This window comes from Lycium barbarum, chromosome 4, assembly GCF_019175385.1.
Source record: "Lycium barbarum isolate Lr01 chromosome 4, ASM1917538v2, whole genome shotgun sequence".
Taxonomy (NCBI): Eukaryota; Viridiplantae; Streptophyta; class Magnoliopsida; order Solanales; family Solanaceae; genus Lycium; species Lycium barbarum.
Genome location: NC_083340.1, coordinates 91,294,737 through 91,366,825, shown reverse-complemented (window position 1 = coordinate 91,366,825; position 72,089 = coordinate 91,294,737).

The following is a 72,089-nucleotide window of genomic DNA, read 5'->3' as shown; positions in this document are numbered from 1 at the left end:
AGAAATTTTTTTTGGAGCCAATCCTTGATTAAAAAAAAATCCATTTCTTGTGAAATAATTACCAAGTGCAAGGCCCTCTACAAGTTGATATAATTATTGTGGCAAGAAAGCAACTTTAACCCCAAGTGAAGAAAAGGTAAGAACCAATCCAATTTCTTATGTTATGAAGCTTGAATTGTGTTGTGGAATGTAGAACAAAAGTAGAAATCATGAAAACATGGAAGTTGCATGATGCTTATGTAAAGTAGTATGTAGCCGTGCATGAGCATGTGTTGTGTAAGCAAAGATGAGTTGATTTCATGTTGTATTCTAGTTATGGTTGTGTGAAATCTATATTGGAAACGAAAGTTGAATGAATTGAGTTGAATTGAATACTCTGAGCCGAAAGTTGAATGTTGTTGGTGGGTTGTTGTTGAATACTCTGAGCCGAGTTAAATTCTCGGGGTGTCAAAGTTATAGGGGAAGTGCTGCCGAAATTTCGGTAGCCAAGCTTAACCCAATTATTAAAATGTTAACTTTCATGAATAGTAACTGGTAAAAGTGACCATTTGCAGATTTCGGACGAAACGGGACTTGATTTTTGGGAGAGCATAAGATGTCTGTAAGGTATGTAAAGCTTCCAACTTGTTCGTTTGGCATGTCTTAGTGTGCTAGGTGAATATTGGAACCTCCGGAGCATTTCTGCTCCTCGAAACCCGATCCACAGAAAAGTTACTATTTATTCAATTCAATTGAAGCCTAAGGGCTCTATTTTGGTTAGAATGCAACGAAATGACCGAAACCTATCGAAATGTGGTCGGGTAACTTGGAAATGATTATGTATGACCTTTTGGCCCCTAAACGTCCGTAAATTATGTTCGCCACCTCAATTTGACTCGAGGTGGGCCCGCTAACCCCGAGACGCCCTATTTGTCCTAGCGGGCTCTCCTTTTGAATAAAGTTTGATATGATACTTTCGGTTTTGGAACTTCCTCCTACGAGATATGTTTTGAATATTATGATATGCTAAGTTACGTTTTGAGCCATACGTAATATTTTGGAAACGTTTTGTGAAATGAAACTTTGTATCGACTAAGTATTCGATTATTTTGTACTATGAAATGACTTGTGAGAGTACTAAGTTTTGAAAGGCTATTTTGAAATATGAACTGCATTTGTTTGCTCACGACTCCGCTCGTGCCTCGTTATGACTTCGTTCACCGGTTCCCGGGCCGGTTATGATTCGTGCGCCTTATGATAATTCGGCCGTATGCTGTGTTGCGGTTCCCGAGGCTTCGCCATAGGGCCGGGTCCCGTTTGGAGTTATGCTGTGATATGGCTCGTGATGCGATACGCTCACCTATGTTTGTGTTTGTGATCGGGGATGTACGGAGATTTGAAACTTTCTGGTGTTATGCTGTGTGTGGCGCCAGCGTCGGAGTGGCGACCACGTTCTTAAGCGTTTGCATGATTTCGTTTGCATTATGTATACGTATATGACTTTGATACGGATTTTGACATACTGATTTGTACTCCACTTTGTCATCTGATTTGCTTTCGGTTTTGGCCCATATTTCTGTACTCCGTGCTTTACATACTCAGTACACATGCCCGCAGGTGCAGATATTAGTGATCCTCCACTGTAGGCTTCACGCTTTGCTACTTCGGAGTACTCCTTCTTGACTCGGAGTCCCCTTTTGGTACAGACTCCCTTTTGCTATGTATATTCAGTACATTTGACTATTTGGGTACGGCGGGGCCCTGTCTCGCCATATGTCTTTGTTTTGTGTTCGTAGAGGCCTGCAGTCATATATGTGGAGCGAGGGTCCTATATATGTTTGTTTGATTTTGTTTTCTGGTCTTAAAGCAGTCCGTTTGTTATGATGGCCCTAAATGGCCCTTATGCTTATATTTGCACTTCTGACCGGCGATGTCTATTCCGCCGCTCCGTTTGAATTTGATGTGACATTTTGATTTGTGCGACCGCTTAAGACGTATTTTGATATAAACTATGTTGATATGACCTGTATGAAATTCTGAAATAAGTTTGGATTTGGCAATGAATATGCAATTTGGTCTGGGTACCCAAGTAGGGTACCAGTCGCGGCCCACGGTGCTGGGTCGTGACAAAAGTGGTATCAGAGCGGTTTGTCCTCGGAATGTCTACAGGCCGTGTCTAGTAGAGTCTTGTTTATCGATGTGTTGTGCACCACATCTATAAACAGGAAGCTATAGGGCATTTAGGATGTTACTTTCTTTGGAATCTTAGATCGTGCGATAGAGCTGTGCTATTAGGGTCATTCTGATCTGACCCGTTATTGTGTTTGGAGTGATGCCTCCGAAGAAGGCAACGGCGGCCCAGAAGGGCAAAGCGAGGATGGGAGAGACTAGTCAGGCACAACGCGCCACCCGGGCTCGTGTCTATGATTTGCCCGAGGTTGTGCCTCATTCTGAGGGGTCTGCTACACCCCCATTAGTACATCCTGGAGCAAGACCTTCAGCAGCTCCAGAGGTCCGTGTACCCGCTCCTGAGACTCCAGCTCCTCAGCCAGGGGCGGAGGATAGGACCCTGAGGGAGGCTGTACAGTTGCTGACTACACTAGTAGCAGGTCAGGCTCGCAGGCGCGGGCGGAGGGACGATGATGATGATGACAGGCGGGACAGCCTGAGAGTTCGGGAGTTTCTATTATGTGGCCCTCTAGAGTTTTTCGGGTCTAAGCCCGACGAGGACCCCCATGACTTTATTCGGGGGATGCGGCGCTCACTGGACTTGGTCAGGGCTTCAGAGACCGAGTCGGTCGAGCTGGCTTCGCACAGACTTCGAGATGTTGCTACCCACTGGTACGAGACTTGGGAGTTGTCTAGGGGAGAGGGTGCCCCTCCAGCCACTTGGGATCAGTTTGTGACAACATTCACCCGCCACTTTCTGCCCCCAGAGTTTCAACGGGAGCGACCTGATCGGTTTTTACATTTGCAGCAGAGGGGTCGAAGCGTTCGTGAATATAATTTGGAGTTTGATTCCCTGGCCCGGTATGCACCTGCCGTGGTAGCTGATATGTCTGATCGGATGCATAGATATGTTATGGGGTTGGATCGTTACCTGATTGACGGCTGTATGGCGGTGTCATTGCAGACAGATATGGACATTGCCCGTCTACAGGCCTACGCCCAGGGGATGGAGAACCGGCACCGAGCATATTGGCCCAGCAAAGAGTATGATGGGAGACGGCCCAAGAGGGCCAGATCGGCAGGGTATTCTGGAGATTCTCGGGGCGGGCAGCCTCAGTATCAGTCCAGTGGATACTTCCCTCCGTTAGGCCGGGACACACAGTCTGCTAATAAAAGATTGGATAGTGCGGGACCTTCTGGGGCCGGTCAGAGCCCCAGAGTGGCAGGTTCACAGGTATCCAGGGGTCCCAGCCAGGCCAGACCACCCAGGCCCCGTTGGTCTCATTGCGGGAAGTCTCATCCTGGGGAGTGCTATCGAGCGATTGGAGCTTGTTTTTCTTGTGGTGGTTAGGGCCACTTTATGAGAGACTGTCCGCTGGCTAGCGGTTCTGGTAGTGTGGCTCAGCCGACAGGGTCAGCCGCCGGTTCATCATCTGCTCCATCTGTTGCACGCCCTGGAGGGCGAGGTATGCCAGCACCGGCAGGACGCGGTCGAGGCCGCGGTGGCGGTTCAGATTCTAGCGGTCCCGCGAACAGCATATACGCTTTGACTGGTCGGCGTGACCCAGAGGCATCACCAGACGCAGACCCAGGTATATTACTAACCCCTTTTCTGAATGAATATGTGCAATGATAGGTCTGTATTCTAGTATTTTATGCGATGTTCCCTGTCTGCGTGTCAGTAAAAGTAGGATAAGAATCCGAATCAATGAAAATATTCGAGGCAGCTATCTATGCATGTGGGGGGCGAATATAGGGAGTTTGGCAGGCTAAAACGAGAAACCACATAGCCAGGAGAGCAAACGACCTATTTGAGTCGGAGTGGGACCCGCTACGAAAAATTCCCGAAAAATTTGCTAAAACCCCCAATTGGCCCTAAAATTACGTGACAAAGGTCGTGCGGGGCAATCGACGAAATTATATCAGCCCTAACGCGTCAAAATGCATGAAAGTTCCGGGGTTAAGCGTGCTCAAGCCAGAGCAATTCTGGGATGGGTGACCCCTTGGGAAGTAATGTAAAGTTTTTCATAAGTGAGAGTGCGATAAATATAAATGGAAATTTGGGGTAACCAAAAGGTAAATAGAATCTGTGTGGAGTAATTAGTGCCCTTTCGGGAGTCGCGCAGAACGAGGCGGACTAAATGGGCAAAAAGAAAAGGGTACAACACCGCTTGGGAAATTGAGCGAGTTTGAATAACAGTCAGAGACGTTCGCCAGTAAGGTATTAGTAAATGTGTGTGTGTGTGTGTGTGTGTGTATGATTTTCGTTTGGTGCCCATATGGGTTAAGAGCCGAGACTCGGCAACTAATGTTGTGATAGACGAAAGGTTTTACTAAACCGAATACATGAAGCGAAGCGGGGGGCGACGATCCGAAAGTTGTCAAGGGATAGAAAATCCCTAAGTACATTATAACTCAGTTTAGAATGACGATGTCTGGAAGCAAAAATGAGTATGAAGGGTAGGAAAGATGAAAGATAAGCAGTGTGAACAAGTGGAATCTTTGAAAGAGTCGATACGCGAGACACAAGACAATTTGTGTGACAACTTGGCGAATAAGTTTACCAATAACGGGGAAATTCTCATGAATTATTGGAGCCTTAATAGGAGCGATTTGGTTCTAATTCGACATTCTATCTGTTGTGCTTCTGCACTCCTGATTCCGATAAGGCTCTGTCTAGTACGCCTCTGTATTTCTGAGCTCGATTATGTTCCCGTCTGATGAATCTTTGTGCGTCTGATTCTGGATACGTTTCTGTCTGGCACACCTCTGTATGTCTGACTTTGGATATAAATCCGTCTGATATGCTTCTGTGCGTTTGATTTTGATCACGCGTATGTTCGATACATTTCGGTCTGTCTGATCACGACTCTGTATGATACAATTCTGTACATTTGATTCTGATTTCGAATCTGTCCGATATGATCTTGTACGTCTGACTCCGATTATGAATCTGTCTGGTATATCTTCGTGTGTTTGATTCTGATTACGAATCCGTCTGATACGCCTTTGTACGTTTGACTCCGATCTCAGATTTGTCTGATATACTTCCGTACCTCTGATTTTGACTATGAATCCGTCCGCCATGCTTATACGCGTCCGGTCCTAGTTCTGAATCTATTTGGCATGAAGTGTCTTGTATGAAGTGAAGTGGGATTGCGACAATGTGGTAAGAAACTCATAAGTGTAACAAGAAATGATATTGATTATGATGTCTGAAAAAGCATCCGTCTGTTACGAGAATATAGCTTATGGTTCGATGATTACGTGAGATATGAGAAGATAAATTACGAAGGCATTTGGATCAGTGGCGTGAAGAATTACCCCATCATGTGGGTGAAGAAGCCATGTCGGAAAGTCCACGAAAGGCAACCATAAAGAGAACCCTCCCAAAATGGTATGACGCCCCATGAGGTCGATTTAACATTCGAGGACGAATGTTTTAAAGGGGGGGAGGATGTTACATCTGACATTTTAGCTTATTCGAAAGATTCGAAATAATTTGACTTGCAATGAATAAGGCCACAATTGGACCTTGCTTGGTAGGAATGTGTAAGCTATGAATACAATGGTGTGGAATTTCGAAAGGTGGCCAAGGGCAAAATTGGAATTTTGGAAACTTGCCCCATGAATTACAATATGTAACCAACAATTTTGGGCTAAAAAATAATAAGTAAATGAGGCTCAATTTGGGAAGGCCCAACCGGCCACCACCTAGGCCCAAGTCCATGGAATTAATTTCCATGTGACAATATATATATCTATGTTTATCCAAAGAAGGTTCAAGAAAGAACACAAAGCAAGAACAAAGAAAAAAAAAGGAGAGAGAGGGTTCGGGTGAAGGAGGAAAAAAAGAAAGGAAAGAAAGAAATTTTTTTTGGAGCCAATCCTTGATTAAAAAAAAATCCATTTCTTGTGAAATAATTACCAAGTGCAAGGCCCTCTACAAGTTGATATAATTATTGTGGCAAGAAAGCAACTTTAACCCCAAGTGAAGAAAAGGTAAGAACCAATCCAATTTCTTATGTTATGAAGCTTGAATTGTGTTGTGGAATGTAGAAAATGAGTAGAAATCATGAAAACATGGAAATTGCATGATGCTTATGTAAAGTAGTATGTAGCCGTGCATGAGCATGTGTTGTGTAAGCAAAGATGAGTTGATTTCATGTTGTATTCTAGTTATGGTTGTGTGAAATCTATATTGGAAACGAAAGTTGAATGAATTGAGTTGAATTGAAAAAAATATGGATGTTGGCCGTGGCTATGGAAGGATTTGATATGGTGATGAATTGTTTTGTTTGATATGTAAGTTGTATGGTTATGATCTTTATAATTTAAATGACGGAAAAATGATGTAAGTTTGCATTGATTTGGAAGTGTTGGAGGAATTATGGCATTATATTGGAAAGTAGACTAATAGTGTTATATTATGTTTTATTGTGATTGTTGATGTTGTTGATGTTGTTGGTGGGTTGTTGTTGAATACTCTGAGCCGAGTTAAATTCTCGGGGTGTCAAAGTTATAGGGGAAGTGCTGCCGAAATTTCGGTAGCCAAGCTTAACCCAAATATTAAAATGTTAACTTTCATGAATAGTAACTGGTAAAAGTGACCATTTGCAGATTTCAGACGAAATGAGACTTGATTTTTGGGAGAGCATAAGACGTCTGTAAGGTATGTAAAGCTTCCCACTTCTTCGTTTGGCATGTCTTAGTGTGCTAGGTGAATATTGGAACCTCCGGAGCATTTCTGCTCCTCGAAACCCGATCCACAGAAAAGTTACTATTCATTCAATTCAATTGAAGCCTAAGGGCTCTATTTTGGTTAGAATGCAACCAAATGACCGAAACCTATCGAAATGTGGTCGGGTAACTTGGAAATGATTATGTATGACCTTTTGGCCCCTAAACGTCCGTAAATTATGTTCGCCACCTCAATTTGACTCGAGGTGGGCCCGCTAACCCCGAGATGCCCTATTTGTCCTTGCGGGCTCTCCTTTTGAATAAAGTTTGATATGATACTTTCGGTTTTAGAACTTCCTCCTACGAGATATGTTTTGAATATTATGATATGCTAAGTTACGTTTTGAGCCATACGTAATATTTTGGAAACGTTTTGTGAAATGAAACTTTGTATCGACTAAGTATTCGATTATTTTGTACTATGAAATGACTTGTGAGAGTACTAAGTTTTGAAAGGCTATTTTGAAATATGAACTGCATTTGTTTGCTCACGACTCCGCTCGTGCCTCGTTATGACTTCGTTCACCGGTTCCCGGGCCGGTTATGATTCGTGCGCCTTATGATAATTCGGCCGTATGCTGTGTTGCGGTTCCCGAGGCTTCGCCATAGGGCCGGGTCCCGTTTGGAGTTATGCTGTGATATGGCTCGTGATGCGATACACTCACCTATGTTTGTGTTTGTGATCGGGGATGTACGCAGATTTGAAACTTTCTGGTGTTATGCTGTGTGTGGCGCCAGCGTCGGAGTGGCGACCACGTTCTTAAGCGTTTGCATGATTTCGTTTGCATTATGTATACGTATATGACTTTGATACGAATTTTGACATACTGATTTGTACTCCACTTTGTCATCTGATTTGCTTTCGGTTTTGGCCCATATTTCTGTACTCCGTGCTTTACATACTCAGTACATATTTCGTACTGACCCCCTTTCTTCGGGGGCTGCGTTTCATGCCCGCAGGTGCAGATATTGGTGATCCTCCACTGTAGGCTTCACTCTTTGCTACTTCGGAGTACTCCTTCTTGACTCGGAGTCCCCTTTTGGTACAGACTCCCTTTTGCTATGTATATTTGGTACATTTGACTATTTGGGTACGGCGGGGCCTTGTCTCGCCATATGTCTTTGTTTTGAGTTCGTAGAGGCATGTAGTCATATATGTGGGGCGAGGGTCCTATATATGTTTGTTTGATTTTGTTTTCTGGTCTTAAAGCGGTCCGTTTGTTATGATGGCCCTAAATGGCCCTTATGCTTATATTTGCACTTCTGACCGGCGATGTCTATTCCGCCGCTCCGTTTGAATTTGATGTGACATTTTGATTTGTGCGACCGCTTAAGACGTATTTTGATATAAACTATGTTGATATGACCTGTATGAAATTCTGAAATAAGTTTGGATTTGGCAATGAATATGCAATTTGGTCTGGGTACCCAAGTAGGGTGCCAGTCGCGGCCCACGGGGCTGGATCGCGACAAGTTCAGAATCAGTTCAACATTCGAGGATGAATTTTCTAAAAGGGGGAAGGATGTTATACCTCGTATATTTATACGTCAAATTATTCACGAGCAAGTCGACTCAAGTTAAAGGCGTAGTCATTTTCGGACACGAGATAGAAACAGTAAATTTCAATTTTAAGTTAGACCATAAATTGTTTGTAAATTGTATTTAATGTAAAAATATTATTATTGGAGATTAGGGATTAATTAATTATGAGTAAATTATTAAGTGGGGATTAATGATTAATTAAGCTAATTAAACCACTAAGTGGGCCCCATGACACATGGCGGAATTTGATTGGCTTGGATAAAAGTGGACACGTGTCATAAAGAGGGACACGTGTCAACACAAGGGGCAAAGTATATATGTATAGATGATGACTAAGAATTAGTCACCTAAGTCATTCATTTTCTCAACCAAATTAAACTATAGAGAGGGGGAGTAATTATGCTAGAGAGAGGAGGGAAAGGCTCGGCCATGGAAGCTTGTGGCTGAGCTCACGGCCGGCCATGGTAGCAGCCCCTAAACAACTCACAGCCAGCTTCCTCCCTACACCATTAACTTGTTGATTTTCAAATTCAATTGGAGGAAGAAAGGAGAGAGGAAGCTCACGGCCATGGTGAATAATAAGAGCTTGATTTCTAAGGTAAGATTAAATTCTCCCTAACATGTTTTATAAGTGATTTGGTCTTCATATGAATTGGCGGATGCGAAATTAATTGCAAGAATTGAGTATGTTAATGTTGGATCTTGGTTGAGCCGTGTATGGACTGTTTTAAGCTAGCAAGAATGGGTTAATTTTAATTGGTATTTTTGTTGTTGTTGTCATGGATTATGTGAAGGAATTATGATAATCAATGTTTTAATTGTTATATGGAATGGTCGAGTTAAAGGACTAGAAGTGTGGTTTATATTCTTGTGTTATTTGTGAACCTACTGTTATTCTTGTTGAATTGAAAGAATTGAAGATATGATTATGCCCGTATGTTGTTGTTGGTATTTCTGTGTCAACAGGAGGGCAATTGGAAATTCGGAGTAGGCAAATACATAGGGGAAGTGCTGCCCGATTTTCGTTAAGTCTTTAGATAATAGAAAACCCTAAAGCGAGGATATGTGAACTAAAGGATAAGTTCAATAAGGAATGGGCTATAGATTTGTGAACTAGAAAATATATTTACTAACGATAACGTTACTTTTATATAAATAGGCTAAAAGAGCGACGAGGCGAAAAGGATTCACGAATAGTCGCTGTCAGATATGTAAAGTTATCCCTTTCTTTCTTTTGGCATGTCCTAGACGTAAGTGATGAATGAAATGAGCTTTAGGGTAATTCCATTCATAAGTTTCGAATATGGTTCATAATTCTTATTCACTTCTTGATGTTAGAGCTTTTAATGTAGTTGAGCTACTGCCCTCGAGCTTTCGATATGTTGGATAGTATAATCGTATGTGTAAGTTTCTATTCCTAAAGGCTCTAAAATGACTAATGTCCTTAACTTTCATAAGTTGTCTCGTATTGATTTGATACCTGTCTATGATCCCTGAGACTTTATTTGATATAGTTCATAATGATATTCAAAGAGCACTGAATATGACTATCATCCTGAACTCGAGCGTTGATTAGTCTACTTATCTATTGAATCTCAAAAGATGATTTATATGCATATGGTTACTCACTACTCTGCTCGTGCATACTGTTGTTACATTTTTCACTGAGTCCCGGGTCGGGTATGTCATCGTGCACAGTGTCACTGCATTATTCACCGAGTCCCTTACTAAAGGGCCGGGTACAGTATATGATGATATGATTATGACACCGAGTCCCATGATGGGCCGGGTACGGCATACGTGTACACGACTTTATCCACCGAGTCGCTTACTAGAGGTCCGGGTACGGTATATGTATATGATGATATGATGGCATATGATGACTTTATTCACCGAGTCCCTCACTAGAGGGCCGGGTACGGTATACATATGTATATGATGATATGATTAGGGCACCGAGTCCCATAATGGGCCGGGTACGGTATATGATAATGATATGTATGATTTTGTTTCGTAAGGCATAGGTACAGTGATCTATTTCAGTTATGATCCTTTTTACTGTATTTCATGCTTTATATACTCAGTACATATTCCGTACTGACCCCCCCTTTCTTCGGGGGGCTGCGTTTCATGCCCGCAGGTACAGATAGTCGGTTTGGTGACTCTACAGAATAGGACTTCTATTCAGCTGTCTTGGAGAGCTCCGTTGTTCCGGAGTTTAGACCTTTTGTACAGATCTTATGATATATATGTATGTTTATCCAGGGGTACGATGGGGCCCTGTCCCATCATATGCTACTGTTGTTACTCTTAGAGGTCTGTAGACATGTGTGTGGGTTATATGTATATATGTTGTCCAGCTGTGTTAGTAAGACTTATGTTTTGGGACGTTCCCACTCATAGTGGCAGCCTCGTCGGCTTGCGTATATATATATATATATATGTTTTAGGATGTTGTGTGTAGTGGTAGCCTTGCCGGCTTGCGTATATATATAGTTGGGACGTTCCCACATGCTATGACAGCCTTGTCGGCTTATATACTGTGTTATCTGTTGATAGTTGTCACTCCCCAGGAGACAGGTTGCTTGATATATATATATATATTTGTGCGACAGTTCTGAGACTATGTGTTGATCCTATGGGTTCCATAGTATGGTTGGTTGTGGATCGATCATATAGCTAACAGGGGTGTATACGTGTGTCCTGCTCGGGCACTAGTCATGACCTACGGGGTTGGGTCGTGACATGTCATCTCCCTCATAGCCTCCGTCACCCTCATAGTCATACCCTCTATTGCTAGAGGCATAACCTTCAAAATCACCTCCACAAGACTCGGAAGCTATGGATGACATCCTTATCTCTCCTTCTCCTTATGTCTCCTCTCTGTGTACCTAAAAAATGAGCAAACAAGATTAGTAGCAAAAGCTCTTAACGTCACTCGTATTTGCACTCAAACTTACCTCTCAACCTAAGCTACTTCCAAGGTTGGTCAAGAACCCTTTTAATACAATTCAATTCACAACATTGCTAACCTTTTTGGAGGAATAGATTCTTGTTAATCGAAAGACAGATGAATCGATAAAGCAAAAGGACTTGAGCCAAGAAAATTCAACGAGGTTAAAATAAGAAAAGCTTGAAAAGAATTGGCACGAAAGAAATTCAGACTCAAGAACTAATCAACAACTAAGTAAGGTCAATTATCAGTGTTAATTAGCTTGGAAGATCAAAGAAAGGATGAACACTTACCTAGCAAAACCTAGAAGACAAAATGTCGTGAAACCGAATTGGAACATGAACTTGCAATGCAATTTCGGGTAAATGCAAGTACATCTAGGAGTTGGGGCTTTGTATATGGGTTATAAATAGGTTGTAATATCACTCTGAAAATGTCCGTTGAGGGCCCACAAGTGGAAGCATAAAACGTGTTTGTGGAGTACGTTTTATGCTTTGGATATACGTCCCGTACTTTGGATGTACGTCCAAGGCTTTGGAATGTACGTCCCGTACTTTAAAGTACGGGCTACACTTTATCACGTACGTTCAGCGAATTTTTCAGCAACTTACTGGAATTATCGGCAATGTATGCCCTCCAAAGGACGCCCAATACTTTGAAGTACTCCAGTACTTTGTGGACGTACTTTGCTTCAGTGATTTTGTCTTTCACGAATTTTCCTCAAATTTTGGGCCAAATTTCATGGATCTGATGACGTTTTGGGCCCCACACAACCTAGGACTTACCCCTTTTGGTCCAACAAACAACTTTTCTCCTTGATTTGGAATTTTTTTTGCATTAAACCTTCCTTTTGACTCTTCTTCTCAAGATGAAGATATGAATGTCTTCAAGAACCTGAAGAACATTCAAATTTTCAAGTGCCTCAATTCCAACTCATTTTTCTTCTAAATTCTAGATCTAAGCTCCTTTTGACATGGAGAACAAAGTACACTAACTAATTAGCTTCAATTTCAACTCAATCATCAAAAGCCACTTTCAAGTTCTTCAAACCTTCAAAACCCAAAAATGGTAGATCCTTCAAATTAGCTCAAATTTCTAATATAAGTTCTCTTTGACGTGGAGAACAAAGCCCAATAGGTTTCAACTTCCAATTTTACAAAAATTAACTAAACCCACTTGGGTTCTTCAAGCTTTGGTTAAGGCTTCAATGATGAAAACTTTAAAACCCAACCAAATAACCTCAAACGTCGGATTTGGATGTATTTCACCTCAACAAACTCAAATTCAACTTCAAAAACACTCAAATCAACAACAATTTAAATTTTCAATTTTTTTTTTAATTTTTGGATTTTTTTTTGTTGAGATTTTCGAATTTTGAGTCTAGGATTAGAAATTGTAGGAACAATTTCTTAGCCTATGCTCTGATACAAAATTATAGGAATCGAATTAGGGAAAAAAATCCAATTCAATCCAAAATGCGGAAATTAAGGGGATACGAAGAAAAAGGGGATGAGAAGGGAGGGGTAAAAGCAAGTCCTCTCTATAATGACTCTATGGACCAATTTGGATATGTTAAATCCAAACCCTCCCAATTGGAATCAAACCTAAAAACCTATACTATTCGAAATCAAGGCAAGAGAAGATTCAATTGAATCCACAAATGAACAATCTCTTCATGAAATCAATAGAAACAAAGGTTCAAGGCCATTCGATGGAATCCACCATCACAATAGTTAACTAAGCTAAAACCTATCTACAAACTATCAACTCACAAGAGTCTCTCATATCATCATTCATAAACTAAGTGTAAAAATGAGTTAAGTCTAATATTTATATTCCTAAAAATAAAAGATTACTAGCTATTACTTATTTGTCCTTAATGAGGCAAGGGCCTTGTTTGGCTAGTTGGGATGTTGGCTTGGAATTCAAAATGTATCTTCTTTGCACAACTAGCCCTCATCCAATAAACAAAGCCTGCAATTGTGACCATTTGCATTTATGCCCCTTGACTTGCATGTTCGACCACTTTTGTGTTTCTACCCTTTTGCGCTTCTAACTACTTTTGAATGTTGGTCTTCTTACAGCCTGATCTACATGCCTCGCCCAAGACACCTCCCACATATCATGCCTCATTGTGGGGCTTGTATGGGCCTCCAAAGGCCTTCAACGCCATCCTTATCATCCATGCCGCTTGTAGGGCTTGAAGTTCCATATCTTGGCCTTGGATGTAAGTCTTGAAATGAGTGTGCCAAGTAGAATCATATCATATTCTCTTAAGCTTTCTAGGTCATTTCTTCCTTATTTTTGTTTCTCCATAAGACTTTAACTGAAACTACATCTTTAGTCCTTAATCTTGGGACCTGTCTCTCTAGGATAGCAATGGGAACCTCTTCATATGCTAATTACTCGGTATTCTAAACATCATCTACAGGCACAACTCTGGAAGGATCTCCGATACATTTGCGAAGCATCGATACATGGAAAACTGGACGGACTGTCCCCAAATCTGGATGTAGATCTAACTCTGTTATGTCCCGTGTTTTCGTGTAATTGGAAATTGAGAAATAATTTCGACTTGTGTGTTTTAAGGACATAACTTGATTTTAGTAAATATGACTATGTTGGTTATGGAATCATTAATATCAAGACCTCGGGGAAGGCCGAGGGTAAATTTGGAATTTCGGAAATTAGTTTCGGGAATTACAAAACGGGACTTGTAATGAATTGGGCCAAGAAAAATTTGATTAGAATCTAGGCCCAAAAATTTTGTGGTGGCCGGCCATAGTGAATGGCCCAACCCATTTTTTTTATGTCATGTGCTATGCACATGACTCTCCATAGTGGATATATATCAATGATCCTTGTGAATTATCTAGAAAAATATCACACTTCAACTTTGAGCTAAAATAGCTCTCGGCCGAGAACCATTGGAAAGAAAAAAAAAATTCTTGGCTTTGTTTCTAATCCAAACACCTAGTTTCTTTTGGAATGATTGATGAGTTCGAGGTGCTCTTCGTTGTGGTACAATTAGTTTGACGAAAGGGCGACGTTCGCGGCGAATCGGAATCTTAAGATCAAGGTAAGATTTCTATGTTTTTATGTTGTGAAATGGATATATATGTGTTAGTGATTGGATTAGCATGAAGATTGTGGGTTGGGGTTGTGTTTGTGCTTGGCGTGTGTGTGTGAAAAGGGTGAGTTTGGCCGTGTGCCTTAGATGGGAAAGCAAGTGTGAATCGATTTCGTTTAAGGTTGTTAGTTGTGTCGTCATGGCCTTTATAACGTAAATGAATGTTTGGAGAATTGATTTGGTGTTAGAAAATGATTTCGGACGATATTGGAAAGTGTATACCTTTGGTATATTTGTGTATATCATAGTATATTTATGATATTAAGGACTTTAAATATGATTTATGGTTGATGATAATGAATTCGGAATGAAACGACGCAAGTTAGAACGTTTGTCGTAACTTTTGGTGTTTTGAGTGAAAATTGGAAAGTAATGAACTTTGAATAAGTTTGTATGTGGTTTGGAACTTGTTGGTGGTGTGTTTGGATAATTTTGAATGAGTGAATGAATGGACTAATGTGGAAATAGATTTGGAATTTTGAAGTTTGAATATAGAATTACCAACTTATGTAATAAGGTGCAATTTTGAAGTTAGTGTGGTTGATTGTGGTTTGTATTGTGTAATGATGTTTGGGGTTGTTGTTGTTGTTGTATTTTGAGCCGAGCCAAGTCTCGGGGATGTTAGATTTATAGGGGAAGTGCTGCCGAAATTTCGGTAGCCAAGTATAGCCCAAAGATGAAAGTGCTAACTCTCATGAATAGTAACTGGTAAAAGTGACCATTTGCAGTTTCTGGACGAAACGGGAATCGCGATTTGACGAGCGTAAGGCGCCAACCAGGTATGTAAAGCCTACCTATCCTTCTTTTGGCATGTCCTAGTCATACTAGGTTAATATCGGAATCTCGGGGGTAATTCTGCTCTTGGAAATTTAGGTTCAAGTTTGGGTACTATTCATCCAGCGCAATTGAACCCTTTTTGTTGCATTTGGTCCAAAGAATCTTCGAATCGTCATAACTTTTACTGTTGTGTCCGAAACCCTCCGAAACTTTCGTAGATGACTCTAGGGAGCCTAAAGTTTGTGATTTGCGTCCGCCGCCTCAATTTGACTCGAGGTGGGCCCCGCGAGCCCCGAGGCTCCCCTTATTCGATTTGTTTGGTTCGTCTGCGTCCGTTATGGTCTGCGATCGTTTGCTTATGACCCAATGGTGCGTTTGAAACTTCCTATGCCGTTAGTGGACGTTTTGTACTTTGAATAATGTGAGATTTTCGGAAAATGACCTATAGACAACTTTTTCTAAAGATTTGGCAGTTTGGAACTTCGTAACTTTTAAACACAAATTTTGTTCAATCTGATTCCTACTCCGAGCCTTCTGGCGTCAGTATATACCTATACGTAAACTATATGTTGAGTCCGACAAATTATTTTTGATATGCATATGGTTTCTGCACTACTCTGTTCGTGCGGTCTGCTATGACTTCGTTCGTCGCTACCCGGGCCGACTTTGTGATCGTGCGCGCTATAATATATTCGGGAGTTATGATGTGTTATGGTTTCCGAGGCCTCGCCATAGGGCCGGTTACCGTTTATGGAGTTATGATGTGATATGGCATTTGATATGTTCTGATGATATGATGTGTGTGTGATATGATGTGTCTGGAGATTGTACGGAGATTTGAAACCTTCTGGAGTTATGATGTGTTGTGGCACCAGCGTCGGGGGGTGACCACGTTCCTAAACCCTATACATGATTTGATTTGCATTTGTACGTTCGCCTCCCGCACAGGTTTGCTTTGTTGCGATGTTGGTGTGTTTGTTCTTTCTGACTCTAGCTGTGTTTGTGATTTCTGTACCTTCTGCTTTACATACTCAGTACTTCTCCCGTACTGACCCCCGTTTCTTCGGGGGCTGTGTTTCATGCCCGCAGGTACAGAAGCTCGTTTGGGTGGTCCTCCAGTTTAGGCTACTCATTCTGCTGTGTTTGGAAAGCTCCCCTTGATCCGGAGCCTACTTTTGGTACATTTCTTTTGTTGTGTCTGTATTCTGTATATTTGGATGAGTGGGTACGGCGGGGCCCTGTCCCGTCCTATGTTCTTATGTTCTGTTTTGTCTAGAGGCCTGTAGTCAGATTTGTGGGTCGTGGGTCCGGTGTGTTTGCATGTGAGTCTGTTTTGCATTCTTAAGCGGCCTGTACGCTGCTATGGCCAAGTCGGCCTCTGAGTTTGTATGTATGTGTATGTATTTGGGGGCGATGTGCCTTCCGCCACCCTTCTGATGTGTGTGTGTGTGGAATTTGGCGATGTATATTCCGCCTCCTTTATGATTTGTGATTTGTCTGATCTGTACGGGCGACTGCTTAGGATAAGTGTTCGGTAGAGATCTGATTACGATGTTGAGTTCGAATAACGTACGTTGAGTTTGGTCGAGTCTGATTACGATGATCTGGGTGTGAGTTCGTTTGGGGTGTCCCGGAAGGGCACCAGTCGCGGCCCACGGGGCTGGGTCGTGACAATTCCGCACTTCCAATTCCGATGAGGCTCTACCTGGTACGCCTCTATATTTCTGAGTTCGACTATGTTCCCGTCCGATGAACCTTTTGTGCGTTTGATTCTGGATCCGTTTCTGTCTGGCACACCTCTGTATGTCTGACTCTGGATACAAATCCGTCTGATGTACTTCTGTGCGTTTGATTTTGACCGCGTGTGTGTTTGATACCCTTCAGTTTGTCTGATCACGATTCGGTATGAAACCACTCTGTATGTTTGCTTCTGAATTCGGGTTGTTCGATATGATTCCGTACGACTGGCTTTGATTGTGAATCTGTTTGGTATATCTTAGTGTGTCTGATTCTGCCTACGAGTTCGTTTGATACGCCTTTATACGTCTGATTTCGATCTCAGACGTGTCTGATATGCTTCCGTACCTTCGATGTTGACTACGAAGCCAACCGCCATAGTTGAGTATGTCTGCTTCCGATTATGAATCCGTTCGGCTTTAGTTCTGAATCTGTTTGGCATGAAGTGTCTGATATGAAGTAAAGTGAGATTACGACGATGCGGTAAGGAAACTCAGGAGTGTGACAAGAAAATGATATTGACTATGATGTCTGAAAAGCGTTCGTCCATTACAAGAATATAGCGTGTGGACCGGTAATCACGTGGGGTATGAGAAAGTGTATTATGAAGGCATTTGAGTCAGTGACGTGAAAATTTGCCCCCTAATGTTGGTAAAGGAGCCATGTCGGAAAGATCAATAAAGGACAACTATCAAGAGAACCCTCCCGGAGTAGTACAACACCCATGAGGTCGATTCAACATTCGAGGACGAATGTTCTTAAGGGGGGGAGAATGTTATGTCCCGTGTTTTCGTGTAATTGGAAATTGAGAAATAATTTCGACTTGTGTGTTTTAAGGACATAACTTGATTTTAGTAAATATGACTATGTTGGTTATGGAATCATTAATGTCAAGACCTCGGGGAAGGCCGAGGGTAAATTTGGAATTTCGGAAATTAGTTTCGGGAATTACAAAACGGGACTTGTAATGAATTGGGCCAAGAAAAATTTGATTAGAATCTAGGCCCAAAAATTTTGTGGTGGCCGGCCATAGTGAATGGCCCAACCCATTTTTTTTATGTCATGTGCTATGCACATGACTCTCCATAGTGGATATATATCAATGATCCTTGTGAATTATCTAGAAAAATATCACACTTCAACTTTGAGCTAAAATAGCTCTCGGCCGAGAACCATTGGAAAGAAAAAAAAAATTCTTGGCTTTGTTTCTAATCCAAACACCTAGTTTCTTTTGGAATGATTGATGAGTTCGAGGTGCTCTTCGTTGTGGTACAATTAGTTTGACGAAAGGGCGACGTTCGCGGCGAATCGGAATCTTAAGATCAAGGTAAGATTTCTATGTTTTTATGTTGTGAAATGGATATATATGTGTTAGTGATTGGATTAGCATGAAGATTGTGGGTTGGGGTTGTGTTTGTGCTTGGCGTGTGTGTGTGAAAAGGGTGAGTTTGGCCGTGTGCCTTAGATGGGAAAACAAGTGTGAATCGATTTCGTTTAAGGTTGTTAGTTGTGTCGTCATGGCCTTTATAACGTAAATGAATGTTTGGAGAATTGATTTGGTGTTAGAAAATGATTTCGGACGTTATTGGAAAGTGTATACCTTTGGTATATTTGTGTATATCATAGTATATTTATGATATTAAGGACTTTAAATATGATTTATGGTTGATGATAATGAATTCGGAATGAAACGACGCAAGTTAGAACGTTTGTCGTAACTTTTGGTGTTTTGAGTGAAAATTGGAAAGTAATGAACTTTGAATAAGTTTGTATGTGGTTTGGAACTTGTTGGTGGTGTGTTTGGATAATTTTGAATGAGTGAATGAATGGACTAATGTGGAAATAGATTTGGAATTTTGAAGTTTGAATATAGAATTACCAACTTATGTAATAAGGTGCAATTTTGAAGTTAGTGTGGTTGATTGTGGTTTGTATTGTGTAATGATGTTCGGGGTTGTTGTTGTTGTTGTATTTTGAGCCGAGCCAAGTCTCGGGGATGTTAGATTTATAGGGGAAGTGCTGCCGAAATTTCGGTAGCCAAGTATAGCCCAAAGATGAAAGTGCTAACTCTCATGAATAGTAACTGGTAAAAGTGACCATTTGCAGTTTCTGGACGAAACGGGAATCGCGATTTGACGAGCGTAAGGCGCCAACCAGGTATGTAAAGCCTACCTATCCTTCTTTTGGCATGTCCTAGTCATACTAGGTTAATCTCGGAATCTCGGGGGTAATTCTGCTCTTGGAAATTTAGGTTCAAGTTTGGGTACTATTCATCCAGCGCAATTGAACCCTTTTTGTTGCATTTGGTCCAAAGAATGTTCGAATCGTCATAACTTTTACTGTTGTGTCCGAAACCCTCCGAAACTTTCGTAGATGACTCTAGGGAGCCTAAAGTTTGTGATTTGCGTCCGCCGCCTCAATTTGACTCGAGGTGGGCCCCGCGAGCCCCGAGGCTCCCCTTATTCGATTTGTTTGGTTCGTCTGCGTCCGTTATGGTCTGCGATCGTTTGCTTATGACCCAATGGTGCGTTTGAAACTTCCTATGCCGTTAGTGGACGTTTTGTACTTTGAATAATGTGAGATTTTCGGAAAATGACCTATAGACAACTTTTTCTAAAGATTTGGCAGTTTGGAACTTCGTAACTTTTAAACACAAATTTTGTTCAATCTGATTCCTACTCCGAGCCTTCTGGCGTCAGTATATACCTATACGTAAACTATATGTTGAGTCCGACAAATTATTTTTGATATGCATATGGTTTCTGCACTACTCTGTTCGTGCGGTCTGCTATGACTTCGTTCGTCGGTACCCGGGCCGACTTTGTGATCGTGCGCGCTATAATATATTCGGGAGTTATGATGTGTTACGGTTTCCGAGGCCTCGCCATAGGGCCGGTTACCGTTTATGGAGTTATGATGTGATATGGCATTTGATATGTTCTGATGATATGATGTGTGTGTGATATGATGTGTCTGGAGATTGTACGGAGATTTGAAACCTTCTGGAGTTATGATGTGTTGTGGCACCAGCGTCGGGGGGTGACCACGTTCCTAAACCCTATACATGATTTGATTTGCATTTGTACGTTCGCCTCCCGCACAGGTTTGCTTTGTTGCGATGTTGGTGTGTTTGTTCTTTCTGACTCTAGCTGTGTTTGTGATTTCTGTACCTTCTGCTTTACATACTCAGTACTTCTCCCGTACTGACCCCCGTTTCTTCGGGGGCTGTGTTTCATGCCCGCAGGTACAGAAGCTCGTTTGGGTGGTCCTCCAGTTTAGGCTACTCATTCTGCTGTGTTTGGAAAGCTCCCCTTGATCCGGAGCCTACTTTTGGTACATTTCTTTTGTTGTGTCTGTATTCTGTATATTTGGATGAGTGGGTACGGCGGGGCCCTGTCCCGTCCTATGTTCTTATGTTCTGTTTTGTCTAGAGGCCTGTAGTCAGATTTGTGGGTCGTGGGTCCGGTGTGTTTGCATGTGACTCTGTTTTGCATTCTTAAGCGGCCTGTACGCTGCTATGGCCAAGTCGGCCTCTGAGTTTGTATGTATGTGTATGTATTTGGGGGCGATGTGCCTTCCGCCACCCTTCTGATGTGTGTGTGTGGAATTTGGCGATGTATATTCCGCCTTCTTTCTGATTTGTGATTTGTCTGATCTGTACGGGCGACTGCTTAGGATAAGTGTTCGGTAGAGATCTGATTACGATGTTGAGTTCGAATAACGTACGTTGAGTTTGGTCGAGTCTGATTACGATGATCTGGGTGTGAGTTCGTTTGGGGTGTCCCGGAAGGGCACCAGTCGCGGCCCACGGGGCTGGGTCGTGACAAACTCATAGGCTACTTGGCCCACTTTGCGCATGATCCAATATGGTCTGATGTATCGATGGCTAAGATTACCCTTTTTACCAAATCTCATAACGCCTTTCATCTGTGACACCTTCAAGAATACCAAGTCATTGACTTGGAACTCTAAATATCGTCGGCGATTGTCCGCATAGGACTTTGGTAGGTCAACAATCGGTCCTGAATAAACATAACTTTCTTCACTGCTGGCTGGATCAAGTCCGGCCCTACTAATTTAGTCTCTCCCACTTCGAACCATCCGATTGGTGATCTACACTTCCACCCATATGATGTTTCATATGGGGCCATCTGAATACTGGAGTGATAACTGTTGTTGTATGCAAACTCAATAAGTAGAAAAAATGATCATCCCCGCTACCTCCGAAGTCTAACACACATGCTCTCAACATATCTTCGAGGTTCTGAATACTGCACTCAGCTCGTCCATCAGTCTGGGGCTGAAATGATGTGCTAAGACTCACTTGAGTGCCCAAACCATCTTGGAAAGACCTCCAAAAATTTGTTGTAAATTGCGCACCTCTATCGGAGATAATGGATACCGAGACACCATGAAGTCGCACTATCTCTCTGATATAAAGCTTTGCATAATCTTCAGCTGAGTATGTAGTTCTAACAGGCAGAAAATGAGCTAATTTTGTGAGTCTATCCAGAATCACCCAGATAGAATCATACTTACGCTGAGAACGAGGTAAGCCTGTAATGAAATCCATATTAATCACTTCCCATTTTCAAGTCGGAATCTCCATAGCTTGTAGCAGTCCTCCAGGCTTCTGATGCTCGATCTTTACCTGTTAATAGTTAGGACATTGAGCTACAAATTCTGCTATATCTTTCTTCATTCCATCCCATCAATAAATTGACTTGATATCATGAGTCATCTTTTTTGCTGCCAGATGAATAAAATGACGGGAACAATAGGCTTCTTCTAATATCTGTGTCACGACCCGACCCGGGGCCGCGACGAGCACACGGTGCTAGCCCACCCAGGCACCCTCTTAGCTTACTCTTATGCTTACATCTATGTGAGCCACATAATTATACATGCATTTCCATTCATTCATCAACTAGTCCCATTTGGACAACAACACATTTATATCATCATAGGCATCTATGCCACATCAATGTACATGGGCCAACGTGGCCGACAAAATGATATACAAAACATAGGCCGACAAGGCCAAACACATCTACCCACACACACACACATGTCTACGAGCCTCTAAGAGTATAACATATCACATTAGCGGGACAAGACCCCGCTAGGCCCTTAATTATATACACAAAAGAATGAGTACCCAAAAGATATGGCTCCGAAGGAAATGGAGCTCTCTATGTAATCTCCGGATTGGCAGCTATGGATCAAGTCTGTCTCCCAGTGCACCTGTGGGCATGACGCAACGTCCACAAACAAAAGGACGTCAGTACGAAGAATGTACTGAGTATGTGAAGCATGAGCAACATCAATAAATAAGCATCATGAACAACATACGAAATAGCATAGGAGGGGGAGACAATAATATCATCGTCATAGCACTTACCTGCCTTTCGTAGGACTTTCCATTTTTCATACGTATTTGTACACCTACATCATCATCCGTATTCCATAATAGTACTCGTACCATAATTGTGCTCATATTCGTATACATATCCTTATTCGTATTCTTATACATAGTCTTATCACTTTCATATTCATATTATATACATGGTCATTTCATATACATAGCATTTACATAGCATACCCGACCTCATAGGATCGGTGTTTCATACATACTTGGCCAACCAAGGCTCAAGGTTACTCATACCTAGCCCTACCAAGGCTTCAGGGTTATCCGTACCATCTGCAGAGGTGTGCGCGCGTTTCGTAATCGTATACATACTTTATACATATTCATATACATATAACCTACCCGACATTATAAGCTCGGGGTGTCATTATAGCCCTTCATAGGCACATGTAAGTATAATAGCCCGTAGGCACCTTTAGCATCATTATTATTATCATCGTCATCACTATCATCATCATTTTCGCTACATCTATATCTTATGCTTACTCGTCATATGGGGTGCATAGTACAATCGTATGAGCTCGGAGTGTCAATCATTTGAATACAACATACTCATATAGAGGATTTAAGAGTTTGGCTAAAGAACCATGCCTTATGAAAGAAGGGTTAGCCTTACATACCTTTTCATCGGACTATTCTACACTTGCACGCTTCCTTCCAATGCTAGCGTCTATACCTTCATTAATATCATAACAATGGCCATTAGTCATTCACATTATCCACATTATCTAGATTCCTTAATTTGCCTCTAATTCACCCATATTCATGGTCATAACATCCAACTTCGTCCATTCGTCTAAAGTGTCTAGTTCATGATCTTAGTACCATTTATAATGCATTCATATCACAACACAACAACCTTCATGATTCAATTCAAACTATTGCTCAAAATGTCACTATTCATCATTCATGACCTACTTGACCATATTTTCTACCATCCATGTATTTCAACTCTTCAATACCTTAAACATCAGGTAAAAATCATGAATCTTACCTTAGAAGTTGTAGGAACAAACTTTGGTTAATAATACTCTACTTTGAGCAAAACCCTAGTTTTTCTCCATTTGGATTTCTTGACCTAGATAATCTTTGATGATGTTCTTACTCTTGATTCACCTTGTTTTATGTTGTTGATCCTCAAATATCCTTGAAAACTTGTATAATAAATGTAGAGAGAGGTTTTAGAGAGAAGTGGTGTAATGTTGTAATGAAATAAAACAAGTGTTGGTCCCTTTATTTAATGACTTGCAAAATCTGTGCTGAGGTGAACAGTGGTCGTCCATCGTGGTTTACGGCCCGTATTGCAGTTTACGGACCGTCCCTCGCGATCGTCTTTAACCATTTCCAGAACCAGAAGCTTTGGCTACTTGCATGGTGATTTACGACCATGATTTACGGGCCGTAAATCACTTTACGGTCCGTCCTCTAGGTCGTATTTTACCATTTTTCGGCTGGCAGAAAGTTGAAGCCTTGCATGACAGTTTACGACCTGCTAGTTTATGGACCGTATACCAATTTACGGTCCGTCCTAGCACTTTACGACCACTAGGCAGTTGCAATTCTGCAACTTCCCGTATTTCTTAGACTTCTCATTTTAATCACCCACGCCCATGCACATGCATTGCTCACCTTATATCTCATCTTAATTTAGCCAACTTTCTCATCTCACATCGGATACCTTCGAAATCTCGCCTAAGGTCATCAAACGTCATTTCTTGCTCATGGACATCATGCACTCATACTTATCACTAGTTCATTCACTTACGTACCAACAGATTTTTTTTTTCGAGGTGTAACATTCTTCCCCCTTAAGAACATTCGTCCCCGAATGTTAAAGTGCTCGGGAATTCTACAATAATTTCGCCAGAGTTTCCCCTTATAATACGGCGCTACCATCCTGCCACCACAAACCCCTAATATCGATGCCACACAGGACCACAACATAACAACATAAAATTTTGGCCACACATGACCCAAAAGCATAAAAGGAAAATATACATACCTTATGATCTTGACGTCTCATCTTGGGCTTCTTCCAAGGGCTGAAATAAATGTGGGTATTTGGATCGCATACTTTCTTCTGCTTCCCATGTCATCTCCTCTCATTTACTGCTTCTCCATAGAACCTTAACCGAGGCCACCTCTTTGTTTCTAAGCCTCCGTACTTGCCTGTCTAATATGGCAATGGGTACCTCTTCATAAGTCAATTTCTCTGTCACTTGCACATCATTTACTGGGACGATCCTAGTGGGATCTCCAACACATTTTCGAAGTATCGAGACATAAAATACTGGATGGACTGACTCCAATTCCGGAGGTAGATCTAACTCATAGGCCACTTTGCCTATTTTGCGCACAATCTCATATGGTCCAATATACCGGGGACTAAGCTTCCCCTTTTTGCCAAATCTCATAACGCCTTTCATTGGCGACACTTTCAAGAATACCTAATCCTTCACTTTGAACTCCAAGTCTCTTCGACGATTATCCGCATAGGACTTCTGACGACTTTGGGCTGCTAACAACCGATCTTGTATAAGCTTGACTTTCTCTATAGCTTGCTGGACCAAGTCTGGCCCTATCAATTTAGTTTCTCCGGTTTCAAACCACCCAATTGGGGATCTACACTTTCGCCCATATAAAGCTTAATATGGTGCCATTTGAATGCTGGAATGATAACTATTATTGTAAGCAAATTCAATAAGTGGCAAATGATCATCCCAATTTCCTCCAAAATCTATCATACATGCTCGTAACATATCCTCAAGAGTTTGAATAGTACGTTCAGCTTGTCCATCGGTCTGGGGATGAAATGTCGTGCTAAGGCTAACTAGGGTCCCTAAACCCTCTTGGAAAGACCTTCAAAACTTAGCTGTAAACTGAGTCCCTCTGTCGGAGATAATAGATACCGGGACGCCATGGAATTTTACTATCTCTTTAAGATAAAGCTTCGCATAATCTTCTGCCTCATAGGTCGTCCTGACCGGTAAGAAATGAGCTGACTTGGTGAGTCTATCCACAATCACCCATATGGAATCATACTTACGTCTAGAATGGGGTAAGCCTGAAATGAAGTCCATGTTAATCACTTCCCACTTCCAAGTTGGGATTTCTATAGCTTGCAACAATCCACCCGGCCTTTGGTGTTCAATCTTCACTTGTTGGCAATTAGGACACTGAGCTACGAATTCCGCTATATCTTTTTTCATCCCATTCCACCAATATATAGACTTAAGATCATGATACATCTTCGTCGCTCCGGGGTGAACAGAATAACGGGAACGATGAGCTTCTCTCAAAATCTGGTGGCGTAAACTTGCCACATCGGAAACACATAATCTTTCTCTACATCGGAGAACTCCGTCTCCTGAAATGTCAAATGATGACTCCTTTTTCTGAGGGAGTGTATTTCTGTACTGGATTATCATGGGATCCTCATATTGTCGCTCTTTCACTTCTGCTACTAGCGACGAGACTGCTGTATTCTAGATAGTAGCTCCACTGCTACCTGAGTCCACTACTTGGACTCCTAGGCTAGCTAACTGTTGAAGCTCACGGGCCATCTCTTTCTTTTCTGGTCGTACATCACTTAGACTTCCCATCGACCTATGGCTAAGAGCATCAGCCACCACATTTGCCTTTCCGGGGTGGTCCAAGATCTCAACATCATAGTCTTTTAGCAACTCTAGCCATCGTCGTTGCCGCAAATTCAACTCTTTCTGCTTGAAGATGTATTGAAGACTCTTATGATCTGTGTAAATATCCACATGGACGCCATATAAGTAATGTCTCCATATCTTTAATGCATGGACCACCGCGGCCAATTCTAAGTCATGGGTAGGATAATTCTGCTCATGTTTCTGCAATTGCCTTGAAGCATACACAATCACTTTTCCATGTTGCATCAACACACAGTCTAGCCCAACACCTGAAGCGTCGCAATACACAACGTATCCTTCCAATCCCTCTGGAAGTGTCAGAACTGGGGCAGAAGTCAATCGACCCTTTAACTCTTGGAAACTACGTTCACAAGCATCTATCCATTGAAACTTGGCTGATTTCTGTGTCAACTTTGTCAGTGGTGCAGAAATAGAGGAAAAACCTTCAACGAATCTCCTGTAATAACCTGCTAAGCCCAGAAAGCTACGAACCTCTGTAGGAGTTGTGGGTCTTGGCCATGTCTTCACGGCCTCAATCGTTTGACCATCCACTCGAATACCATCGGCTGCCACAATATGCCCTAAAAATGCCACTGAGTTCAACCAGAACTCACATTTGGAAAACTTTGCAAACAATTCTCGAGTTCGAAGAACTCCAAGGACATTACGCAAATGATCCGCATATTCTGCTTCGGATCTAGAATACACCAAAATATCATCAATGAATACGATTACAAATAAGTCCAGAAAGGACCTGAACACATTATTCATCAAATCCATAAATACCGCTGGCGCATTAGTTAGCCCAAATGACATCACCCGGAATTCAAAATGACCATATCTCGTTCTGAAGGCTGTCTTAGGGATATCCTTCTCCCTAACTCTCACTTGATGATACCCGGACCTCAAATCAATCTTTGAAAACCATTTGGCGCCTTGCAATTGATCAAACAAATCATCAATCCTTGGGAGAGGATATTTATTCTTAATCGTTACTTTATTCAATTGCTTATAATCAATGCACATTCTCAGGAAGCCATCTTTCTTTCGGACGAACAATACGGGTGCTCCCCACGGGGATGAACTAGGCCTAATGAAGCCTTTATCAAGCAAGTCCTTCAATTGCTCTTTCAAATCTTTCAATTCTGCGGGTGCCATTATATATGGAGGAATAGATATAGGTGTGGTGCCTGGCAACACATCAATGGTAAAATCAATCTCCCGTTCGGGAGGAAGGCCTGGAAGCTCTTTCGAGAACACATTCGAAAATTCGTTCACTACGGGAACTGACTGAAGAGTCGGCGATTCAGCCTCTACATCTTGAACTCGCACTAGATGATAAATATATCCTTTCGTGATCATCTTCCTTGCCTTTAGATAGAAAATAAATCTACCTTTCGGTGATGCCGCATTCCCTTTCCATTCTATGACTGGTTCTCCCGGAAACTGGAAACGAACCATCTTCATTCGCCAATCAACATTGGCATAAAAAGAAGCCAACCAATCCATGCCCATAATAACATCAAAATCTACCATTTCTAGCTCATGGAAATCAAGCATGGTACGATGGTCACAAAACGTGACTATACAATCCCTATATACTCGGCTAGCTATTACCGATTCACCCACGGGTGTGGACACCTCAAATGGTTTGATCGACTCCGGCTCAACTATAAATTGACCCGCAATATAAGGAGTAACATATGATAACGTGGAGCCCAGATCAATCAAAGCATACACATCATAAGAGAATACTGATAATGTGCCTGTGACCACGTCAGGAGAAGACTCTAGATCTTGGCGTCCAGCCAAGGCATAAATATGATACTGAGGGCCGCTAGTACTGGGAGCTCTGCCTCTACCTCTTCCATGGCCGACTGGCGCATGTGAACCTGGCCCCGTAGGACGTACAGATGCCGAAGATCCGGCTACCGACCCTGATGGTTGGGTCCTACCTCTACCATGTACTGAGGGGCAATCACGCATAATATGGCCTGGTCGACCACATGAATAGCAAACATCTTAACCCAATCGGTATTGACCCCAATGCGACTTCCCACACTGGGAACATCGTGGTATAGGTGGCCTTGACTGGCCTGAATCACCTCTAAACTGGGACCCCGAATAATTCTGACTCGGCCCGGGATGAGTAGATCTATCAAGGCTCTGGCCTGAAAACCATGGAGGTGCACTAGTCATAAAATAGCCCGAGTGTCTAGGGAACTGTTGCCTGTGTCCGCCTCTGGACTCACTTATTAGGCCCGAAGATCTGGCCCTCTTGCTATGTCCCCTATCCTGTTCACGTTCACTTCTCCGCTGCTGTAGGCTTTCCTCTAAGTTCTGAGCATGTGCCTGAATGCGTGCAATATCCATACCGTTTTGAAGGGACGCAGTCAAGTATTTGTCCATCAGATGGGGCCCTAGGCCCTTTACAAATCGGTGTACCCTGTCGCCCATATCTGCTACCATGGCCGAAGCATACCTGGCCAAGGAGTTAAAATGGAGGCTATACTCTAGGGCACTCATACTGCCTTGCCTCAAATTTAAGAATTTATCGGCCCTAGCTCGCCGAACTTCTGGGGCATATAATGACGGAGAAAAGCATCAACAAACTCTTGCCATACCGGGGGAGGTGCATCCGCTCCCCGTGAAGCCATTCATACCGTATACCACTGAATCGAGACATCTCCCAATCTATATGACGCTAAATCCACTGACTCGGTGTCCGAAGCATGTATCAACCGAAGCGTCCTTAGCATACCATCAATAAAGTCCTGGGGATCCTCCTCCGGGTTTGACCCAAAGAATTCCGGAGGGTTCAAAGTAATGAAATCACGGGCTCTTGCACTAACAGCCCTATCACCATACCCTGAACTGTGCCTCTGAGCCTGGGCCGCAACCAGTTGAGTCAATAAAGTAATGGCCTCTTTTACATCTTGGCCCGAAGCATTTGGTTGAGGAGCTGGAGGTGCTGGAGCTGGGGCTGACACTTTTTCACGCTCTTCAGAGACGGGCACTGTCTGGGAGGACTGAGATTGAGCCGCACCCTGGGACTCACTTTCCTCTGCCACCGTCTTGCCCTTTTGGGCTGCCGTAGTCTTTCCCTTTTTAGGAATCTCTGAAATACACAACACACGTTTTAGGAGCAAGAATTTCCTACATCATAGCTCTATCACACGATTCTTATGAAGAAAGATGGTCATTTATTCCTAAAATGTCTGCAGCTTCTTGTTTATAAGTGTGGCGCGCAACAAACCCATAACCAAGACTCTACTAGACACGGCTCGTAGACACACCCTAGGACTGAACTGCTCTGATACCACTTTTGTCACGACCCGACCCGGGGCCGCGATGAGCACCCGGTGCTAGCCCACCCGGGCACCCTCTTAGCTTACTCTTATTCTTACATCTAGGTGAGCCACATAATTATACATGCATTTCCATTCATTCGTCAACTAGTCCCATTTGGACAACAACACATTTATATCATCATAGGCATCTATGCCACATCAATGTACATGGGCCAACGTGGCCGACAAAATGATATACAAAGCATAGGCCAACAAGGACAAACACATCTACCCACACACACACATGTCTACGAGCCTATAAGAGTATAACATATAACATTAGCAGCACAGGACCCCGCTATGCCCTTAATTATATACACAAAAGAATGAGTACCCAAAAGATATAGCTCCGAAGGAAATGGAGCTCTCTATGTAATCTCCGGATTGGCAGCTATGGATCAAGTCTGTCTCCCTGTGCACCTGCGGGCATGACGCAACGTCCACAAACAAAAGGACGTCAGTACGAAGAATGTACTGAGTATGTGAAGCATGAGCAACATCAATAAATAAGCATCATGAACAACATATGAAATAGCATAGGAGGGGGAGACAATAATATCATCGTCATAGCACTTACCTGCCTTTCGTAGGACTTTCCATTTTTCATACGTATTTGTACACCTACGTCATCATCCGTATTCCATAAATGTACTCGTACCATACTTGTGCTCATATTCGTATACATATCCTTATTCGTATTCTTATACATAGTCTTATCACTTTCATATTCATATTATATACATAGCATTTACATAGCATACCCGACCTCATAGGATCGGTGTTTCATACATACTTGGCCAACCAAGGCTCAAGGTTACTCATACCTGGCCCTACCAAGGCTTCAGGGTTATCCATACCATCTGCAGAGGTGTGCGCGTGTTTCGTAATCGTATACATACTTTATACATATTCATATACATATAACCTACCCGACGTTATAAGCTCGGGGTGTCATTATAGCCCTTCATAGGCACATGTAAGTATAATAGCCCGTAGGCACCTTTAGCATCATTATTATTATCACAGTCATCACTATCATCATCATTTTCGCTACATCTATATCTTATGCTTACTCGTCATATGGAGTGCGTAGTACAATCGTAGCACATATCGAGGATTGTGAGCTTATGAGCTCGGAGTGTCAATCATTTGAATACAACATACTCATATAGAGGATTTAAGAGTTTGGCCAAGGAACCATGCCTTATGAAAGAAGGGTTAGCCTTACATACCTTTTCATCGGACTATTCTACACTTGCACGCTTCCTTCCAATGCTAGCGTCTATACCTTCATTAATATCATAACAATGGCCATTAGTCATTCACATTATCCACATTATCTAGATTGCTTAATTTGCCTCTAATTCACCCATATTCATGGTCATAACATCCAACTTCTTCCATTCGTCTAAAGTGTCTAGTTCATGATCTTAGTACCATTTATAATGCATTCATATCACAACACAACAACCTTCATGATTCAATTCAAACTATTCCTCAAAATGTCACTATTCATCATTCATGACCTACTTGACCATATTTTCTACCATCCATGTATTTCAACTCTTCAATACCTTCAACATCATGTAAAAATCATGAATCTTACCTTAGAAGTTGTAGGAACAAACTTTGGTTAATAATACTCCACTTTGAGCAAAACCCTAGTTTTTCTCCATTTGGATTTCTTGACCTAGATAATCTTTGATGATGTTTTTACTCTGGATTCACCTTGTTTTATGTTGTTGATCCTCAAATATCCTTGAAAAATTGCATAATAAATGTAGAGAGAGGTTTTAGAGAGAAGTGGTGTAATGTTGTAATGAAATAAAACAAGCGTTGGTCCCTTTATTTAATGACTTGCAAAATCTGTGCTGAGGTGAACAGTGGTCGTCCATCGTGGTTTACGGCCCGTATTGCAGTTTACGAACAGTCCCTCGCGATCGTCTTTAACCATTTCTAGAACCAGAAGCTTTGGCTGCTTGCATGGTGATTTACGACCATGGTTTACGGGCTGTAAATCACTTTACGGTCCGTCCTCCAGGTCGTATTTTACCATTTCTCGGCTGGCAGAAAGTTGAAGCCTTGCATGGCAGTTTACGACCTGCTTGTTTACGGACCGTATACCAGTTTACGGTCCGTCCTAGCACTTTACGACCACTGGGCAGTTGCAATTCTGCAACTTCCCGTATTTCTTAGTCTTCTCATTTTAATCACCCACGTCCATGCACATGCATTGCTCACCTTATATCTCATCTTAATTTAGCCAACTTTCTCATCTCACATCGGATACCTTTGAAATCTCGCCTAAGGTCATCAAACGTCGTTTCTTGCTCATGGACATCATGCACTCATACTTATCACTAGTTCGTTCACTTACGTACCAACGGATTTTTTTTTTCCGAGGTATAACAATCTGGCGGCGTAGCTCTGCAACGTCGAGAACACATAATCTATCTCGATATTTAAGAATTCCATCTGCTGAAATTCCAAACGGTGGCTTTTTCTTCTGAGGGAATGTATCTCTATACTTAATTAGCATAGGATCTTCATATTGGCGGTCTTTCACCTCGACTACCAAAGATGAGGCAGCCGAATTCTGAATAGTAACTACCGTATTGCCTGAGTCCATTAAGCGTACTCCTAGGCTGGCTAGCTGTTGAAGCTCACGAACTAACTCCCTCTTCCCTGGCTGAACATCATATAAACTACCCATGGAGTTGCGGCTACGAGTATCAGCTACTACTGTTATATCCCGTGTTTTCACACGTTTGGAAAAACTTGTCATATATTGGATTTTTGAGATATAAGGTCAAATTTGATATTTTTTGTTGAACATAGGAGTTATGCATGAAAGAATAGAGTCATGAAAGTGTGGGACAAGGCTAAGGGCAATTTTGGAATTTTGGAAATTAGTTTCGGGAATTACAAAATATGATTCACAAGCTATTGGGCTCAAAAATTTAACTGGAAGTAAAGCCCAAAAGGGGTGTCATGGCCGGCCACTTAAGGCCTTGATCCAAGCCCATTTTAGTTGGTCATGTGACGAAGCACTTCAACTATATACATAGAATAATTGTGATAAGAATGAAGCAAGATAAACAAGAGCAAAATAGAAGAAGAGAAAGTGAGGCTCTCGGCTTGGAGAGCAAAAATTAGCCCTCCAAAATATTGTCCAAAAAATTTATTTCTTGTTGATTTCCAACTAAGTCAAGGTTCCTTTGTAACTTGGTATAGTTGTTTTGCAGTGGGAAGCATTAGAATCACCAAAGTGATCATATCTCCAAGTGAAGAAGACTTGAAGAAAAGGTAAGAATTTCCACCTTTTTATTGTGTTGTGAAGTTTTGATTGTGTTGTAGTATATAGAAATGTGTTGATTGTGTGGAAAAATGGAAGTTTGCAAGGTGGGTTTGGAATATGGCTTGTAGCCGTGGGTGTGTGTGTGTTGTGTGGTGATAATGTGTTGAGTTTATGTTATATTCTAGTTGTGATTGTGATGAAATGCATATGGGAATTGAAAGTTGGATGAATTTAGTTGATGTTGGAAAAAATAGGCATATGGCCGTGTGGTGTATTTGGCTTGGGATAGAAAGGAATTGAGTTGTTTAGAGTGTTAAAGTGTTGTTGCGATGTTTGTAATGTAAATGAAGTTAGAATGATATAAGTTTGTATTGAATTGGAATGTAGAAACTTATGTCGTTTTAGTATGATTTGCCGACATTAAGGAAATGAAGTTGTTTGGTTGTTAAATTGTGATGATCATTTATGAATTTGGAAGTTGGAAACATGTTATGAAGTTGTATGCCAAAGATTTGATGTTTTGCGTAAGTTATGACTTTGGCGGAAAGTTGTATATTATGTATATCGAATGTATAACTTGAGGAAAACGATATGAAATGTTTCTAGAACTATATGGTGATGATCTTGATTGTTGATGAATGTGAAATTATTGATATTAGTTGAAAGTTGGGTTAAAATGAAGATTATGTCAACTTGTTAGAAAGATGACTAGTTGAAGGATATTTATGTTTTTAATGTTCGTTGTTGATATTGATGTTGTCGTTTGGGTTGTTGTTGATGATTTCTAGCCGAGTTGAATTCTCGGGGTTTCCATATGTATAGGGGAAGTGCTGCCGAAATTTCGGTAGCCAAATATGCATTAAGTTGAAACTTTGGTATTCATAGCTTACAATTGGTAAACTTGACCAATTGCAGTTTTTTGACGAAACGGGAAGTGAGTTTGGAAAGGCGTAAGGAGCGTGAAAGGTATGTAAAGCAACCCCAATTCTTCCCTTGGCATGCCCTTAGTGTGTTAGGGTCGGATCCGGGCCTCGAAGGACCTCTTGGCCCTCGGAATCCGCAAGAGAAAATTTCAGTTTTTCCTTCAGTAGAATTGAACTACTTTGGTACACTTTTCTTGAAATAATGCAACTTTGCTCCAAATTACTTGGAAAGTCATAGAATGCTTGTAGAACCTTCTTAGGTGATACCATAAGCTTAGAGGGCATAATTTGAGCCCGTCGCCTTATTTGTCCCGAGGCGGGCCCACTATTCCCGGTTTTGCCCTTAATGTACTAAAGCTTCCTTTTTAGGCGATTTTTGAAAGAAATGTTTTGACTATCATACTAATCGCCTAATAAACATTGTTTTAAATATTCTATCAAATCTTATAAATTATTTTGACACCCGGAATGACTTCGGGAAAGTTATACTTCTGTAATTTATTGTGATATCCGAAATGCATTTATTATGATCCCGTCCGACTCTATTGGATCTGTTTGGCTTTGATACGCTTCATCGAGTCTTTGAAAACATTTATGATATTTTTAAATTGCATTAGTTTCTCACTACTCCATTCGTGGATGTCCCAATGTTTCCCACACTGAGCCCGGGCCAGGATATGTTGTCAAGCGTGATTCTCTGCATTGTTCGCCGCGTCCCGATGTGAGGGGGCAGGTATACGCGTACATGGGTCTGTGGAGTACAATGTGCCATGTCCGCCTATTCTGATCTGATCTGTTATGGCCATTTTGATATGACATTTTATGATACGGGGTCACGCCCCTTTTTCTGATTCCTCTGTATTGTGGCACCAGCGCCGGGAGGGTGGCCACGTTCTGTCTGCTGAGTCCCGTGGCAGGGACCGGATATGATATGACATATGTTTCTGTACACATTCTGTCTATTTTGGAAATATGCATTTGACACTCTGGATTTTGTACTCATTTTCTGAAATCATTATGATTTGACTTCTGTGATTCCGCTTTACATATTCAGTACATATTTCGTACTGACCCCATTTCTTCGGGGGCTGCGTTTTCATGCCGCGCAGGTACAGACGACAGGTTCGCTGATCCACACGTTTAGGATCCCATTTCTGCTATTTTGGGGCGCTCTCTTCTTCAGAGCCCATCTTTTGGTACAGTCTGTCACTGCTATCTGGATATGTACATTGTTCTGGGTATGACGGGGCCCTGTCCCGTCTTATGATTATGTTATGTTCTGTAGAGGTCTGTGTATATATCTGTGTGGGTTCTGTACATATGTTTGGGATACTTTGTTCTATGATGGCCTTATCGTCCTATGTGTGCCAAGTCTGCTTTTTATGCTAAATTCTGTAGCGTCCACTAATATTATTATTACATTATTTTGTTAATATGATAATTTGGGTATCGGGTACGTATAGGTGCCCAGCTAGGGCACTGGTCGCGGCCCACGGGGTTGGGTCGTGACAAAAGTGGTATCAGAGCGGTTCGTCCTCGGATTGTCCACAGACCGTGTCTAGTAGAGTCTTGTTTATCGGTGTGTTGTGCACCACACCTATAAACAGGAGGCTACAGGGCATTTAGGATACTACCCTTCTTTCTGTCTTTGATCGTTCGATAGAGCTGTGTTATCAGGATGACCCCTCCCTAACGAGTGGCTATATTTGCAGATATGCCTCCAAAAAAGGCAATAGCGGCCCAAAAGGCCAAGTCAGCAGCCTTGGGAGAGACTAGCCGGGTCCAGAGGATTACCAGGGCCCAGGAACATATTGCTCCGGAGACTTTGCCCCAGACAGAGGGTTCTTCTACACCGCCACTCGTGGAGGAGATTGGGGCGGCTGCAGCTGCAGATCGGGGGGCGGCTCCACTGCCAGCTCCCGCAGTTCCAGTACCTGAGCCTCCAGCTCCACGGCCAGGCACTGAGGATCAGTCCATGAGGGAGGCAGTCCAGTTGCTGACCAGACTTGTGGCAGGGTAGGTTCAGGGGCATGGACTGGGAGGTGACCGGGCAGTCAGGCGTGATAGTTCGAGAGCCCGTGAGTTTTTGACTTGTAGTCCTCCAGCGTTCTTCGGGACAAAGCCCGAGGAGGATCCTGAGGAGTTTATCAGGAAGATGCGGCGCACTCTAGATTTGATTAATGCTTCTGAGACAGAGTCAGTCGCGTTAGCTTCGTACCGGTTATATGATGTGGCGGCAAACTGGTACGAGTCATGGGGGCTATCCAGGGGGGACGGCGCTCCCCCAGCAGTTTGGGGCGATTTTTCTCAGGTATTTCTTGGACATTTTCTGCCCCCAGAGTTGCGACGAGCCAGATCTGATAGATTCTCATTATTGAGGCCGAAGGGCCGCAGTGTCCGGGACTATAGTTTGGAGTTTGATTCCTTAGCCCGATATGCACCTGCTGTGGTGGCTACTATGGCGGACCGGATGCACAGATATATTATGGGGCTGGATCGGTATTTTGTTGATAGCTGCTTAGTATTGGCTGCTCAGCCCGGTATGGACATTGCCCGTATTCAGGCCCACGCCCAGGGCATGGAGGATCGGGGCAGAGGAGGACACCAGCCTGACAGGAGCCAGGATTGGAGACAGCCCAAGAGGGCCAGATCATCTGGAGACTTTCGGGGCAGACAGCCCCAACAGCCGCAGCAGCCTAGCAGATTTTCATCTCAGCCGGCGCAGAGCGCGCCTCCCCAGCCTACAGGTCGCAGGTTCGATAGCCCAGGGTATTCAGGAGCGGGCCAGAGCTCCTGGGCTTCTGGTTCGCGGACAGATAGGGGTTATGGTCAGATGAGGCCACCTAGGGTTCAGTGTTCTCTTTGTGGCAAATATCATCCGGGAGAGTGCTACAGGGCCACCGGTGCATGCTTTTCTTGTGGTCGTCAGGGCCATTCTGTGAGAGATTGCCCGTATAAGGGTAGTTCGGGTGGTGCAGCGCAGCCTACCGGATTTGCCGCTGGGTCTTCAACTTCGTCAGTGGCTATGCGCCCTACGGGTCAGGTTTTTCCAGGACCAGCGGGTCGCGGCAGAGGCTGTGGTGGAGCTTCTGGTATTAGTGGTCCGTCGAACCGCATTTATGCTTTGGCCAGCCGCCAGGATCAGGAGGCATCTCCTAATGTCGTTACAGGTACTTTATTGGTCTTCTCTCGGTCTGTGTATGCACTAATTGATCCAGGTTCGACTTTATCATATATTTCTCCCCTTGTTGCTGGTAAAATTGGTATTATGTCTGAACCTATAGAGCCATTTGAGGTAGCCACACCGATAGGGGACTTTATTGTAGCAAAACAAGTTTATAAAGACTGTTCTGTGATTGTATGTGGCCGTGACACTAAGGCAGATCTGGTAGAGTTAGATATGACTGAATTTGATGTTATTATGGGTATGGATTGGCTAGCTTCCTGTTACGCTAATGTTGACTGCCAGAATAAGGTGGTTCGCTTCCAGTTTCCCGGGGAGCCAGTTATAGAATGGGCGGGTAATACAGCATCGCCGAAGGGTAAGTTTATTTCGTACCTTAAGGCGAAGAAAATGATCAGAAAGGGTTATATCTATCATCTGGTACGGGTGCAGGACTTGAAAGCAGAGACGCCGACACTTCAGTCAGTCCCCGTGATTAATGAGTTTCCAGATGTTTTCCCCGACGAGCTTCCAGGTCTTCCTCCAGAACGGGAGATAGATTTCTCTATTGATTTACTCCCAGACACTCAGCCTATCTCGATTCCTCCGTACAGAATAGCACCTGCAGAATTAAAGGAGTTGAAAGAGCAGCTGAAGGATTTGTTAGATAAGGGCTTCATCAGACCCAGTACTTCGCCTTGGGGAGCCCCGGTATTATTTGTGCGTAAGAAGGACGGGTCGCTGCATATGTGTATTGATTATCGGCAGCTGAATAAGGTAACTATAAAGAATAAATACCCCCTCCCTAGGATTGATGATTTGTTTGATCAGCTGCAGGGCGCTAAGTGTTTTTCGAAGATAGATCTTCGATCCGGTTACCACCAGGTACGAGTACGAGAGGCCGATATCCCTAAGACAGCTTTCCGGACCCGATATGGGCATTATGAGTTCAGGGTTATGTCTTTTGGGCTTACTAATGCCCCCGCAGTATTCATGGATTTGATGAACCGGGTATTCAGGCCATTCTTGGATATGTTTGTAATTGTATTCATTGATGATATCCTGGTTTATTCTCGGTCTGAGGCAGAGCACGCAGATCATCTGAGATTGGTATTAGGGGTACTCCGGCATCAGAAATTATATGCAAAATTTTCTAAGTGTGAATTCTGGCTGTCTTCAGTGGCTTTCTTGGGGCATATTATTGCAGCTGATGGTGTCCGGGTGGACACACAGAAGATTGAGGCAGTGAAGAATTGGCCCAGACCTACGACGCCCATAGAGGTACGCAATTTCCTGGGGTTAGCAGGTTATTACAGGAGGTTTGTGGAGAAGTTTGCTTCGATTTCAGCGCGTTTGACAAGGCTGACTCAGAAGGGAGCTAAGTTCCAGTGGTCTGACACTTGTGAACGGAGCTTCCAGTTGCTGAAGGAGAAGCTGACTACAACCCCAGTTCTGACTCTTCCAGAGGGACCGGACGGGTATGTTATTTATTGTGACGCTTCTGGTATGGGGTTAGGCTGTGTATTGATGCAGCACGACAGAGTTATAGCGTATGCTTCCCGGCAGCTCAAAAAGCATGAGAAGAATTATCCTACCCACGATCTGGAGCTCGCAGCGGTGATTCATGCTCTGAAGATATGGAGACACTATTTATATGGCGTTCATGTGGATATCTATACTGATCATAAGAGTCTCCAGTATATTTTCAGGCAGAGAGAGCTTAATTTGCGGCAGCCGAGATGGCTGGAGCTTCTGAAAGATTATGACGTGGATATTCTGTATCATCCGGGCAAGGCTAATGTTGTTGCAGATGCGCTCAGTCGGAAGTCTATGGGCAGTTTGGCCGACTTACAACCAGACAGGAGAGAGATAGCCCGTGATATTCAGCAGTTGGCTAGTCTCGGGGTTCGTCTGGCCGATTCTGGAGATACCCAGATTTCTGTTCGAGGGGTTTCTGAGTCATCCATCAGGAACGATATTAAAAGGCGTCAATACGAAGATTCCGTCTTAGCTCGGTACAGGGACACAGCCTATGATAAGGAGAGGACTCCGTTCGAATTTTCACCGGACGGTACTTTGTTATACAGAGGCAGGTTGTGTGTACCTGATATTGCAGGCCTTCGGCAGCAGGTCATGAGCGAGGCACATTATGCTCGCTATTCGGTCCATCCTGGGTCTACAAAGATGTATCATGATCTCCGATGCTTATACTGGTGGGACGGTATGAAGCGGGATATTGCAGAGTTCGTCGCCCAGTGCCCTAATTGTCAGCAGGTCAAGATTGAACATCAGAAGCCAGGTGGACTGTTGCAGGAGATGGAAATCCCGACTTGGAAGTGGGAGGTTATTAATATGGACTTCGTTACAGGTTTGCCTCGCACTCCACGGAAGTATGATTCCATCTGGGTCGTTGTTGATAGGCTGACGAAATCAGCCCATTTTCTTCCCGTCAGGACTACTTATTCCGCCGAGGATTATGCCAGGCTCTATATTAAGGAGATTGTGAAGCTTCACGGAGTTCCTCTATCTATTATTTCTGACAGAGGCGCCCAGTTTACGGCGCATTTTTGGAGGTATTTTCAGGAGGGTCTAGGGACTCAGGTGAGTCTGAGCACAGCCTTTCATCCTCAGAGCGACGGACAGGCCGAGCGCACTATACAGACGCTGGAGGATATGTTGCGGGCCTGCGTTATTGATTTCAGAGGCAGCTGGGATGATCACTTGCCGTTGATTGAGTTTGCATATAATAACAGTTACCATTCCAGCATCCAGATGGCTCCGTACGAGGCTTTATATGGTAGGAGATGCAGATCGCCGATTGGCTGGTTTGATATTGGCGAGACAGAGTTGATTGGCCCAGATATGGTCCAGCAGGCCGTTGACAAGGTGAAACTTATTCGAGAGCGACTGTTGGCAGCCCAGAGTCGACAGAAGTCATACGCGGATAAACGGCGTCGACCGTTGGAGTTTCAGGTAGGCGATTGGGTATTGCTGAAGGTATCGCCTATGAAAGGCGTGATGCGGTTCGGCAGAAAGGGTAAGCTCAGTCCGCGTTATATTGGGCCTTATCAGATTGTTCGGAAAGTTGGAAATGTCGCCTATGAGTTAGATTTGCCATCTGATTTGGAAGCGGTACATCCGGTATTCCATGTCTCTATGCTCTGCAAATGCATTGGTGACCCTTCCAGAATATTTCCTGCGGATGATATTCAGGTGACGGAGCAACTATCGTACGAGGAGCAGCCCGTATCTATTTTGGATCGTCAGGTAAGGAGGCTCCGGAATAAAGATGTAGCCTCTGTTAAGGTACTTTGGCGGAACGATAATAGGGAGGAAATGATGTGGGAGGCCGAAGAGGAAATGAAGAAGAAATATCCTCAATTGTTCCCTATGTCCACAGGTAACCTTAAATCCCTGCTTAAATTCATTTCAATACCAATCGTATGTCCTATGTGTTGTCTATAATCAGAAACACCCCCAAAGTATTTTCCAACCCTATAAGATTAATTTTACATTCGAGGACGAATGTTCTAAAGGGGGGGAGGATGTTATATCCCGTGTTTTTACACATTTGGAAAAACTTGTCATATATTGGATTTTTGAGATATAAGGTCAAATTTGATATTTTGTTGAACATAGGAGTTATGCATGAAAGAATAGAGTCATGAAAGTGTGGGACAAGGCTAAGGGCAATTTTGGAATTTTGGAAATTAGTTTCGGGAATTACAAAATATGATTCACAAGCTATTGGGCTCAAAAATTTAATTGGAAGTAAAGCCCAAAAGGGTTGTCATGGCCGGCCACTTAAGGCCTTGATCCAAGCCCATTTTAGTTGGTCATGTGCTTGGTCATGTGACCAAGCACTTCAACTATATACATAGAATAATTGTGATAAGAATGAAGCAAGATAAACAAGAGAAAAATAGAAGAAGAGAAAGTGAGGCTCTCGGCTTGGAGAGCAAAAATTAGCCCTCCAAAATATTGTCCAAAAAATTTATTTCTTGTTGATTTCCTACTAAGTCAAGGTTCCTTTGTAACTTGGTATAGTTGTTTTGGAGTGGGAAGCATTAGAATCACCAAAGTGATCGTATCTCCAAGTGAAGAAGACTTGAAGAAAAGGTAAGAATTTCCACCTTTTTATTGTGTTGTGAAGTTTTGATTGTGTTGTAGTATATAGAAATGTGTTGATTGTGTGGAAAAATGGAAGTTTGCAAGGTGGGTTTGGAATATGGCTTGTAGCCGTGGGTGTGTGTGTGTTGTGTGGTGATAATGTGTTGAGTTTATGTTATATTCTAGTTGTGATTGTGATGAAATGCATATGGGAATTGAAAGTTGGATGAATTTAGTTGATGTTGGAAAAAATAGGCATATGGCCGTGTGGTGTATTTGGCTTGGGATAGAAAGGAATTGAGTTGTTTAGAGTGTTAAAGTGTTGTTGCGATGTTTGTAATGTAAATGAAGTTAGAATGATATAAGTTTGTATTGAATTGGAATGTAGAAACTTATGTCGTTTTAGTATGATTTGCCGACATTAAGGAAATGAAGTTGTTTGGTTGTTAAATTGTGATGATCATTTATGAATTTGGAAGTTGGAAACATGTTATGAAGTTGTATGCCAAAGATTTGATGTTTTGCGTAAGTTATGACTTTGGCGGAAAGTTGTATATTATGTATATCGAATGTATAACTTGAGGAAAACGATATGAAATGTTTCTAGAACTATATGGTGATGATCTTGATTGTTGATGAATGTGAAATTATTGATATTAGTTGAAAGTTGGGTTGAAATGAAGATTATGTCAACTTGTTAGAAAGATGACTAGTTGAAGGATATTTGGGTTGTTGTTGATGATTTCTAGCCGAGTTGAATTCTCGGGGTTTCCATATGTATAGGGGAAGTGCTGCCGAAATTTCGGTAGCCAAATATGCATTAAGTTGAAACTTTGGTATTCATAGCTTACAATTGGTAAACTTGACCAATTGCAGTTTTTCGACGAAACGGGAAGTGAGTTTGGAAAGGCGTAAGGAGCGTGAAAGGTATGTAAAGCAACCCCAATTCTTCCCTTGGCATGCCCTTAGTGTGTTAGGGTCGGATCCGGGCCTCGAAGGACCTCTTGGCCCTCGGAATCCGCAAGAGAAAATTTCAGTTTTTCCTTCAGTAGAATTGAACTACTTTGGTACACTTTTCTTGAAATAATGCAACTTTGCTCCAAATTACTTGGAAAGTCATAGAATGCTTGTAGAACCTTCTTAGGTGATACCATAAGCTTAGAGGGCACAATTTGAGCCCGTCGCCTTATTTGTCCCGAGGCGGGCCCACTATTCCCGGTTTTGCCCTTAATGTACTAAAGCTTCCTTTTTAGGCGATTTTTGAAAGAAATGTTTTGACTATCATACTAATCGCCTAATAAACATTGTTTTAAATATTCTATTAAATCTTATAAATTATTTTGACACCCGGAATGACTTCGGGAAAGTTATACTTCTGTAATTTATTATGATATCCGAAATGCATTTATTATGATCCCGTCCGACTCTATTGGATCTGTTTGGCTTTGATACGCTTCATCGAGTCTTTGAAAACATTTATGATATTTTTAAATTGCATTAGTTTCTCACTACTCCATTCGTGGATGTCCCAATGTTTCCCACACTGAGCCCGGGCCAAGATATGTTGTCAAGCGTGATTCTCTGCATTGTTCGCCGCGTCCCGATGTGAGGGGGCAGGTATAAGCGTACATGGGTCTGTGGAGTATGATGTGCCATGTCCGCCTATTCTGATCTGATCTGTTATGGCCATTTTGATATGACATTTTATGATACGGGGTCACGCCCCTTTATCTGATTCCTCTGTATTGTGGCACCAGCGCCGGGAGGGTGGCCACGTTCTGTCTGCTGAGTCCCGTGGCAGGGACCGGATATGATATGACATATGTTTCTGTACACATTCTGTCTATTTTGGAAATATGCATTTGACACTCTGGATTTTGTACTCATTTTCTGAAATCATTATGATTTGACTTCTGTGATTCCGCTTTACATATTCAGTACATATTTCGTACTGACCCCATTTCTTCGGGGGCTGCGTTTTCATGCCGCGCAGGTACAGACGACAGGTTCGCTGATCCACACGTTTAGGATCCCATTTCTGCTATTTTGGGGCGCTCTCTTCTTCAGAGCCCATCTTTTGGTACAGTCTGTCACTGCTATCTGGATATGTACATTGTTCTGGGTATGACGGGGCCCTGTCCCGTCTTATGATTATGTTATGTTCTGTAGAGGTCTGTGTATATATCTGTGTGGGTTCTGTACATATGTTTGGGATACTTTGTTCTATGATGGCCTTATCGTCCTATGTGTGCCAAGTCTGCTTTTTATGCTAAATTCTGTAGCGTCCACTAATATTATTATTACATTATTTTGTTAATATGATAATTTGGGTATCGGGTACGTATAGGTGCCCAGCTAGGGCACTGGTCGCGGCCCACGGGGTTGGGTCGTGACAACTACATTCGCCTTTTCAGGATGATACAAAATACTGACATCATAATCTTTCAATAGCTCCAACCACCGCCTTTGTCGCAGATTCAACTATTTCTGCTTGAAAATATACTGTAGACTCTTATGGTCTTTATAGACATCGACATGAACGCCATACAAATAATACCTCACCATCTTTAACGCATGGATCACCGCTGCCAACTCTAGATCATGGGTCGGATAAATTTTCACATTTTTTCGTAACTGCCTTGAAGCATAAGAAATTACCTTACCATGCTGCATCAACACTATTACACCTCAAAAATTTTAACGTCGTTAGCGTTGTGAGTAAACTAACGTAAGCTCGAGGAGTTCATGGAACCTTGATAAGGAATACTCTAAACAAGTGTTAAGCGATTGTCTAAAGGTTCTGAGATCAAGCAAATCGAAGAAAATAAATTTGTCGAAATTTTGGCAGAATTTTGGGTCACATTTTGAGAAGTATATCTCCTAGTATATCAAGAGTTTTGAGGTGGAACAAAAGCCTAAATTGAAGTTCATGAAGTCTAGTTTCCAAAGCAACAAACCGCTTATCGATATGACGTCTGAGTAGAGAGTTATGAATGTTACAAGTTAGGCTAGAGGAGCAGAGGCGCGCCTAGCAACAGTGCGCGAATGCACTGCTACAGTGCCTGACATTTCTAGGTCGGTGAAAACCGACTCTAGAACATTATAAAGGGGGTTTTACCCTTTATTTACATCCAAACCACCCCTCAAAAATATCCTAAAACCTCTGGAACTTTCTCCCAACTTTCACCCATAAATTTTAGCCCAAATCAAGTGTAATCTCGGGATTTAGGTTCGGATAGCGTATAGTTATGATTATAGTATTGTGTTGCGGTGACTATTGACTTGGATACAAGGCGGATATTGAAGATATTGCAGCTCTAGTGGGAATAAGGTAACAATCTCTCATTTGATAGTGATTTAGGTGTATTTATGAAGATAGAGCTACTAAATGGTCGGATAACGAATTAGTTGGTTGAGAAATCGAACAAACATCGTGTGGGATGTTTTATGGAGTATTTTGGTATTGATGATGATGTTGTTGATGTTAGTATTGTTGTTATTTTTTTTGGTTCTTGGTATTGTGATTTCGGGCTAGCGATATAAAAAGGGGAGACGCTGCTCAAATTTCGGTAGATTTTAAAAGAATTTAATTTGAAGGCTTAAGATAAGCATATGACGATAAGCCTAACAATAGCATGAATTCTCTTGAATGTAGATTTACGAGCTTTGGAGAATAAGCGTTAAGTAGTTAAGGAGACCAAAAGATATGTTAAGGCTAAACCCTTTCTTTCTAAAGGCATGATTCCTTTCTTATGAACCCATACATGTTTTCCATAACATCCTTATCCCCCAAAATCTATAAGTTCATGATTCTCAAAATTCTTATAATACTAGAGATAGATGTTTTCTACGATGATAATGATGATGAGGATGATTCCATTTTTGGAAATTCCAAAGCTTATGGTTTTATGCCATTATGAGATTATTAATTTAATTTCATGTTTTTCTTGATTTTGTTTTAAATTTTTCTTGATCTCACCTTATGATAATTGTTCCTCCAAGGTTATATATAGCGATAATGATTGTTCCATAATATAAATCGGAGGTTACCGACCATACGTCACCCCGATAAAGTAGTATCTCTTATTTAGGCTCTCATGCATGCTATTTATATTATATACGTATATAGCTACTTTATGATATTTTTGAGTCCTATAATGGCCGGCTACTGATATTACCGAGTCCTATTATTGCCGGGTACCGATATTACCATGTCCGATTATGGTCGGGTACCGATATTATCGAGTCCTATTATGGCCGGGTACCAATATTATCGAGTCCTATTATGGTCGGGTACCGCTAGTACCGAGTCCTATTATGGCCAGGTACCGATATTACCGAGTCCTATTATGGCTGGGTACCGATATTACCGAGCCTTACTATGGTCGGGTACCGATATTGTATAGGTATGTATGTGGATATATGAAATGTTTCTTCTAGAAAAAGGTTAAGTAAGCATGATGAATGTCTTAAAAGGTATCATGAGCTATAAACGGTTCTTTTATCTTACGCTATTCTTCATGCTGTTATCATGTTACTATTCATGCCTTACATACTTAGTACATTGTTCGTACTTACACCCTTTCTTGTAGACGCTACGTTCATGGCCGCAGGTAGACAGGTAGATGGATCTGATTCTTAGGAGCTTCATCCGCGAAGTCTCAGAAGCGCTCCATTTGCTTCAGAGCTGTAGTTTGTTGGTATTACATCTTTTGTGTATATACTTAGCATGGCGGAGTCCTACTCCATCTTTATGGATTCATGTATGCTATATAGAGGCTTGTAGACAGATGTATGTAGCTAGATGTCCCATAACCTTATTAGTTCATAGTATTGTATAATATTTTGGCAGCTTTGTCGGCTTGTGATAATGGGCATGATTGTTGATGATTATATACAAATGTGTCGTTATCTTGTGACATATGCCCTTATACATCACGACACCCATGAGCTATCTTTGTGGGTCCACCGAGAGATAATTATGAGAGGTATGTTCAGAGGTGCTCGGTAGGTTAGTTCCGGGTGCACGTCATTGACCTCCGGTTGGGTCGTGACAAAAGTGGTATCAGAGCAGTTCGTCCTATGGTATTTCTATGAGCTGTGTCCAGTAGAGTCTTGTTTTATGGGTGTGAAGTGCGCCACACTTATAAACAGGAGGTTGCGGGGAATTTAGGAATGATTGACCTTTCTTTCTCATCTTAGATCGTACGAAAGAGCTATGCTATCAGTATTCCCTTTTTCCTAATCGTGTGTTATGATTTCAGCGATGCCTATGAAACGGAAAGCGATAGCATCCCAGAAGGGCAAGACAGTGGCTGGAAGGAGAACTGAGCGGGAATCGCTGGTAGACATAGAGGAGGGTGAGTCCCATAATGAGGTTCCATCTTGGACCTCGCATACTCCATCCGCCTCAGAGGAGCATGAAGGGGCCTCAGCTCTAGCTCCAACACCCCCAGTTCCTCCACCGGATGCCACAGGTTAGGAGATGAGACAGGTCATCCTTTTACTGACCTAGTTAGTAGTCGCTCAGGCTCAGCGATACGGTGTGGGCCATAGTGATAGGGGTCCGAGGAAGAGGGTCAGGTCTTTAGGGCTTGACAGTGAGTTCAGAGGTGGCCCAAGGCAACAATTCTCTAAATGCTCAGCTTATTCAACAACTAGTGTGCCTCCACAGTTTCCTGGACCCAGGGTTGACAGACCCGCTCATTTTAAGCCAGTTCAGAGTCTTAGAGCTTCCAATTATCAGATCAAGAATGGTTGAGACCACCTTCACCATTATGCGCTTAGTGTGGTAAGCCACATTTTGGACTGTGCCGTTTAAGGCTGGATGTTTGTTATGCATGTGCTCGGCTAGGCCATATCAGGCATGACTGTCCATGGATACGTGGTAGAGGTAGGATTCAACCCACAGGATCAACAAATGGTTCTTCATCATTTGTACGTCCTCCAGGACAAAGCTCACAGGCACTAGTAGGCCGTGGTAGAGGTCAGGGAGAAGCGTCCAGTTCGAGTGGTCCTCGGTATTATACCTATGTACTAGCTAGGCAACAGGATCTTGAGCCTTCCCCGAATGTTGTCATAGGTATATTATCAGTATTCTCTTACGAAGTGTATGCATTGATTCATCCGAGTTCTGTATTGTTATATGTTGCTCCTTATATTGTTAGTTATATTGGGGAGAAACTTGAGTCGATTAAACCCTTTAAAGTGTTTCATTAATGAGACGTCAGTATGACTAGATGGGAGTTGTAACTTCTTCTCGAAGTAAGACGTGGAAAGGATAAGTATGTGTTTAAATATGATCCTTGAGTATAAATATGCTAATAATTTATGAGTACAAACGGGTAGAAGAGGTAAGAGAACGATGTACATTACTAAAATAGCCAGATATCGACAAAGGCCTTTTTATCGTATAAAATATATTGGTAATGATGTTGTACGGAGGTACGAGGATAAGGATATATGAATATAAGACAAAGGTAGGACTAAGGTACAGAAAAATTCTCTTTCGAAATCTCTCTTGTCATAAGATTGTTGAGTTAGTCATACAAGGCTGAATAGCTAATGAAGGATGTGAATGATGATTTGAAGGAATTGGTTATATGATGGTAGACGAATGAGTTTGAAGTCGTGAGCTGATATACGATGTGCTCTTCATTAATAAGATGAATTTATAGTTTAAATGAGGCTTGTCTAAAGACCGAGTGCTTATGTAGCGAAGAAAATGAGGAATATTAACAATCAGGGTAGATTTTGAGAATAAAATTTAGGCTAGATACCATCATGATGATGAAATGGGAAAGTGAGTAATAGGAGAAAGGTGATTTTGGAAGAATAGTAAAGAAACTATGAAGATCCTTTTGAGGAAAGATTAGGCCCATCCAGGATTAGTACGTTTATGAGAATACGTGACTCGTTAGAAATATGTCCAACTGACTAGATAAAGTCAGAAGATGAATAGTCATAACTAAGATTAGTTGTGAATTCGCTGATAGTATGTACTTGCAAGAAAAAAGAGAACTAATGTGATGTTAAATATAGAATAATGGGCTAACACCCTAAGGGGGAAGATAAGACAAAGAAGTATTGGATCAGAAGTAGGCCTGGTTAAAATATGGAAAAATGATAATAAAGGAATTGGAAACTACCTCATAGGGATATTACACTAGCGGGCCGTAAGATGTAAGGACGATTTGATGATAAACATAACCAGTCAGTCATGTGCCTGACTAAGTAATGATTGAAAGGGAGTACACAAAGGAGGAAATTACACGGAATTTCAAGATAAGAGTGTAATAGGATGTTCAAAAATGAAGAAGCAAATGAGGATTGAGTATGATGCTATTCGAAGTAGATAGTAGAATAAGATAAAAGTTAAGTGAAATAGCCACCGCGAGCTAGTTGTGTTGATACAAAGTTCCAGCATCACTAAACATTTAGAAAAGCATTGTACAGGAAAGCCTTAAAGGCAAAAGTATACGACCCAGAATCTAGTAACATTCTGTCGATGGAAAGAAGTTGAGTTATCAATTGAGAAGAACTAAAATGAAAATGAACTATTCGGAAGAATGCGATTATTTGATGACACAAATTCATATGATGATGATATGAGAATTCCAGGCATAGAATATTTAGGAAATGATCAGCATGGAATTATTCGATTATCTAGCAGATTTGGTTACCCGATGAAGATGTTCAGTTCTCTACTACCACATGAGGATCAGTATATACAGAGAAACCTAAAGAATATAGATTATTCCAGTATTCTTTCCCACCTTAAGATAACTGGGTAAGTAGAGCACATTTTTTCGACGACTAAGAATATGTCATGAGCATGTATTTTAGAACCTTAAAGAAAATTAGGATGACCAGTTAGTATGGATTGAATTTGCATATGGTATTAGGTCATCATTCTAACATCCATATGGCTCATATGAATGGAAGAAGGTAAGATTGTTTGAAATTTTGAAACTCATCCTGACGAAATTTACGAAAATTAATAAGGAAGGTATGTATGACCGTTGGATATCTTAGACTTCGCAAGATGATGGTCGAAGGACCTACTAGACTTACCCTCAAAATCGAAATCTATATAATCAGTCTTTACATGTCTATGCTTTGCAAGTGTATTGAGAAATCCCCCATAGTTGTACTAATTGATGATATTTGGAGTACAGAACAATTATCGGATGAGGAAGTCCCTACTACCCTCTCAGATCACCAAAGTTCTAGGATTGTGGATTAAAAACCAGAGATGTATCCTTGGTAATAGTACTATGAAAAAAATGTGAAGGTAGAAGAGATGACTTGAGAAGTTAAGAAAGATATGAGATCCAAGTATCTGCATTTGTCTCCATTACTAAAGGAGATCTAGACTGAGACATTATAACCTTCAGGTTGGTAGTACTACAACTACAGAGGAAGCTCTACCAAAACTTTCATAAGATCTCTGAGAGTTTAACATTCGAGGACGAATGTTTTTAAAGGGGGGGGGGGGGCAGAATGGTACACCTCAAAAAACATTCGCGTCGTTTGTGTCGTGAGTAAACTATCGTAAGCTTGAAGAGGTCATCGAACCCTTATAAGGTTAAGGAATACTACTAACAAGTGTTAAGAAAGTGTCTAATGGTTCTGAGATCAAGCAAATCGAAGAAAATAAGATTGTCGAAAAGTTGGGAAAATTTGGCAGAATTTTGGGTCAATTTTAGAGAAGTATATCTCCTAGTATATCAGGAGTTTTGAGGTGGAACAAGAGCCTAAATTGAAACTCATGAATTCTAGTTTCCAACGCACCAATCCTCTCATCGATATGACGTCGGAGTAGAGAGTTATGGACGTTACAAGTTAGGTCGGCGGTGTAGAGGCGCGCCCAACTACAGTGCGCGAACGCGCAACTACAGTGCGCCAACGCGCTGCTAGGTCGATACAAACCGACTGTAGAACATTATAAAAGAGGTTTTGCCCCTTATTTTCATCCAAACCACCCCTAAAAAATATCCTAAAACCTCTAGAGCTTTCTCCTAACTTCCAGCCATATATTTCAGCCCAAATCAAGTGTAATCTCGGGATTCAGATTCCGATAGCGTATAGTTGTGATTATAGTATCGTGTTGCGGTGAATCTTAGCTTGGATACAAGGCAGCTATTGAAGATATTACAGCTCTTCTGGGCATAAGGTAAGAATCTCACCTTATTGATAGTGATTTAGGTGTATTTATGAAGATAGAGCTGCTAAATGGTCGGATAATGAATTAGTTGCTTGAGAAATCGAACAAACATCGTGTGGAATGTTTTGTGGAGTATTTTGGTATTGATGATGATGTTGTTGATGTTAGTGTTATTGTTATTTGTCACGACCCATCCCCGTAGGTCGTGACTAGTGCCCGAACTGGGCACCCCTACGCGCTCATTAACCAGATTCAGCATACAGACGACTCGTACACAAATAAATATCAGACGTGGCCCTACACTGGTGCCTACAATCATATATACTGCACAGAAGCCGGCAAGGCTATCATACTATACATAACTTACCAAAGCATACATACACGCGGCCGATAGGGCTGCCACGGCGGATGGGCCGCCCAAACACAATTCACACAACACGCCCAAACAAAACTGTACATTACTCACGTCTATGTCTACAGACCTCAAATACGGAACAACAGAATCAGATGGCGGGACAGGGCCCCGCCGTACCCTGAATAAACATAAACATATACATCGGAAGAGTATGTACCCAAAACGTCGGCTCCGGAACAAAGGGAGCACTCCGAACCGCAAAAGGGAAATCCTACGCCAGTGGGTCACCAAAACGTGAATCTGTACTGCGGGCATGAAACGCAGCCCTCAAAGAAAGGGGGTCAGTACGAAAGATGTACTGAGTATGCAAAGCATGAAGTATAGAAAACGAAGACATAACCGAAGTAAAATGTACAGAAAGTGAGCACAATAGCCAGAATACCAAAGTGTTGCATCTGACGTACAAATCATACATAAAAGGTTCCGGAAGACAAATACGGCAATCAAAATGCCAAAATACTTTGCTTTCCTTTGAAAAACATTTCCATCTCATACATACAGAAAATCAAACACACAATTACCGCGGCCAAAAGTCCAGCGGTCACTATCACACATACCGCGACCAAGTGTCCAGCGGTTAGCATCCCAAACCCGACATACCGCGGTCAGGGGTCCAGCGGTCAATGTCGCAGATACCGCGGTCAGGGGTCCAGCGGTCAACATCACATAGTGCGGTATACCGCGGTCAGGGGTCCAGCGGTCAATGTCGCACACACCGCGGTCAGGGGTCCAGCGGTCAATATCACATAGTGCGGCATACCGCGGTCAGGGGTCCAGCGGTCAATGTCGCACACACCGCGGTCAGGGGTCCAGCGGTCAATATCACATAGTGCGGACAATAATATAAATGCCAACTTTATTACTTTCCAAACATAAATCACACATGCCAGAATCATGTATCACACAAGAATCGTACATCAGGAAAAATACAGAAGGTAAGTAGCTTATCCAAAATATCAGAATACTTACTTTTATATCATACAAGAATAGCTCAAGTGAGACAAACGAAGGAAGTTTCGGAACTTGTCGGCCCACCTCGGGTCAAGTCGAGGTGGAGGATATAAATTAAAAACATTGGACTCTATGGAGTCATCCATGAAGGTTTCAAAGCGAGCCGATCACGTCTGTACGGGTTATGGATGTCAGAACAGTTTTCCAACAAAACTTTAGGACTATAATTCAATTGTGCTGAATGAATAGTACCAAAATTCAGACTCGCTTTTCTATGAGCAGAATAACCTACGAGGCTCAAATCCGAATCTAGTACACCTAGGACATGCCAAGAGAAGAAAAGGGTAGCTTTACATACCTTAGTTGCGCCTTACGCTCGCTCAAATTCAATTCCCGTTTCGCCCAAAATCTGTATTGGTCATAGTTGCCAAATGTAAGTTTCAAGCTTTTAGAATTTCAATCTTAACTTCATATTGTCTACCGAAATTTCGGCAGCATTTCCCCTATAAATTCAACGTCCCCGAGAGTCATCTCGGCCCAAAATATCAACAACAACAACCCAACAATACCAACAACATCAATAATCATCACAAAATACATTATAATGTAAATAGTCTTCTTTTCTACATAGTTCAACAACTTCCATCCCAACTTCACACTATATAACTAATGTCAACGTTTTCATGTTTATTCACTAATTCAAGACCATTCAAATACAATTCAAAAACATTTCACATTATTCTACAAAATATGCCAAAGTTCCAGCAAACCATAATCCACCCAAAACCTCCCATTTTCAACATAAATGTTCACAACACATTTTTATCTTCCAATTTCACTTACAACAATCATCATTTACATCCTACAACTTCATTTTCTCAATTACATAATTTATAATAAAATCGCATACTTTCCGACAACAACTTAACAACAATTTTCTCATGCCAACTTGAATTAAAATTCTTCCACTTGCATCACAAGACTACAACAACACAGTTGACATACTAAACAATTTAATTCATGTTCCTCCTCCAATTGATGCACACGGCCAAACACACACATCCCCAACACACAAAATTTTCTTGGCTGATTGCCTCTTTTTTTTTTTTTTTTTTTTTTGCTTTGCTTTCTTGAAGCTTCTTGAAGACTAATCCCCCTTATATAATTAATCACATGATTAATTTGTGGGCTTGGGCCAAGTCCCCTTGGCCGGCCACCCCTATACACTTTGGGCCTTATTTTGTGTCATTTTAATGAGCCCAATTAGCTATGAATCATGTTAGTAATTCACGGAACTAATTTCCGAAATTTCAATTTCTCCCTTGGCCCCCTTCCATATTTCCTCATCAATATTTTCCATGAACAACTTATATATTGAACAAAAATCAAAATATTGCCTTGTCTTTAACCTGTCACAATTAATTTCAAATTTTTTTCGAATATGAAAAATTGCGGGATATAACATCCTCCCCCCCTTTAGAACATTCGTCCTCGAATGTTCAACTAACCTTATGGGGTTCATCATACTTCGGGAAGGTCTCTGTCTTTCCCTCAAGAAATTTTCAAACGCTACCATAGTTATTTTCCCCTTTTCCCTTACTCATTTCCTTCTATTCCCGAGCATCGCTATACTAAAACCTTTCAGCTTTGCCTGGTGGAACTAGTATCCGTCTACTCATAACATCTATACCATATTTTTCGCTTCGTCTTGTAGATTCCGTTTAGTCATTGTCTCTTATGTATTACAACACCGACTGCTGGGGCCCACCGTCGATCGGTGCGGTCATAAATGGAATGTCATACGCATGCACGTATATTTACTACCATTCTGCTCACAAGACATTTCCGAACACTTATTCAAACTTACTCTGATCACAAAACTGTGTTGCGCTCCCTTTTCCTTTACCGGCTGGGTCCGCCTTAGCCTACTTGACCTATTCAGGGTTTCTACCCGTTCAGTACATCTAATTCCATTTAAGTTACTCCAAATTTCCCATTTGCCTTTTGTATCTACATTTATGAAAACTTCGGGGTATATCCCAGGGGGTCACCCATCCCAGAATTACTCTGACCCCAGCACGCTTAACCTCGAAACTTTCATGCGTTTTGATGCGTTAATGCTAATGTAATTGCGTCGACTACTCCACACGACCTTTGTCACGCAATTTAGGGCAGATCGGGATCTTAGTAAATTTTCGAAAAGTTTTCGTAGCGGGTCCCACCCCGGTCTAAACCATACAATTATCATATCGCCCCTCTGAATCCTCAATATCCATTTCCATCTGTATATTTATAGCTATCTCATATAGTTCTATTGGGTTGAATTACCTTACTTTTACCAACACCCAGAAAAAGAAAATCACGTAATATGATAGAGTACAGATCTATCCATACACATATCTCTTAAGAAAAGATTAATAATATACCTGGGTCTGCACTTGGTGCCGCTTCTGGGTCCTGTCGGCTGGTCAGCGCATATAGGCGGTTCGATGGACCGCCGGAACTGGAGGCTCCGCCACGGCCTCTGCCACGGCCTGCTGGTGCCGGTGTTCCCCGTCCCATCGGGCGCATAGCTACGGAAGGGGAAGAGCTGCTCCCCCGGCATTGTCCCTGAGTGGGCAATCTCTCATATAGTGGCCCTGCTGGCCGCAGGTAAAGCAAGAACCCGCGGCATGATGACACTCCCCCTCCGGGTGGTGTCTCCTACAGTGAGGACATCGGGGTAGGGGTGGCCTCAACTGGCTGGAACCCCTGTCCATCTGTAAGCCTGAAGCCCTAGAGCTCTGGCCTGCCCTTGAATACTCTGCACCATCCGGTCCCCAGCCGGGGAACTGTGGGGGTGTGCTCGGTGCTGGTTGGGGAGGATATCTGCTCTGCTGCTGCTGGGGCTGCCTGCCTCGCGATTCCCCAGAATATCTCACGGATCTGAACCTCTTGGCGGACCCCTGTCATAATCCCTGTCAAGCGGACGCCCTCGGTGTCGGTCCTCCATAATCTGGGCATGGGCCTGTATACGGGCAATGTCCATCCCTGTCTGGGCCGCCATCACCGTACAGCTGTCAACCAAATAATCATCTAGCCCTATCACATACCGGTGCATCCGGTCAGTCATATCAGCGACATAAGCGGGCGCATATCTGGCCAACGAATCAAACTCTAGACTGTACTCCCTGACACTCCTGCCCCTCTGTCTCAATAGCAGGAATCTGTCTACTCTGGCCCGCCTCACCTCCGGAGGTAGAAAATGGGCCAGGAAGGCCTCTGTAAACTCTCCCCATACGGCTGGAGGGGCACCCTCGCCTCTGGACAGCATCCAAGACTCGTACCAATTAGCCGCTACATCGTGCAACCGGTATGACGCCAACTCAACCGACTCTGTCTCGGAGGCACTAATCAATCGCACGGTACGCTGCATTTGTCGGATGAACTCCTGAGGGTCTTCTGCGGGCTTTGACCCAGAAAACATTGGTGGGCGACAAAGTAAAAAATCACGGGCCCTCTGACTATCGTGCCTGTCTACACGATCATCCCCTGCTCCCTGTCTATAAACCTGCCCCGCTACCAATTGAGTCAATAACTGGACTGCCTCTCGCAGGGTCCCATCCTCCGCCCCTGGCTGGGGGGCTGGAGGTACAGTTACTGGTGCCGCGGGAGCTGGCGGTGGAGCCGCCCCCTGTGCTGCAGCTGTGGCTACTCCAAATCCCTCCGATACTGGTGGCGTAGCAGAGCTGGCCGTCGAAGGCACAACATCTGGCTCAATCTGGGCACGAGCCCTAGTAGTCACCTGAGCTCGGCTGGTCTCACCTACCGCTGTAGACTTGCCCTTCTGGGCGGCTGTGGCCTTTTTCAGAGGCATCGCTGAAAATATAACAATTCGTCAGGGAAGAACCATCCTGATAACACAGCTCTATCGCACGATGTAGGACCAGAAGGAAAGATAACACCCTAATTGCCCTGTAGCCTCCTGTTTATAGATGTGGTGCACAACACACTGATAAACAAGACTCTACTAGACACGGTCTGTAGACAATCCGAGGATGAACCGCTCTGATACCACTTCTGCCAAAACGTGAATCTGTACCTGCGGGCATGAAACGCAGCCCCCGAAGAAAGGGGGTCAGTACGAAAGATTTACTGAGTATGCAAAGCATGAAGTACAGAAAACGAAGACATAACCGAAGTAAAATGTACAGAAAGTGAGCACAATAACCAGAATACCAAAGTGTTGCATCTCACGTACAAATCATACATAAAAGGTTCCGGAAGACAAATACGACAATCAAAATGCCAAAATACTTTGCTTTCCTTTTAAAAACAATTTCGTCTCATACACACAGAAAATCAAACACACAATTACCGCGGCCAAAAGTCCAGCGGTCACTATCACACATACCGCGACCAAGTGTCCAGCGGTTAGCATCCCAAACCCGACATACCGCGGTCAGGGGTCCAGCGGTCAATGTCGCAGATACCGCGGTCAGGGGTCCAGCGGTCAACATCACATAGTGCGGCATACCGCGGTCAGGGGTCCAGCGGTCAATGTCACACACACCGCGGTCAGGGGTCCAGCGGTCAATATCACATAGTGCGGCATACCACGGTCAGGGGTCCAGCGGTCAATGTCGCACACACCGCGGTCAGGGGTCCAGCGGTCAATATCACATAGTGTGCACAATAATATAAATGCCAACTTTATTACTTTCCAAACCTAAATCACACATGCCAGAATCATGCATCACACAAGAATCGTACATCAGGAAAAATGCAGAAGGTAAGTAGCTTATCCAGAATATCAGAATACTTACTTTTATATCATACAAGAATAGCTCAAGTGAGACGAACGAAGGAAGTTTCGAAACTTATGGGCCCACCTCGGGTCAAGTCGAGGTGGTGGATATAAATTACAAACATTGGACTCTATGGAGTCATCCATGAAGGTTTCAAAGCGAGCCGCTCACGTCTGTACGGGTTATGGATGTCTGAACAGTTTTCCAACAAAACTTAAGGACTATAATTCAATTGTGCTGAATGAATAGTACCAAAATTCAGACTCGCTTTTGTATGAGCAGAATAACCTACGAGGCTCAAATCCGAATCTAGTACACCTAGGACATGCCAAGAGAAGAAAAGGGTAGCTTTACATACCTTAGTTGCGGCTTACGCTCGCTCAAATTCAATTCCTGTTTCGCCCAAAATCTACAATTGGTCATAGTTGCCAAATGTAAGTTTCAAGCTTTTAGAATTTCAATCTTAACTTCATATTGTCTACCGAAATTTCGGCAGCATTTCCCCTATAAATTCAACGTCCCCGAGAGTCATCTCGGCCCAAAATATCAACAACAACAACCCAACAATACCAACAACATCAATAATCATCACAAAATACATTATAATGTAAATAGTCTTCTTTTCTACATAGTTCAACAACTTCCATCCCAACTTCACACTATCAAACTAATGTCAACGTTTTCATGTTTATTCACTAATTCAAGACCATTCAAATACAATTCAAAAACATTTCACAATATTCTACAAAATATGCCAAAGTTCCACCAAACCATAATCCACACAAAACCTCCCATTTTCAACATAAATGTTCACAACACATTTTTATCTTCCAATTTCACTTACAACAATCATCATTTACATCCTACAACTTCATTTTCTCAATTACATAATTTATAATAAAATCGCATACTTTCCGACAACAACTTAACAACAAATTTCTCATGCCAACTTGAATTAAAATTCTTCCACTTGCATCACAAGACTACAACAACACAGTTGACATACTAAACAATTTAATTCATGTTCCTCCTCCAATTGATGCACACGGCCAAACACACACATCCACAACACACAAAATTTTCATACTTTTCATTCATCTCCACATACTATAACATATATATATGTCTTCCATAGTATAAAAATGATCAAATTCTTACCTTTTCTCAATTCCTGCACTTGCCACAAAAGGTAGTTTCTTGCCAAAATAATTATATCATCTTGAAGAGGGCCTTGAACTTAATAGGAATCCAAGTAGAGACAAGTTTTTGAATCAAAGTTGAAGGCTCCAAGATTTTTTTCTTCCTTTTTTTTTTCTTTCTCTTTTCTTGGCCGATTGCCTTTTTTTTTTTTTTTTTTTGCTTTGCTTTCTTGAAGCTTCTTGAAGACTAATCCCCCTTATATAATTAATCACATGATTAATTTGTGGGCTTGGGCCAAGTCCCCTTGGCCGGCCACCCCTGTACACTTTGGGCCTTATTTTGTGTCATTTTAATGAGCCCAATTAGCTATGAATCATGTTAGTAATTCACGGAACTAATTTTTGAAATTCCAATTTCGCCCTTGGCCCCCTTCCATATTTTCTCATCAATATTTTCCATGAACAACTTATATATTGAAAAAAAATCAAAATATAGCCTTGTCTTTAACATGTCACAATTATTTTCAAATTTTTTTCGAATATGAAAAATTGCGGGATATAACATTATTGTTGTTGGTTGTTGGTATTGTGATTTCGGGCTAGGGACATAAACAAGGGAGATGCTGCCCGAATTTCAGCAAATTTTAAAAAGGATTTAATTTGAAGGCTTAAGATAAGCATATGACGATAAGCCTAACAATAGTATGAATTCTCTTGAATGTATATTTACGAGCTTGGGAGAATAAGGGTTAAGTAGTTAAGGAGACCAACAGGTATGTTAAGGCTAAACCCTTTCTTTCTAAAGGCATGATTCTTTTCTTATGAACCCATACTTGCTTTCCATAACATCCTTATCCCCAAAAAGCTAGAAGTTCATGCTTCTCAAAATTCTTATGCTACTAGAGATAGATGTTTTCTACGATAATAATGATGATGAGGATGATTCAATTTTTGGAGATTCCAAAGCTTATAGTTTGATGCTATTATGAGATTATTGAGTTTATTTCATGTTTTTCTTGATTTTTTTCATTGTTGTTGATCTCACCTTATGATCATTGTTCCTCCAAGGTGAGATATAGCAAATTAGCAATAAAGATTTTTCCATAATATAAATCGGAGGGTACCAACCTTACGTCACTCCGATAAAGTAGTAGCTCTTATTTAGGCTCTCATGCCTGCTATTTATATATATTATGATATTACCGAGTACTATTATGGCCGGGCACTGATATTACCGAGTCCTATTATGGCCGGGTACCGATATTACCGAGTCCTATTATGGTCGGGTACCGATATTACCAAGTCCTATTATTTCTGGGTACCGATATTACCGAGTCCTGTTATGGCCGGGTGCCGATATTACCGGGTCCTATTATGGCCAGGTACCGATATTATCGAGTCCTATTATGGCCGGGTACCGATATTACCGAGCCTTGCTATGGCCGGTACCGATATTGTATAGGTATGTATGTGGATATATGAAATGTTTCTTCTTGAAAAAGGTTAAGTAAGCATGATGAATGTCTTAAAAGGTATCATGAGGTATAAACTGTTCTTTTATCTTACGCTATTCTTCATCCTGTTATCATGTTACTATTCATGCCTTACATACTCAGTACATTGTTCGTATTGACATCCTTTCTTGTGGTCATGCCCACCGGTAGAAGGATCTCATCCTTAGGAGCTTCATCAGCGGACTCTCAGAAGCGCTCCATTTGCTTCGGAGCTGCAGTTTGTTGGTATTACATCTTTTGTGTATATACTTGGCATGGCGAAGTCCTGCCGGCTTTATGGGTTCCTGTATGCTATATAGAGGCTCGTAGATAGATGTATGTAGCTAGATGTCCCATAACCTTATTAGTTCATAATATTGTATAATATTTTGGCAGCTTTTTAGGCCTGTGATGGTGGGCATAATTGTTAATGATTATATAGGAATGTGTCGTTATCTTGTGACATATGCCCTTATACATCATGACACTAATGAGCTATCTTTGTGGTCCACCTAGAGATGCTTATTAGAGGTATGTTCAGAGGTGCTCGGTAGGTTAGTTTCGGGTGCCCATCATGGCCATCTAGTTGGGTCGTGACAAACACACAGCCTAGGCCAACGCCTGAAGCATCACAATAAATAACATAGCCCTCGGATCTTTTTGGAAGTGTCAGGACCGGGGCCGAAGTCAATATATTTGAAGCATGCATTACCTGCAATGTCCTCAATATCTCATCTATGAATTTTTGCGGGTCCTCGTCCGGTTTTGACCCAAAGAATTTCGGAGGGTCTAAGCAAATTAAATCACACACTCTGGCACTGATAGCTCTATCACCATGACCCGTACCTTGCCGCTGAGCCTGAGCGGCTACTAACTGGGCCAGCAGCTGAATGGCCTTACTCATCCCCTGTCCGGAGGCATCCGATGGAGGGACTGGAGGTGTTGTAGCTGGAGCTGAGGCTCCTCTATACTACTCTGGAGTGGGTGCAATATGAGAAGACCGAGATGGAATCTGTTTTTGAGACTTGCCCTCCTCTATATCAATAGGCGGTACCCGCTCAGTCCTCCTGCCTGCCACTGTCATACCCTTCTGAGATGTTGTAGCTTTTCTCTTCACCAGCATCGCTGAAATCACAACACACAATTAAGAAAAAGGGAAATCTTATAACACAGCTCTATCGCACGATTTAAGAGGAGAAAGAAAGGTCAATCATTCCAAAATGCCCTGTAGCCTCGTGTTTATAAGTGTTGTGTGCTTCACACCGATAAACAAGACTCTACCAGACACAACTCGTACACACACCCTAGGACGAACCTGGCTCTGATACCACTTTTGTCACGACCCAACCTTAGGGCCATGAGGGGTACCCGGAGTTGACCTGCCGAGCACCACCTAACATACTTCTCATATTCATACCTAGGTGGACCACATGGCTAACTCATAGATATAATAATCCATAAGGGCATAAGCTCCAAGATAAAACACGTCAACATAAACTATGTCACATGTACAAGCCGACAAGGCTGTCAGAATGATATACAAGATAGGAACCAATGGGGCTACTGAACATCTAGCCATACACATCTGTCTACGAGCCTCTACAAAGATTAAAAAAATTATAAGGACGGTACAGGACCCCGCCGTGCCCATATGTACACAAAAGGATAATACCGCTAGATTGCAGCATTGAAGCAAATGGAGCGCTCTTGAGAAGTTGCTGATGAAGCTCTTAAGGGTCTGATCCGTGTCCCTGCCTACCTGCGGGCATGAACACAGCGTCCACAAGTAAAAGGACGTTAGTACGAATAATGTATTGTACATCTGGATGCCTCTTTAGGCGGATGTCATGCATGCTTAGCTTTTAATGGAAACATTTTTCATACATACATACATACATACATATATATATATATATATATATATATATATATATATATCATATCATACCTTGTTGCGGAACGTGCAGCCCGATCCATATATCATATCATCCTGTATCCAGGGTAACATCATAATCTGCCCATTGCAGTGGTGTGCACATCTACGTGCCTGCCGGCCGAGTATAGTGCGGCGTGGTGTGAGAAAATACATACATATATATAAAGCATGCATGAGAGCCCAAATAAAAGCTATGACTTTATCGGAATGACGTAAGTTCAGTGAGCCTCTGATTAACATTATGAATCTATCATCGTCAAGATATCTCACCTTAAACGAATCAATAATCATGAGATGAGATCAATGTCAAAGGTCAATAATCATGAGATGTAAACAAGATCATTAATCACAAGATAAGATCAATAATCAATAATCATGAAACAAAGGTCAATAATATCGTAAGATCATCAAGAACATATGCTTCTAATATTTCTTAGAGAGGAATCATTATGGACATGCTTTGTGTAAGCTCGAAGTAATGAAATCATGCCTTAAGAAATAAAGGGGCAGCCTTAACATACCTTTGCGTCTCCTTAACTATCTAACGTTCTCTCCCCAAGTTCGCAAGTCTACATTCAAAAGGAGAAGTTCTAGAATTAGGTCTTGAAAATACTTATAAGCTCAAACTAGAGTAATTAGTTGCTAACGGAATGTGGGTAGCACTTCCCCTATTTCATTAACTTCCACCAATTTCCAATTCAACTCCTACCAACAATAACAACATCAACAACTCCATAATTAGGAGGTTATATACAATTTACGCGTAAAAAAATCCAAAACTTCTTTCCAAGTTTCATTCACAACCAATAATTACAACACCATGTCTCATACTCTTCCCTACCACAATTTCCGTCATTTTTATGAATTACTAATCTCCAAATCAACTCAATATAGGAAATAAAGAGAGAACATACCTCAACCTTGAAGAACCCTAGCTCCCCAACTTTGTGTTAACCCAAAACCACCATAAAAATTAATCTTAAGAGCAAAGATCATCATCACCCATGGACTAGCTTAGGGTTCCAAAGCTTGATTCTTACTTGAATTTGGCTTAGGGAATGTATGGATGAGTAGGAAGTGTAGAGAGAACTTAAAGGATCTAGAAAGGTATGATTTTTGGTGAAAAATAATGTTCCAAGTCGTGGGCCTTTTATTTATAGGAGAGAGAAAACATTTCCACCGTCTGCGGTTCGACGGTCCATCGACTTGCCACTATCGACCTGCGGGAGCCTCTGAATCTCTCAGAGTTTTTCGACGGGAAGGTCGACGTCGACCAGTCGACATTCCATCGAATTGACCATCTAATTACTCTGTTGCAGAACTCAAATTTTTCTAGTTTATTCCACCTCCAATCTTCCGATACTTGGTGTACACAACTTAAAATTCCACATATTTAGAATAATTAAATAGAGTCTTTTGTAACCTTGACAAACATCCTCTCTTAATAACTTTTAGTCGGATATCTTATGGCGAAACTCAACATATAAAGTACAGGGTATAACAATCTAGCACAAAATTCTATTCTAAAAAATGTACCCTGATTGTAAATATTCCTCCTTTTCTTCGTTACATGAACGACCGTTCTTTAGGTAGGTCAATTTAAGACTACAAGTTTGTGTCATGAATGAAGGGCGTATTTTGTGCAATTTACGACTTCAAACTCATCCAATGTCCATCGTACAAATAATTCTTTCAAAAAATCATTTAATTCCTTCATTAGCTATTCATCCTTGTATTACTAACTCAATAATCTTGTAATAATAAAACTTCTAGAGGAATATTTTTTCCCGTAACTCGGTCCTTGTCACGACCCGGCTAGGGGGGGCCGCGACGAACACCCGGTGCTACCCCACCCGGGCACCCCTTATCGTACATGACATAACATCTAAGCGAACCGTAAATCAAATCAAGCATTTTGGTCATTAATCATGTTAGTCCCATTGGACGACCATCATCATTTAACATATCATTGGCATCTATGCCATGTCAAATGTACAAGGCCGACGAGGCCAACAAAAGATATACAAAACATAGGCCGACATGGCCAAACATCTCTACCCACATACACATGACTACGAGCCTCTAAGAGTATGACATATCATATGAGCGGGACAGGACCTCGCTATGCCCATAATTATATACACAAAAGAATGTGTACCCAAAAGCTCTGGCTCCGAAGAAATGGAGCTCTGCTATGCAATCTCTGGATAAGCAGCTACGGATCAAGTCTGTCTCCCGGTGCACCTGCGGGCATGACGCAGCGTCCACAAACAAAAGAACGTCAGTACGAAGAATGTACTGAGTATGTAAAGCGTGATCAACATCGATATAGAGGCATAATAAGCAACATATGAAATAGCATAGGAAGGGAGACATTATTATCGTCATCATGGTACATACTTGCTTTTCCATAGGGACTTCTCATTTCTAATACGTGTCATGTGTGCATAGTCTTATCACATTCATATTTATATTGTATACATAGTCATATCATATACATAGTATTTACATATCATACCCGACCTCGTAGGATCGGTGTTTCATACATACTTGGCCAACCAAGGCTGAAGATCATACATACCTGGCCCTACCAAGGCATCAGGGTCATCCGTACCATCTGCAGAGGTGTGCGCGCGTTTCGTAATCGTATACATATATTCTTACCCGGCATCATAAGCTCGGGGTCTTATCATAGCCCTTCATAGGCACACATATACATATATAATAGCTCGTAAGCATCTCTAATCTCATTTTACTCTCATCATCATTATCATTACATCTACATTATAGAATTACTCGTCATACGAGGACCATAGTATAATCATAGTACATATCAAGGGTCGTGAGCTTATGAGCTCGGAATGTCGACCATGTGAAGACAACATACTCATGTAGAGGGATTAGGAATTTGGCCAAGAACCATGACTTAGGAAAGAAGGGTTAGCCTCACATACCTCTTCGTCGAACTATTCTACACTTGCGTGTACTCCTTCGATGCTCAAGTTTCTACCTTCATTTAATATTATAACAATAGCCATTAGTCATTCACATTATCCACATTCTTCATTTTACACTCCATTGACCATTTTAGCATATACTTCTACCATCCAAGTATTTCAACTCCCCAATATGTTAACCAACATATAAATATCATGAATCTTCCCTTAGATGATGTAGGAACAAGCTTTGGTTGATAATACTTCACTTTGAGCAAACCCCTAGTTTTTCTCCATTTGCATTTCTTGACTTGAATGGTATTTAATGGCTTGCTTACACTTGATTCACTTATTTATGTTGTTGGAGACTTATAATCCTTGAAAACTTATGAAATAAATGTAGAGAGATGATTCTAGAGAGAAGTGGTGTAATGTAGAAATGAAATAAATCAAGTCTTGGTCCTCATATTTAATGAATTGAAAATTTGTGCTGAGGTGACCAGTGGTCGTCCATGGAGGTTTACGGTCCGTACTGCAGTTTACGGACCGTCCCTCGTGGTCGTCTTTAACCTTAAGCAGAACCAGAAACTTTGGCTGCATGCATGGTGATTTACGACCATGGTTTACGGGCCGTAAATCACTTTACGGTCCGTCCTCGTGGTCGTATTTTACAATTTCTCAACTGGGCAGAAAGTTGAAACCTTGCATGCCAATTTACGACTGCCAGTTTACGAACCGTGTTCCATTTTACGGTCCGTATTTTGTACTTTACGACCACTGGGCAGTTTTGCCAACTTTCAACTTTTCACATTTCTCGACTTTTCATTCAAATCATTCTCGTCCATTTACGCACATTGCTCATGAAACATTTTACACTCGCACTCCTCGCACACACCACTAGTTTGTTCACTTGCGTTCCAACGGGAAATTTTCCGAGGTGTAACATTCTACCCCCCTTAGGAACATTCGTCCTCGAATGTTAAAGGCTTGGGAAATTCTATAAAAATTTCGCCAGAGTTCCCTTTGTGAAGTGGCACTACCACCCTGTCACGACAACCCACAATAGCAACGCCTCACAGGGCCACAACATAGCAGCATAAAAAAAATTTGGCCACACACGACCTAAATGCATAAAAAGGAATCATACATACCTTGTGATCTTGACGCCTCATCTTGGTCCTCGTCCAAAGGCTGAAATAAATGTGGGTATTTGGACCGCATACCTTCTTTCGCTTCCCACGTCATTTCCTCTCGTTTACTGCTTCTCCATAGAATCTTAAGTGAGGCCACTTCTTTGTTTCTAAGCCTCCGTACTTGCCTATCTAATATGGCAATGGGTATTTCATCATAAGTCAATCTCTCTGTCACCTGTACATGATTTACTGGGACGATCCTAGTAGGATTGCCAGTACATTTTCGAAGCATCGACACGTGGAATACTGGATGAACTGACTCCAACTCGGAAGGTAGATTTAGCTCATAGGCCACTTTGCCTATCTTGCGTACAATTTCATATGGCCCAACATACCGGGGACTGAGCTTCCCCTTTTTTCCGAATCTCATTATGCCTTTCATCGGCGACACTTTCAAGAATACCCAATCTTTCACTTCGAACTTTAAGTCCCTTCGACGGTTATCCGCATAGGATTTTTGACGACTCTGGGCTGTTAACAACTGATCTTGTATGAGCTTAACTTTCCCTATAGCTTGCTGGACCAAGTCTAGTCCTATCAATTTAGTCTCTCCAGTTTCAAACCTCCCAATTGGGGATCTACACTTCCGCCCATATAAAGCCTCATACGGTGCCATTTGAATGCTAGAGTGATAACTATTATTGTAGGCAAACTCAATTAGTGGCAAATGATCATCCCTATTTCCCCCAAAATCTATCATACATGCTCTCAACATATCCTCCAGAGTCTGAATAGTACGTTCAGCCTGCCCATCGGTCTGTGGATGAAATGTCGTGCTAAGGCGCACTTGGGTTCCTAAACCCTCTTGGAAAGACCTCCAAAACTTGCCTGTAAACTGAGTCCCTCTATCGGAGATAATAGATACTGGAACACCGTGGAGTCTCACTATCTCCTTAAGATAAAGCTTTGCATAATCTTCTGCCACATAGGTCGTTCTGACCGGTAAGAAATGAGCTGATTTGGTGAGTCTATCCACGATCACCCATATGGAATCATATTTACGTCGAGAATGGGGTAAGCCTGAAATGAAATCCATATTAATCACTTCCCACTTCTACGTCGGGATTTCTATAGCTTGCAATAATCCCCCCAGCTTTTGGTGCTCGATTTTCACTTGTTGGCAATTAGGACATTGAGCCACGAATTCCGCTATATCTCTCTTCATACCATTCCACCAATATACGGACTTAAGATCGTGATACATTTTCGTCGCTCCGGGGTGAACGGAATAACGAGAACAATGAGCTTCTCTCAAAATCTGGTGGCGTAGACTTGCCACATCAGGGACACATAATCTACCTCGGCATTGGAGAATTCCGTCTCCTGAAATATCAAACGATGACTCCTCTTTCTGAGGGAGTGTATCTCTGTACTGCATTAGCATGGGATCTTCATATTGTCGCTCTTTCACTTCCGCCACTAGCGACGAGACTGCTGAATTATGAATAGTAGCTCCGCTGCTACCCGAGTCCATTACTCGGACTCCTAGGCTAGCTAACTGCTGAAGGTCACGAGTCATTTTCCTCTTTTCTGGTCGTATATCACTTAGGCTTCCCATAGATCTGCGGCTAAGGGCATCAGCCACGACATTTGCCTTTCCGGAGTGATACAAGATATCAACATCATAATCCTTTAGCAACTCCAACCATCGTCGTTGTCGCAAATTTAACTCTTTCTTCTTGAAGATGTATTGAAGGCATTTATGATCTGTGTAGATATCCACATGGACACCATATAAGTAATGTCTCCATATCTTTAATGCATGGACCACCGCGGCCAATTCTAAGTCATGGGTAGGATAATTCTACTCATGTTTCCGCAATTGCCTTGAAGCATACGCAATCACCTTGCCATGTTGCATCAACACATATCCTAGCCCAACACCTGAAGAATCGCAATAAACAACGTATCCTTCCAATCCCTCTGGAAGTGTCAGAACTGGGGCAGAAGTCAATCGACCCTTTAACTCTTGGAAACTACGCTCGCAAGCATCTGTCCATTGAAACTTTGCCGATTTCGGGGTCAACTTTGCGAGTGGTGCAGAAATAGAAGAAAACCCTTCAACGAACCTCCTGTAATAACCTGCTAATCCCAGAAAGCTACGAACCTCCGTAGGAGTCGTGGACCTTGGCCAAGTCTTCACGGCCTCGATCTTTTGGCTATCCACCCGAATATCATCAGCTGCAGCAACATGGCCCAGAAATGATACTGAGTTCAACCAAAACTCACACTTGGAGAATTTCGCATACAACTCTCGAGCTCGTAGAACTTCTAGGACAATGCGCAAATGATCCGCGTGCTCGGCCTCGGATCTAGAATATACTAAGATATCGTCGATGAATACAATCACGAATATATCTAGAAAAGGCCTGAATACATTGTTCATTAAGTCCATAAACACCACTGGCGCATTAGTTAGCCCAAATGACATCACCCGGAATTCAAAATGACCATATCTTGTTCTAAAAGCTGTCTTAGGGATATCTCTTTCCCTAACTCTCACTTGATGATACCCGGACCTCAAATGAATCTTTGAAAACCATTTGGCACCTTGCAATTGATCTAATAAATCATCGATCCTCGGAAGAAGATACTTGTTCTTAATCGTCACTTTATTCAATTGCCGATAATCAATGCACATTCTCAAGGAGCCATCTTTCTTTCGGACAAACAGTACGGGTGCTCCCCTCGGGGATGAACTAGGCCTAATAAAGCCTTTATCGAGCAAGTCTTTCAATTGCTCTTTCAACTCTTTCAATTCTGTGGGTGCCATCCTATAGGGAGGAATAGATATGGGTTTAGTGTCTGGCAACACATCAATAGCAAAATCGATCTCCCGCTCGGGAGGAAGGCCTGGAAGCTCTTCTGGGAACACATCCGGAAATTCATTCACTACCGGTACTGACTGGAGAGTCGGCGACTCAGCTTCTACATCTTGAACTCGCACTAGGTGATAAATGCACCCTTTCGTGATCATCTTCCTTGCCTTCAGATAGGAAATAAACCTACCTTTTGGTGACGCCGTATTTCCTTTCCATTCTAAAACTGGTTCTCCCGGATACTGGAAGCGAACCATTTTCATTCTACAATCAACATTGGCGTAGCAAGAAGCCAACCAATCCATGCCCATAATGACATCAAAATTTACCATCTTTAGTTCATGCAAGTCAGCTATAGTACGGCGGTCACATATCATAACTATACAATCTCTATACACTCGGCTAGCTATCACCGATTCACCAACGGGCATAGACACCTCAAAAGGTTTGATCGACTCCGGCTCGACTATAAATCGACCCGCAATATAAGGAGTAACATAAGACAGTGTGGAGCCCGGATCAATCAAAGCATACACATCATGAGAGAATACCGATAATATACCTGTGACCACGTCAGGAGAAGACTCAATATCTTGGCGTCCAGCCAAAGCATAAATACGGTGCTGAGGACCGCTAAAAGTGGGAGCTCTCCCTCTGTCTCTACCATGGCCAGTTGGCGCATGTGAACCTGGCCTCGTAGGGCGTACAGATGTCGAAGATCCGGCTACCGACCCTGAAGGCTGGGTCCTACCTCTACCATGAACCGAGGGGCACTCACGCATAATATGGCCTGGCCGACCACATGAATAGCAATCATCTGAACCAAATCGGCATCGACCCCAATGCATTTTCCCACACTGGGAACACTGTGGTACGGATGGCCTTGACTGGCCCAAATCATCTCTGAACTGAGGTCCTGAATAACTCGGACTCGGCCCTGAATGAGCAGATCTATCAAGGAACTGGCCTGAAAACCGTGGAGGTGGACTGGTCATAGAATAGCCTGAATGGCTGGGAAACTGCTGTCTGTGTCCGCCTCTGGACTCGCTCCTCGAACCCGAAAGTCTAGCCCTCTTGCTATGTCCCCTATCTTGTTCACGTTCATTTCTCCGCTGCTGTAGGTGTTCCTTTAATTCATGAGCATGTGCCTGAATGCGTCCAATATCCATGCCATCCTGAAGGGACGCAGTCAAGCATTTATTCATCAAATGTGGCCCTAGGCCTTTCACAAATCGGTGTACCCGATCGCCCATATCCGCTACCATGGCTGAAGCATACCTAGCCAAGGAATTGAAGTTGAGACTGTACTCTGTAGCACTCATGCTACCTTGCCTCAAATTCAAGAATTTATCGGCCCTAGCTCGCCGAACCTCTGGAGGCATATAATGACGGAGGAAAGCATCAACAAACTCTTGCCATACCGGGGGAGGTGCATTAGCTCCCCGTGAGGCCATCCAAACTGTATACCACTGGATCGAAAAATCCCTCAATCTATATGACGCTAGCTCCAACGACTCGGTGTCTAAAACATGTATCAATCGAAGCGTCCTCAGCATACCGTCAATGAAGTCCTGAGGATCCTCCTCCAGTTTCGACCCAAAGAATTCCGGAGGTTTCAAAGCAATGAAGTCACGGGCCCTTGCACTAACGGCCCTGTCGCCCTGCCTTGAGTTTGGCCTCTGAGTCTGGGCCGCAACCAACTGAGTCAACAATTTGATGGCCTCTTTCACATCTTGGCCTGACGCATCTCGTGGAGGAGCTGGAGCTGGGGCTGAGGCTCCCTCATGCTCCTCAGTAATAGGCACTGTCTGGGAAGACTGAGATTGAGCCACACTTTGGGACTCACTTTCCTCTACTACCGGTGGCGGTGCTCTTTCAGCCCGCTTTTCTGCCACCGTCTTGCCCTTTTGGGCTGCTGTAGCCTTTTTCTTTTTAGGCATCTCTGAAATACACAACACACGATTTAGGAGCAAGAAAATCCTACATCATATCTCTATCGCACGATTCTTATGAAGAAAGAAGGTCATTTATTCCTAAAATGTCCGCAGCTTCCCGTTTATAAGTGTGGCGCACGACACACCCATAACCAAGACTCTACTAGACACGGCTCGTAGACATATCCTAGGACTGAACTGCTCTCAAACCACTTTTTGTCACGACCCGGCTAGAGGGGGCCGCGACGAACACCCGGTGCTACCCTACCCGGGCACCCCTTATCGTACATGACATAACATCTAAGCGAACCGTAAATCAAATCAAGCATTTTGGTCATTAATCATGTTAGTCCCATTGGACGACTATCATTATTTAACATATCATTGACATCTATGCCACGTCAAATGTACAAGGCCGATGAGGCCAACAAAAGATATACAAAACATAGGCCGACATGGCCAAACATCTCTACCTACATACACATGACTACGAGCCTCTAAGAGTATGACATATCATATGAGCGGGACAGGACCCCGCTATGCCCATAATTATATACACAAAAGAATGAGTACCTAAAAGCTCTAGCTCCGAAGAAATGGAGCTCTGCTATGCAATCTCTGGATAAACAGCTATGGATCAAGTTTGTCTCCCGGTGCACCTGCGGGCATGACGCAACGTCCACAAACAAAAGGACGTCAGTACGAAGAATGTACTGAGTATGTAAAGCGTGATCAACATCGATATAGAGGCATAATAAGCAACATATGAAATAGCCTAGGAAGGGAGACATTATTAACGTCATCATGGTACAAAGATGCTTTTCCATAGGGACTTCTCATATCTAATACGTGTCATGTGTACATAGTCATATCATATTCATATTCATATTGTATACATAGTCATATCATATACATAGTATTTACATATCATACCCGACCTTGTAGGATCGGTGTTTCATACATACTTGGCCAACCAACGCTCAAGATCATACATACCTGGCCCTACCAAGGCATCAGGGTCATCCGTATCATCTATAGAGGTGTGCGCGCGTTTCGTAATCGTATACATATATTCTTACCCGGCATCATAAGCTCGGGGTCTTATCATAGCCCTTCATAGGCACACATATACATATATAATAGCTCGTAAGCATCTCTAATCTCATTTTACTCTCATCATCATTACTATCCTCATCTACATTATAGAATTACTCGTCATACGAGGAACATAGTATAATCATAGTACATATCAAGGGTCGTGAGCTTATGAGCTCGGAATGTCGACCATGTGAAGACAACATACTCATGTAGAGGGATTAGGAATTTGGCCAAGAACCATGACTTAGGAAAGAAGGGTTAGCCTCACATACCTCTTCGTCGAACTATTCTACACTTGCGTGTACTCCTTCGATGCTCAAGTTTCTACCTTCATTTAATATTATAACAATAGCCATTAGTCATTCACATTATCCACATTCTTCATTTTACACTCCATTGACCATTTTAGCATATACTTCTACCATCCAAGTATTTCAACTCCCCAATATGTTAACCAACATACAAATATCATGAATCTTACCTTAGATGATGTAGGAACAAGCTTTGGTTGATAATACTTCACTTTGAGCAAAACCCTAGTTTTTCTCCATTTGCATTTCTTGACTTGAATGGTATTTAATGGCTTGCTTACACTTGATTCACTTATTTATGTTGTTGGAGACTTATAATCCTTGAAAACTTATGAAATAAATGTAGAGAGATGATTCTAGAGAGAAGTGGTGTAATGTAGAAATGAAATAAATCAAGTCTTGGTCCTCATATTTAATGAATTGAAAATTTGTGCTGAGGTGACCAGTGGTCGTCCATGGAGGTTTACGGTCCGTACTGCAGTTTACGGACCGTCCCTCGTGGTCGTCTTTAACCTTAAGCAGAACCAGAAACTTTGGCTGCATGCATGGTGATTTACGACCATGGTTTACGGGCCGTAAATCACTTTACGGTCCGTCCTCGTGGTCGTATTTTACAATTTCTCAACTGGGCAGAAAGTTGAAACCTTGCATGCCAATTTACGACTGCCAGTTTACGGACCGTGTTCCATTGTACGGTCCGTATTTTGCACTTTACGACCACTGGGCAGTTTTGCCAACTTTCAACTTTTCACATTTCTCGACTTTTCATTCTAATCATTCTCGTCCATTTACACACATTGCTCATGAAACATTTTACACTCGCACTCCTCGCACACACCACTAGTTCGTTCACTTGCGTTCTAACGGGAAATTTTCTGAGGTGTAACATTCCTACCTTCGTCTTATATATTCCTACAGATCAACACATTATTCATATATCATTATACTCATA